The 72089-nt window shown below is 40.4% G+C and overlaps 2 protein-coding genes across 2 annotated transcripts; both read right to left on the minus strand.

The window, feature by feature from the left end:
* Positions 1-10419: 10419 nt before the first annotated feature.
* LOC139448168 (organic cation transporter protein-like) lies at positions 10420-23713 on the minus strand. Its single transcript, XM_071229687.1, has 8 exons — positions 23435-23713; positions 20875-21296; positions 16851-17090; positions 13946-14080; positions 12345-12427; positions 11716-11836; positions 11457-11529; positions 10420-10649 (listed from the first exon to the last, which is right to left on the minus strand). Exons 1-8 carry the CDS (start codon positions 23711-23713, stop codon positions 10446-10448), a joined length of 1557 nt encoding a protein of 518 aa, XP_071085788.1. The 3' UTR covers positions 10420-10445.
* An 11900-nt stretch (positions 23714-35613) lies between these two features.
* LOC139447937 (organic cation transporter protein-like) lies at positions 35614-45851 on the minus strand. The gene is made up of 8 exons (XM_071229435.1): positions 45572-45851; positions 44549-44970; positions 42874-43113; positions 39116-39250; positions 37502-37584; positions 36883-37003; positions 36631-36703; positions 35614-35823 (listed from the first exon to the last, which is right to left on the minus strand). The coding sequence occupies exons 1-8, from the start codon at positions 45848-45850 to the stop codon at positions 35620-35622; spliced, it is 1557 nt and encodes a 518-aa protein (XP_071085536.1). The 5' UTR covers position 45851; the 3' UTR covers positions 35614-35619.
* Positions 45852-72089: the final 26238 nt, after the last annotated feature.

The following is a 72089-nucleotide window of genomic DNA, read 5'->3' on the forward strand; positions in this document are numbered from 1 at the left end:
GTCTAAATGTAAAACTAAAGTTGTGAGTGTATATGGTTTTATGCCGCTTTGAGCAATATTCCTGAAATATCATTTGGAAGGCAATATATGACCATGGCTACATGGAAGGGTTGTTTAACCTTTCCTCATTCAACCAGAAATGTTTGATGAACAATTTCGCAGTTATTTTAAAAACATTTAAAACAAACATTACTCACCTTTATACAACACAGGGCATAAACGTCCAGTTTGGTGAAGAGTAAACTTGCAATCTGTAAACAAAATGTCTTCTGTATGACAGTACCTGATGCAGGTGGCGCGGTTACAGATATTAGGGGGAAAGAAGGGGAGAAAGTTTTCAGTAAATGTTGTTGAAAACGAATAACTTTGACCGAGCATCTGCAACACGTCCGAATATAAAAATCTTTTTTTTTTATTTCTTTATTCATCTCAGCAGGTACAGCATACCTATATGTATGCGTGTGTGTCGTGTCAGTAACAGTGTTGTACACGGTATTCAAGAAATGTACATCTTTTCATACATATCAATTGTAGCCTATAAAGTCAATCTCTGTCAGTGTGTCTTTATACAGATTAGTTTATAAACAAAGTATGGAAGGAAGACCAGCACCTGAAACAGTTTGCATGGTTACAATTTGTAAATGACATTACGTTTGCAGCATTGTAATAACTGATTATCTCATGCTGCATGCGTTCAAAATGTGGCATTAATCTTTTCTTACATTGACTCTATATTACTTGTTTTGTTATTAAAATTACAATATGCAATGGGTTGTTGTGTTCGCCTTGAAATCCAAACAAAACGTTTTCTCTGTTCAAATCAATGGCTCCTTCCACAACGGATATTATCCAAATGTACAGTTTCTCCCAAATCTGTCTTACGTGTAAACACTCATATAACATATGGATTACAGTTTCAGGTTGATTTGTATAGAAAGTAAACAAAGGAGAGTCAACATGTCTATTTTTTATAAATATTTGTAAGTTTTAAGAATGTAGTGATTTATCTTAAACTGAAACCATCTAACATTCTCACTTTAAGAACTCTTTCTGCCATCAATAACCGTTTCACTAAATGTCTTATTCAGTAAAGTTTCCCATTTATCAAAGCCATGAAACTTAACAAACTCCTGTGCTGATAAAGTCTTCTAACATTATTTACTACATGTACCTATATTTTGATTTAGCATATATGATTTATTGAATGGCATGGTTGGTCGAGGAGATGTAGAATTGAAAACATTGTATTCTTTTACCTGACAAAATTGTTTGACTGCATATACAGCTCCATAATATTCCATGTAATTTGTTTAGATTTCCTACATATGCACAAAATCATCAAATACATAAATTTTACCTTTGTCATCAACTAAATCGCCAATGAAAGTTACACCCTGTTTGGCCAATGTTTAAAAAAGATGGGGCTATTTCCTATTTGTATTCTTCTATTAAACATACCAAAGCTCAATGTATGTAAAACTGTTAGTTTAGCTGAACAAAGAAAGGGTGTAGGGGGGTGGAAGGGGCAAAATAAGTAGTGGATCAATCGATCCTTACAAAACCTGTATCTAAATGCCGGGTTTTGTGTTGGACAATCATTATCAGAATGCATCGTAATCTCGTGTCTCCGTGGCGTACATACCTTAAGGCTTATTTAAAATCCATAATGCAACGGTCTCACAACGTTTGCAATTAAACCCAATCTCATTTTAACACAAATCTTAAAACGTACTCGGCAGTATGCGCCTTTAGCGTTCACCTACCTGCTGTCAGTGTGTGAGGGGGTCAGTGTGCCATGATAACAGCGATCTCCTCTCTTGTGTCCTTCCCAGGCTCGAATGTCCTTTATATAAGTTCATAGCTTTGAATTTAACAGTGTGTGCGTTGTGTCAACACGGGTCTACCCTTAGATTGTCCTGCCCTTTCTAGAAGTCTTATTAGGCTTAAACGCTTAAACTAATATATACTCTTCAAAACATGAAACGCACAGATAGTATGCTGTTCATTGAACCAGACTGCACAAAAAATCCGGTATATAAATTGGATATATGTTAATGGAATATGTTGGTGGCCTTATATTCGACAAACGGTGCCTAAAAACGCAGCCATTGTCAATTTGCAATGTCTCAAACGGCATTGTTTTCACACTTGTTAAACCATGTCATGGAGGAAAACAGTAAAGCAAAATGCACGTGCAAGTTATGGCATTCGTAACTCGTGGAATTGGTTATAAAAAGCCAGAAATAAGCCAATAATATGTCATTCAATTGTCAACATTTTTCAAGTTAAAAAATGCCTAGATCGGAACATCGCCATAGGACGTATCCAAAGAGAGGAATCGCAGTCTTCTGTTGCCCGCCACTTCAACGTCTACCACAGAACCATTTGCCGCCTTTGAAACCGATACACATAGTTCAATTCCACTGCAGACCGGCCGACTAAGAGTTACCACCCTGCACAGGATCGCTACATTCGACTGTTCCACTTACGTCATCGCAATGCCACATCTAAGGAGACTGCAGGACGCATCCCCGGTTTGAGGAGGATATCGGACCAGACTGTCAGGAACCATCTTCGCGAGGCTGGAATCCGACCCAGAAGACCGGTTGTCCCTGTTTGCAACAGATCCATCGACAGCGACGCTTGCGTTGGTGCCATACCTTACAATCTTGGAATTTGAAAACCTGGAGAGGAGTGTGGTTTAGCGATGAATCACGATTTCGTCTTCACCAGCGAGATGGAAGACAACGTGTTTATCTTCGTCGAAATGAGCGTTTTACACCACCTTGTGTACGTTAATTCGACAATGTCGGTGGTGGTAGTGTCATAGTGTGGGGTGCCATATCCTACACAACGAGATCTGACTTGGTTGTGGTTCAGGGACATATGACAGCAAATCGAAACATGAATCAAATTCTTCAACCTCACCTTCTTCCAATCATTGACCGCCAGAGAGAGCTGTTTCAAGAGGACAACGCTCCACCGCGCACAGCTCGTGTCACGGTAAAATACCACCATAATGCCAACATCAACGACTTGCCCTGGCCGTCGAGATCTCCAGATCTCTACCCAATCGACAACATGTGACTATCAAGCTACAAAATGTCCTATTTGTATTTATGATATTAAAATAAATATATAAATATATCGACCTTATTAGGTATAATAAATTTACGAAAGTTCTGCCTGTGCGTTACTTTTTTTTGATACACACACACACACACACACACACACACACACACACACACACACACACACACACACACACACACACACACACACACACACAGAGTGTCTCGTCCCCATAGTCTGCCCGAAAGACACACACACACGTGTCCATATGTTCATCCTGGTACTAACCAATGCTGGCATACATTGATATCCCAATTGTACACAGGTTCTGTTCATGACCCTCGGTGTGTAGACTGTAGGTCGGGTATGAATAACGACGGCCGGTTTCTAACAATATTGACCAACGGTAACTGAGAAGACATGTGAAGGGTCGTGTTTGTTGAGAGGCAAGTATACCCTGACCAAACGTACAACTCATAACGGGGAAGGGGGGGAAGGGGGGGGGGGGGGGGGGGGGGGGGGGGCGTCTAGGGGTCTGGGGGTCATTGGTCATTTGTCGCTTATGGGTTCTATACCTAGCTTGATTCTACTTGTCATCGGTACGTCAAGGGCGTGTGTCGCTTCTCGCAATATTTAATATCCGTTTTTTTCAGAATTCGCATCGGTGATATGTTAGCCAGGTATTATTGTGGTGCTGTCGCCGTAGTATTGGTTGTTGAAAAACCACAAGAAACATGAATAATTACATATTAGCCAGATACTGTAATCATGAGATAAACATTTGCATCTTAGGGACCGACCATTTGATATTCGGGGACTGGGCCTCGAATTTCAGCGATAGATTACATTGTCCCGAAAATTCTTTAATAAACTAACTATTTAACATTCGAGAGGGGACGCACTGGGCTGAGATTGTGTATGGAGACGAGATTAAAAATATAGGGCAAAATAAAAACACTCTGCAACAATGTATTTTTTGTGGCAGACGATCTAGTCGTCTTTCAACAGTCTGTAGCACAATGTTATTGTTTACCAGCACTTTTGGGGACAATTTATATTTTTCAATACATTCCCAAGCTCACCCACCCGGAATATCAAATGGTCGGTCCCTTAGATGCAAAATGTTGATCTCATGTATCAAGTATCTGGCTAATATTTTGATGCCCAATGAATATTGAGTGAGTTTATAATAATAAGTTAAACTGTTATGTCGTTTTTTTCTTATATTTTTAGAGTTAAACAATACAGCATACTGTTATATCTATACGTTGGATTAATTCCAGCAACGTTTGGTATTAGCACATCATTAATCATGTTTTGTTGTTTCAGTATTCAACATAAATTCAACAGTATTTGCCAGAATGCAATCTTCTTCCAGGTTCGTAGCAGATAAGTGCAACTATAACCACCCGGTTATGTATTAATATTATTATAAGGATCTATAGTAAGTCAAATAGTCAGTAATACATACGTGTATGATGCATGATGCTATTTATAGTAACTTTGATAAGGCAACTAGGTATGAGCATGCGCAGCAGCGCTTCAATGTCAGCCATCTTGTACATGTTTCGTAAAGCAATCCCACCTCAATCCCCTACTACCGTCTTTGCATATCCTTGTTTTACATTTATTTCATGTTTCTGTTGTATTCGACCGCCTCCGTGGTCTAGTGGTAGAGCGTGCGCCCGGAGAGCGGGAGGTCCGGGGTTCGATCCCCGGCCGCATCACACCAAAACACTTTGAAAGATGGTACTTGTTGTTACCCTGTCTGGCGCTCGGCATTAAGAGGCTAAAACAAGGACTGGTTGGCTCTGAGTCAGTATACTGTGTCTGAGTTGGGTATTCATGTTAAACTGCGGCATGGTATCTCAGTGGGCTAGCACTATAAATCGGCATCAGTCCGGCCTTGTAAAAGCAGCCACACATACACGTGCATGCACGTCGCTATATAAGTGCAATAATCTTGGACGCGACGTTAAACCCAATTTCACCTCACCCTTGTTGTTTTCACTTATTTGCATTAGCAGTCAGTATCGGGAGCCGAGCCAAGTTCAGCCAACACCGTAGCCGATCCACCGCGATATTTGTCATGAGGTCTTAGGATGACAATGGCTTGACGTTCATGTCGACATCACCAGACATGAACATGCCTATCAAGAAAGTGCAAAGTAAATCGGGACTGATCTGAAAACATGACACGTGACCAGCGACGATTATTCCAGATTATTCTTTTGGAATATAGTCAAATGGGTCCAGAGGGTCACTGGTATCAAGTTATTGGAATAATGCTCATAGCGATTTTTGGCAAGGTATGGACCCCTAGAGTTGGAAAATGTGTGATAGCATTGCAGCGGTGGCAGCTTTTTAAGGTGTTATCACCGTTTGTTTTTTTTAAAATGGCCGCCACAATACGCGTTACCACATATAAGTGGCCATATCTAAGCTCATAGAGCAGTTAGGAAGGTCATTCTGGTGTCTATGACTAGGTTTGAGGGGTCCAAGATTTCATTTCTGCCTTTACCAAAACCATCGGAGCATGTTTTTTATGTGAAAATCCAAAATGGCCGCCAAAATGTTTATTACCACATACAAGTGGCCATATCAAAGGCCATAGAGCAGTTAGGACAGTCATTTTGGTGTCTTTGACTAGGTTCGTTTGGTCCATACCTTGCCAAAAATCGCTATGAGCATTATTCCCCTACCATTTGCCAAAATCTTGGACCGAGGCTGATGGCCTAATATGACGATTTGTAAGGGGCGACAGAACACGTGGCCGTCGAGCATGGAGATGAACTGCATGTAGACGATACCTAATCGTATAACGCGTAAGTTCAGTAATGTGATTCGCCGTTCGATCTCGATTTCGTTGAGACTGGTTTCGGATTAATCGACCCTGTACTCATGGCGGTGACTCCTTAACGGGGTCGATCGTCAACATTTTTGGTTTGTTGGTACCTGACCACAGACTGTGAAACATTGACCGTATTGCCACTGCACGCTGACTTCAGCCAGTTTCCAGCATGTCCCAAGCTCGTAGACGGCTCCGCGCGTTGCTGACGCCGGATCGTCAGTTTATACAGAAACACTGAATGAAATGAAGTAAATCACAAGCGTAGGATCAGCAGAATCAATAAGATTGACGGAAATAACAGTCCACAGAGATTAATCGACCTTCCTTGAAAGTGTCAAAATCAAGAATTGCACCCTGCACACGTGTGTTGCGCTGCTGCGTGAAGCGCGTATAAACTATATGATGTGTTTTGCTGTTACGTTTTACAGATATAATGCTCTTCCGTTGTTAGATTGTTTGTCGTCAATTCCTATCTTTGTGCTAGTACTTGATAACATTGATGTTTTACGATCCTCTACTTTTGTGAAGAGTATATTCAGATCATATTTATAAGAATATCATAGTGATCCAGCTGCACTCATATCTGGCCAACATCTCGGAAACTGCTTTAATAAATTCAGTGATGATGTACATGAATTGTTGTTACCATAGCAATGTTATTAAATGCGATGGTAATGTACAGAAATGTTCAAAGAATATGGCACATTGACTGACCATCATACTGACCTCATCGACCAATCCCACTCCCTCATTGCATGACGAGACCCGTGAAGATCCGGGGTAGAATAGGTTTTCAGCAACCCATGCTTGCCGTAGGGCGACTGTGCTTGTCGTAAAAGGCGACTAACGGGATCGGGTGGTCAGGCTCGCTGACTTGGTTGATGCATGTCATCGGTCCTAATTGTGTGGATCGATGCTCATGATATTAATCACTGGATTGTCTGGTCAAGACTCTATTATTTACAGACCGCCATCATATAGCTGGAATATCGCTGAGTGCGGCGTAAAACAACAAACCAACCAACCAACCATTGCATGATGGATAATTACAACACACAGCAGTCTACTCACCTTGATTTTTTTCCAAGTGAGGATTCCGGGTTAGAATTGATACCCAACAACCTATGTATGCCTGAACGTCAGGGGCGAAATAATGGATCGAGTGTTCACGCTTGGTGACGTGGTTGGTGGCCTGTCATCCTGTCCCGACGACAAGGATGGTTGCTCATGATATCAATCACTGCATCATCTGTCCCAGACTCGATTATGTACCGACTGTCATATAGCAGGGATATTTTTGAGTGTGGCGTTAAACAACACACATTTTGAATTAGCCTGGAGAGCCACAGTGGCTTGGTGCTTTTTTATTGCCTAGTTGATGTGAAGCTACATCTCCACGGCATGCCCTGGGGGCGTATAAAGATGTATTCATTAACCTTGCCAGGTGAGTGCGACGTGAGTCATATGCTTCGCAACTCGTACTTCACAAGGGATTGGCTGCATAATGTACACAGACAAATATATAGCGAGAAGGTCATCTTGACCCATGTAATGTTGGACAAGTACATATTTTTAGTTAAGATTATGAAAATGTCTTATGTCGCTTTTATTCATGTAAAGTGTGTGTGTGTATAGTGTTAGAGTGCCCGAGCATAGTTCCCATGTAAAGACTCACACTGTAGATACATACAGGGATACACACTGTGTACACACATGCAGGACGACACACTGTGTACATACATGTATAACGACACACTGTACATACATACAGGACGACACACTGTGTACATACATACAGGACGACAAACTGTGTACATACATAGAAGGTGACACACTGTGTACATACATGCATAACGACACACTGTACATACATACAGGATGACACACTGTGTACATACATGTATGACCTCACACTGTGTACATACTAGTACATACAGGATGACACACTGTGGAGATAAATACAGAACGACACACTGTGTACATACATACAGGATGACACACTGTACATACATAAAGAACGACATACTGTGTACTTATATACAGAACGACACACTGTGTACATACATACAGAACGACACACTGTGTACATGCATACAGGGCGACACATTGTGTACATACATACAGGACGACACACTGTACATACATACAGGACGACACACTGTACATACGTACAGGACGACACACTGTGCAATACATACAGGACGACACACTCTGTACATACATACAGAACGACACACTGTGTACATACATACAGGACGATACACTGTGTACATTCATACAGGACGACATATTGTGTACATACATACATGATGACACACTGTGTACATACATACAGGACGACACACTGTGTACATACATACAGGACGACACCCTGTACATACATAAAGAACGACACACTGTGTAGATACATACAGGACGACACACTGTGTACATACATACAGGTCGACACATTGTGTACATACATACAGGACGACACACTGTGTACATACATACAGGACGACACACTGTACATACATACAAGACGACACACTGTGTACATACATACAGGACGACACACTGTGTACATACATACATGACGACACACTGTGTACATACATACAGGACGACACATTGTAGATACATACAGGACGACACACTGTGTACATACATACAGGACGACACACTGTGTACATACATACAGGACGACACACTGTGTACATACATACATGACGACACACTGTAGATACACACAGGACGACACCCTGTGTAGAGGTATGCATGACGATATACAATCGTTCTGTAACAAATTCCCATCTCGATTTTTTGTAGCTCAGGTGGTACGTGCTTGGTGCAAGGGGCCAAGTCGTTCGTGCGATCTTCGTTATAGAACACAGCGATCTAACACTTCATTTTGATGTTATTGTAGTGTTCTAATATCTCATCGCCTCATTGAATTAGATTAGGTCGAACAGTCCTACCTTCCTAGCTTGATGTGAGTGCATTCGATAATGTGTACAAGCAACATTGATAAATATCGAATGCACCCTATTATACTCACATAAATTGCACAGTTACAGGGTGTGGTGGCGTACAGACTGTTTACGTCATAGGCATTGTATAGACTTGTGTACGTCATAGGCATTGTATAGTCTGTGTGTACGTCATAGGCATTGTATTGACTGTGTGTTTATCATAGGCATCGTACAGTTACGATGGATGGAATATGGGGAAACACAAAGTGTCAAATATGCGCACTCGCCGCCAGACACAGGTTGTTCTGCCTACATGTTGCCATGCTTCAGCTTTAATAATGCTCAATCATGCGAAGCATAACATTTCGATTCACGCAAATCAGTTTACAGACAATGCATGTCTTCCGGAAAAAAACCAACTGCTCTTTTGTGTTTAGAACGGTTGGCGATTTGCAAAGGTCATAAAGTAATGACTATAACCCGTAACACGATGCTGACATCAATAACGAATATGGAAATCTTAACAAATCCCTGGTGTGTGTCACATCGTATTGTGCAGCACTGTGACGACCCGGTGCCACGGGCCACGATGAAGCACCAGTGAACACCATACCATGTAAGGGCTAAATGGAGAGTACATGATTAGTCAGTGTGGCCAGGAGCAGGAGAAGACACCGCGACAGGAGACATGGTGAGAGGGGTGTGTCACGTTGGAGTAGAGAGTACTAATGATTAGTCAATGTGGTCAGGAGAAGACACAGCTACAGGAGACATGGTGAGAGGTGTGTGTCACGTTGGAGTAGAGACTACTAATCATTAGTCAATGTGGTCAGGAGAAGACACAGCTACAGGAGACATGGTGAGAGGTGTGTGTCACGTTGAAGTAGAGAGTACTCATGATTAGTCAATATGGCCAGGAGCAGGAGAAGACACAGCTGTAGGAGCACATGACGACAGGGGTGTGTCAGGGCTGAATAGAGAGTACTGATGATTAGTCAATGTGGTCAGGAGCAGGAGAAGACACAGCTACAGGAGACACGGTGAGAGGTGTGTGTCACGTTGAAGTAGAGAGTACTAATGATTTGTCAATATGGCCAGGAGCAGGAGAAGACACAGCTGTAGGAGCACATGGCGACAGGGGTGTGTCAGGTTGAAGTAGAGAGTACTAATGATTAGTCAATATGGTCAGAAGCAGGAGCAGTCACAGCTACAGGAGCACGTGGAGAGAGGGGTGTGTCAGGGCTGAAATTACTGAGTACTGATGATTAGTCAATGTGGTCAGCAGCAGAAGAAGACACAGCTGTAGGCACACGTGGCGACAGGGGTGTGTCAGGGCTGAATAGAGTGTACGAATGATTAGTCAGTGTGTCCAGGAACATTACTGACACAGAACGATGACACACAAAGAGATGCTTTCGATCAAGTAGGTTTCCCCTATTTTTGTCATCCTTGAATTAATCATGCAACATTCCAGTGTTGGTTTTACGCCTCAACAAGATGCCTTGTGCCATCAACAGATACACACACACACGATTAAGTCTCCACAGCCTTCAACTCCTGGAATTATTTATTCAAGACAAACTGGCTGAAGCTTCCTGGTTTTCTAAGTCCTTATGGATCGCCACCATCGTCACATCCCCACGTGTGTTCTTCTGATCCCCCATGGTGTCTGCCAGAGGCTGGTCCTTCGTATCCTTCATTACGACAGATAACAATCCACAGACGGCCATTGTCGAACCAACAATGACGAAAGGCTCCACGAGGTTACTATCACCCTGTCAAAATGATATTGAATGTTTTCATCTGCAGTGGTGTCATGTTATGTCAAAATCTAAAATACTCCTCGTTAATGATTTTATTCATAATGTGCCAAAGTACCTGGCAATATTGGTTTATTACATTACATTCATGTCTCAAATCAGTTGTTTTATGTCTGATAGACGGTGAGTGAGCACATATTTGAAAGCGTATTAAATGCTCAAGTGGTATGTATTACAAGTCAATGCCGAATTCTTTGTTTTTCTTTTTGTTGTTACTTGTTTGTCAACACTGCTCTATGTGATTATAACTATATCATATTGCAAAGTTGAATGACAGTCACCTGATTACGGAGCTGAGTATCATTGATATCATTCCAAATTTAAAAAAGCCTGAATACCAATAGTTATTTCAGTATATAGATAGAACAACAAGATCTTACATAAAACAAAATGTCACTTCATAATTAGACTCGGGGGAGTGACTTCTGCTTTCAACAGTATTCCAGTTGTATCACAACGTCAGCTTAATGTGGGAGGAAAGCCCGAGGAGGTGCAGATCTTAGCCGTTTACCACATGTGGACAAACCTAAAAACATAATCAGGGCAAACCGAGATTCAAACCCAGGATCTTAGGTTCCTGGCGTACCCAGGGGACACAACTCTGCACAGCGAATTGCGGCGCCTTAGGGTTATTTACCACCCATGCCGCTTTTGCACGAAGGAAGATATTTCTACACAGTTGAAAAGAATGTCCGACATCTTACAGTCAGCAAATTGCCTCACGGATGTGGTTCAATGGACTTTATTGAACAATGAACATACCCCTGCAAAGACGTATGGAGCGATCATGCCGCCAACTCGTGCTGCTGTATTAGCTGCTCCGTAACCCAAATTTCTGTAGAAAATGTAAACAAAACATTGAAAATACATTACCACAATTTTGGCAAATATTAAGGGCTGTATTATAGCTGAACGTTATTGGTCGTCACGTCAAAGTCCAATTATGAACTTCGTGAATGTCGCTATTTATCAGCCACACAAGATAAAGACGTCATGTTCTGAATTATTACGTGTACTGTACCTTATGACAGTAGGGTACGTCTCGTTTGACCACAACGCGTAGGCAGCCCAAGCTCCACCAACACCGAGTTTGGTCACCAGAGCCAAGACGTTAATGATGACTCCCTGTTCGTCTTTTGAGACTGAAACATACGTATGGTATTGATTAATTTGACAGCATAGCTACATTGAAAATTACCTCATATTCACGGTACTGATTCATGTGATAGCACAGTTATTTCGAGCATCACTTCATATTCACGGTTTTGATTAATTTGAGAGCACAGCTAAATCGAAAATTACCTCATAATCACGGTACTGATAAATATGACAGCACAGCTAAATCGTACATCACTTCAAATTCACAGTATTAATCATGTTGAAAGCACAGCTAAATCAAGCACGACTGTTGATAACAAAGATAAATCGATTACCACTTCTTACTGAATTGTAGAGAAAGTACGTCAATGATGTTACAAATAAGGCGACAGTTAATAGACTTAAGTCAACAATGCACTGATGTGTAGGACTCAAAAGGTGAACTGCAGATCATTTCCTAAAACATATTTCACTGGCACATATCAATTTGTCATGCAGTTCAATTCATGAGAGTAGGACGGACAAATGAACTTTGCCATTACAAATCCACACCTGTTTTCGCAATGATTGCAACACCAAAAGCAGCAGAAGTGGCAACAGCAAAGAAACCAACCGCTGTCCATTTTCTACCAAATCTACGAAACATAAGCAATGAGGTTGATGAGTGAACGAGTTCAAACGTAACGTCTTATCAACAATATTTCAAGCATGAGAAATGGGGTTAACCTAACAAACGGACATGATGTTAGTATTGTACGGGTACATGTATATGAATATATGAGCTGGATTCATTACAAAACATATAAGAATAACCATACTGTCTGGAAGTAATGTGAAGCACAAAACCACCGACAGCACTGTTTACACAACTTTTGTCGTACACAATTTGGAGTAGAAGCTGCTAGAATGGGAGAAGACTGAAAAGAAACCCACATTCTTCTTTGAAATTGTGGTTGTGTAGAGCAGGACATGTTTACCCTTTTCGCGGGACACCTGATGTCATAACTGATTTTCAGTTGTCTATTCCTATAATTTCGCCATTACATTGCCTTTTACTCCCAAAGGTATCTCTTTCGGGGTCTAATCTAGACCAGTTATTCCTTGACGTGCATGTACACTAAGGGACAACTCACTGCTTCAGATAGATGCCGTTGTTGTTTCTTTCTAAACTCGACTTTGAAACCTTCTTTAAATATGATAGATACGGTCATCTTCAGTTATGAAGATGTCAACATCTTGAAGCTTCAGAGGATGATACAGACAGTCGATTGATAACAAAGGTATTTGCACCTGGAGTTGCATTTGTGTAACATGAGAAAACAAAATTGTTATTTTTTACATAATGAATCCAACAGTGTTTTACCAGGGTGTTGTCGATGTTTTTTCAGACATACAAGTAGGACATGAGTAACACATTTTGACCTTCATTACCCTACGTGTTGGCTTAAGAAAATTAACCTGTGATTTAAAGCAGCCTTGTCCTCGAGCTGAATTTAATTCTAATTCCACAACATGTGTCAATGCTATTGTCTTGAGACCAGTCCAACGATTTATAAAAAAAATAAAAAGTACCCGCTGATCTCCTATTCACACAACGTTGGGAGAAACAGTTTTATCTTGTGATGATACCCGTTGGAAGACAGAGTGAGTGAGTGAGTTGGGTTCAACACTTCTTTGAACAGTATTCAAGTTATATCACGGCGTGTCAGCTTGATGTAGATGGAAAGCCTGCAGTGATGCAGGTCTCAGACGTTTATCACTTCGGTGAAACCCAGCAGCACGGAGATGGGGCTGACAAACCCAGAAACATATCCAGGGCGAACCGGGATTCGAACCCACGATCATAGGTTTCTGGCGTGCCCAGGGGACGCAACTCTGCACAGCGATTTGCAGTGCCTTAGAAGACTGGGCAACCCATGGCCTCGAGTCAGCTTTAGAACACATTGCCAACAACTTGTGTTTGTCTGACAAAGCGACTCAGTCTCCTTGACTTGGTTAAGAGGGTGTCTTCGCATCCGACAGTGTGGACCATTGCCCATAATATCGGTCAATGAATCATCTGGGCCAGGATCGATGTGCAGGGCATTGCCTGGAATGATACTGAATATGCCGTTAAATAACATCCAAACTAATACACCTAGAGATGAGATTACTTGTTGTTTGTGAAGAAAGTCAACACAGTAGTTGGCACTTCCACCACTCCCAGAAGAAAGATGTTCAGATACAGGTTGCCTGCGAGTCTCCCTGCACCGAAGGATATCCCATAGTACACCAGCGACAGACACGCCCTGAAAAACATTATTTTTTCATATCGCTGAAGTTTAATAAATATTGTTTCGTTAATCAAGACGACCAAAATATGCTTTTTATATGGTAGGAGAACTGTAATTCCTTTGTTGAGAAATACCAAACAACAAATCGAATGCTTCTCGCTCCATCTAAAGAACAATCATAGCCCTAAAATTGACGTGAAGTTATAAGGAAATCGTAGGCTATCGTAAAATATTTTCGAAACTATCGTAGCCCAAAGATGTCTTAAGTTTGTCGTAAATCTAAGATAGCCCTGTTCCTGTCGTTGGCTTTTTCTACCTTCATTCAAGATGGCGGCATACTTTGCCTAAGATATTTTTCAAACAAATAATCTGCTTTCCGTTCAAACCTTGACATTTCATTTTGTGAAAACTGTGTGATTCAAATTGACACTTAGAAAAAACGAAGAACGCATCAAAGATTTCAGAAATGTTGTTGATCGTCACAGCAATCCACGTAACTATGGAGTCGATAGCTTACAATATATTTCTATCCGAGTCCATGCTGTAGAAGTGTGAAACAACATACCTTTTCGATAATTTGGGAAGGATAAAAATGGAAGGTGTCGGCAGGTTATAGTAATGACCGTGACCTTATTGATAATCTAGGGGCAGCTAATCGATGTCCAACGGGTGCTCAACCCGTGTGCAACCCGTTGAGCACCCGTGTCACATGCGTGTTACACGCATTCTCAACGCGTGTTAGGGGAATGAACTTCTAGGCAGTAGTGTAGGTTATCTATATTATTGAAAGAAAAATATTTGATAAAAAGTGATTAAATATCGTTTATTGCACAATTGCTTTCCTTAAAAACAGGTGATTAACAACAAAGATGTATTCCATTAAATATAGCATTTTATTGGTATTTTGACAGTAGAAGTTACGTACATATGTTTGTATCTTATTTTCTAGAATTGCGATTTGAAAAATCAAAAATGTGTTCCCATGCTGTTGTCAAAGTCAAAATGTAACATTTGACCATTGTCCAAAATTCAATTTCCAATATATTTTCGCAGAAAATGTTTATTGAATGAAATGTACTGATCAATATATAATATACATTTTCAACACAATAATCTCTGAATTCAATGGACCGATTTTAAAATAATATTTGATGCTGGTCAATTTTAAGTTTATATGTACATTTACCCGTTTTACCTTTCCAAAAATATAAAAACTTGAGACCTTTCAGAAAAAAAATCATCTTGAAGGATAGGGTCACCGGACAAATACTATTAAATGACCCCCAGGAATGCTGTCAAACAAGCCAAACGTCATCGAACTTTCGCTCCTCAGTTAGATTTAAATGAAATCAGACAAATCATTTTATTAACTCTGCTTAATTTAAAAGGATAGAAAAGGACTACATTATATGTATGTTCATGATAATTGGTAGCGTGTTCAATAAGACAACATAATTTTTGACCATTCCTAAATGATCTCCTTTTGTGAACGAGAATTTGTGTCACTTTCATATTTGAAAAAAGAATTATGGATCCAGATAGATAAAAAATTGTACATCATCTAAATACAAATAGTTTGATATCGTATTTGAGACCTTGGTTTATTCTTGAAATATATTGGTAACATAAATAACAAACAAACTAAGTTTTCATAGTCATTATAGCGCGCTCGTGGTTGCGCTGCTTCCTGAACAGTTTTGAGTGTTTACAGGTATAATGTTGGTGTTTTCTCTATAAATTTGACTTTTGACATAAACACACAAAAACAAGCAGTATTGTCCAACTGATCCAGTATACATCACGTATCGTCAGCCTTGAACACGCATGTTAAATGCTGAACGCCTGCTGTTCGATCAAAGGTCTCGTCATTGTCATTTAGAATAACGTCCCTTACTTTCGTCCATGACTTGACGCGATGTGTTTATATTAAGTTCTGCGCGCTCACGAGAGGACAATTGGAGTGAGTGAGTAAGGTTTTACGCCGCTTCTAGCAATATTCAAGCAATATCACGACGGGGGACACCAGAAATGAGCTTCACACATTGTACCCAGGTCGGGAATCGAACCCGGGTCTTCGGCGTGACGAGCTAACGCTTTAACCACTGGGCTACCCCACCGCCCCAGGACCATTGGAAGAGAAAATGGTGAAGTATCTTTTGGCACATTATTTCAATTCTAATAGCGATTAACTTCTTTTAGAGGCATTTGTAGTAACACAATACTTATTGATTATAACATTTATTGGGCTTGAAAATTGTCTTTGCATTGAACACGAAAGCTATTTATGTTCGGGTGGTCATGGCATCTTCATAAGAACAAAACGTCTACCTGTAAGACATAGTTAGGATTGTACGGAATGTCACGGAAACAGTTGCGTGTTAAACTGTGTGACCTAACAATGTCATCATGAATTCCGTCTCACTTCTCCATGTTGTTATTGCTAGCGGCTTGGAAATCCCCTAGACGTCATTTGGAAACACCCCACTTTTTCAATCTCTAACACAAAACAGTTCTCTGTCAAAGTAACGATAGGTATCGCAGCTCTAAACGATCTTCGACAGATTTACGATAGTTTTCAAACACTATCGTATCTTAAACTTAAGATATCTAATCTTTGAACGTAAGTTGTTAAGATTTATTTCAGCTAAGATCGTTTAAAAAATCTAGGCCCTGAAGTCTGAGTTGTCCCAATTCTCTGTGTAATGTACCTTGTTGTGACAGGATCCGTTGATCAGAGCTTCGAATCCCAGATTAACTCTTTTTAAAACCCACTCACTATACTTACCATACGAACTGTATGATGAGAGATTTCCAGCATATGCTCCAGCCCCGGTAGATGTCCAGGTAGGTATACTTGCTGCCAGACGATCTCAGACTCTTCTCTTCTTCTGCCACTTGTTTCAGCAGCTGCAGTGTGTTTGGGGGCTTCTCTCTTTTGTTGTATCGACTCATCTGATCCACGACTTTCTCAGCCTCATCCGTCCGCCCTTTTACAGCCAACCAGCGCAGACTCTCTGGGACAAAGCTGGCAGTGTCGATGGAATTAAATCAGTAAAACCAAAAATGGTTGCATTTGGTTAAACCTTGTAGCTCTATTTTCAAGATCTTTATTTTGAACGCATGTGGATGAAAATTGCAGAGCGAAAACCTTCCTTTTCGAAAACAAAAAATTAAAATAGCCAACCCTTAAGTTGTCTTACACCAAATGATGATGAACACGTTTGACATTAATAATGGAAACAATATATAAAGAAGGATAAATTATATCCAAAAAAGCTCAACACTGATCAAAATTATCACTACTTGTCTTGCGTTCATTGTTACAATGAGTTCACACCTGAACACAACAAATACTCATTTTGTGCACGTTACACGCGAGATATGGGCACATATTCCAAACTTAATTAGCAGTAGCAGATGACTATAGAAACCAAGCCTTAAAAATCGTGCTAGAAACATTGGGATGCTCAAGGGTGATATTCAGAGCAGGTGCTAACACGTGCTGACGTCACTGAGATTAGGATTGGGTAACCAAACCCGTGGTACTGTTGCGTATGTTGATAATCCTAGGGTTACAACCAAGAGCAGGCTAGTACATTGTTGACCTTGACATGCGTAACAGGTTTCTTAAGTTCTGTCAGTATTGCCGGCAGCTATATTTCTACATTTATCCACGTCAAGGCTGCTTCTCCACTGTTTAAATATAAGTAGTTGGGCGTGCTACCCTTACTTGTATTAAAGCCAATTCACCGACTTCTACCTGTGACGTCATGACAATTTGAATGTACATTCCATTGTCATCTATCAGCCTGGAACGATGACCTGTTTATGCCTGTTAACTGGCGGTGTCATTATCGTTTTTCAGGTGATGCGGGAGTGCAGTTTTGTGGCGGTGCGGTTACATGCAATCTTGGGATGAAGTAAATCACAATATCTTTTCTGTGAAATCTTGGAATATTCTCAACTTTCAAGACTGTACAAGCAGGCGCGAGTTGGAAGGAGAAATAGAGGTTATCACGCGAGTGTGTTTGGGGATGGTAAATATCCTGCATTAGGAATAAACATTGTATTATTGTATGTAAATACATAGTGTTTATTCCTAATACAGGATATTTACCATCCCTAAACACACAAGCGTGATAACCTCTTTATCATATAATGTCATTCTTCAATTCTGTGCTTGAAAATCGCTTCCCCTCACTCACAAACATTACCTAAACATTGCGAGTTTTCCTGGAATGCGCGCATTAATATTTATTACGTCACAGGGTAGGTGATGAGTCAGTCGGACAGTGACAGTTGCCAATATAGTTCAAACTGAAATCTGTTTCTTATACAGTGGCGAAGCAACATATACGCAAAACAACAATTGTTGTTTACTTGCCTTTCGCGACAATCCATCGGTCTGTCCGCTAGAGTAACTGCCCTTTGTCAAAGGGAAGCTACTCTAACCCTAGTCTATGAGACATCACGGCCAGTGATTGTTCACAGTCGGCCTGTTCTGTCATAACGTTAAGAAGTGTAGTCAGATGTACACACAGCGCCAAAACGAAACAAGGTAACAATTCATACATATTTCGCCTAAACCCAACTATTTTTATTTGTGGAAAAGGTTTCAAGCCGCAGAGGTCTATAAGCACAGATATGGCTCCTGATCCCGCTTGGCTAGGCCTAGTGCACTCGCAAAATTGTTTCGAAATTTATATCTCCAAAGTTGCCAAAACTTATAAAATGCCTTAGTTACGTCGCAGTTCGACACTGACTTTCAGTATATAAGACTGTTTTTTTAAACAATTGAATCGATTATCCCTGTAGTTTATCCAGATTCACGATGGTTAATTCTGACTCGATCGCCGAATGACAAGTGCGACGCCATGTTTGTTTATAAACACTGAAAGTAGTCCCTACTTGACCTTTGATATTTGCATCTCTATCTCTATATGACCCTAACGGATATCGTTTTTATCCGTTGGCTTTATCCTGCCGAGAAATCTACCCATTATATGATAAAGAAGTGTATGTGTGAGCTCTGAACATAGATATTCTATATCGTCTACATTAAGACAACTACTTCTTTAAAGTTGATATAGAGAAATGGAGAAGATGGCGCAGATTCTTCACCTGCAACATGACATACTTCAAACTGAGAACAAACAGCTAAAATTCACACTGACGAATATGGAAAATAAACATGAAGATCTGGAGTGTCCTAACCGAAGGAACCATTTAGTAGTCCATGGGTTAAGTAATAATAACGGCGAATCATGAGCGCGATGCGTGTCTGATTAACTCTGCTACTGTTTTCCTGGTGACCATGTACTTGCCGTCCTTCTTCGTCACTTTGTCAACTCCATCCATGGACACAAGGGAACTTGGGCATTGATTGTCCAGTCTTTCCTCACTTGAGGTCGTCAATAACTTTCTGTTTATATTCAGAGGACCACAAGGCAGAACAATCCTATACAATCCTATAAAACTATTTGTGCCGCAATTGCATTAGTTTAACCTTTTGAAAAAATATACCATCAGAATAAGAGAAAACATAACTAGTTGTCACAAAGCCTTTTTTTAATGCTGCGGTGATGATCAAAGGGAAACAGTGCATTCAGATGAAAGGTGGACTTGTTTACGTTATCAAAACATCTCTCAAAGATTGAGAAACTATTTATAACTAAATGTAATACAATGAACACCTTTTAAAAGGATAAGTTGTTTCTTTTATTTAGGTAAATTGATATCAAAAGAATATGCTGGAAAGCAAAAAATACAATCTGGTGAGTAGATATAGTTCAGCAAAGATTATGGTTCATTAATTAGAGTAATAGTTTATTTGGTGCGCATTTAAGTCTAATATTTTGATCGAGGCGTGTTTTATTTGTGTTTTACATAAGTTAAGAATCCAAATAAATTATAATTTATGATTTTCAATGAACAGATCTTTGTATAATAACTCGGTGAATAGATCCTTAGAAAGTAACTTTGTCCTTTTGACTTCTGTGAATAAGATTTTAAATACACGTCACTGTCCATTACATGCAGTGGGCAAGTTGTACTATAACAATGAGAAATGTAACTTCTACATGTCTGTATCTTGGTTCATTGACTGCTCTACTAAATAAATTGTCTCGTCTTCTCTTGACAAACACTCTTTCCATTTTGTCTCGGTTCTATGAGTGTGGCATCATCGACTTGGTGGTGAGTCCGTTATATGCAATTTTGGACAAATCGTGGAGTAGTCGCATATTTACCCTCGGCTCTAAATGTATCAATTTGCCGACTGTGCTGAGAGCAAGCCTGTGATTGGTCAGTCGGATACAGATTTCTGCATTTCTGAGCTAGGCTATAATGCTAACCGACGGTGACTATCAGTCTTGAAGGCCAGGGTAAAGCTTTCAAGGGGTTTTGTGGTGGGCAATTGGAGGACTTTCCAAATTTGAGCATGAGTGTCGAAAAGGATGTTCGATGCAATTCCCCATTTTGATTTGTATCTCGTGTTTTACCCCGTGTTGACTTCACTGATGTGTGTTTGTGATGGGTGCCACCAGTCTGACAGGATGTGCTCACCTTTTAGCGAACACCTGGTGTCAATATTTTGGGAGAGGAATTCATAAACGCATGGTCATGTTGATTCAGAGTCGTGGAATATAGGAGCAGATATATCCCTTTTATTTGCACAAGGAACCGAATCTCCATTGGTAACCGTTAGTAACCTTGAACATATTATGAATGATGCGGAACCTAAATGAGACTTTTTGAGTATATCACCAATCGTTATTTGACTTTCTCAGGCTAAATTTGGGCATACTTACAACCATCCGGCGAAGAAGGGTAGATGAAGGGCAGCCAATATGATGTGTTGATGAGACCAGTCAGGCCTCAACCAACTGGACAGTGCAAATGCACATACACCCGTTACCCAAACAGGCAATGCTGAGGCAATTGGTCGCCATTTCCTTCCAACGAACTCCATGAAATACGGATAGCTTACGACCAGAAGAGAGCCAATCATCATCCCGATGAGAAAACGCAACGCTGTAAACATCTGCCAGTTGACGGAGAATGCTGCCACCAGGTTGAACCCACCTTGAAGGACCAGGCTGATGAAGTAAGTCCACTTCCGACCGAGGACGTCGGCAGACTGTCCGCCAATCAGTGCCCCAAAGAACACTCCGGCCATTTGAACTGATGTGATAATGTTCTTGAGAATATTCTGGTCACATATGAGATCCCACTAAAAGAAGTATAAGACATTTGATTTGTTGTCATGGTGATCAGATAAGATGAGATTAGATGGCATATATGAGTTGTTCAACTGAAACAAGGTAATGTGTGGCTTTGTAGTATACATTTACATAAACAGATGGTGTAAAGTTCATTTAATTTTGTAGTCAGGCTTCAATAACAATCAAATACTAGTAGCCAATTCCCTTCCACTGATTTACCCGTCTGAATTAGAAATAAAGGTGATCAGTGAGACCGCCTCATGTGTATCATATTTAGATCTATGCATAAAGAGTGACACAATACTCTCCACAAGACTGTATGACAAGAGGGATGACTTCCACTTTCCAATAATCAACTCTCCCTTCATGTTGAGCAATATTCCAGCAGCTCAAACCTTTGGTGTACACATTTCGCGCTTTTTGAGATACAACCGAGCATGCTTTTTCGACCAAGATTTCAAAGAGCGTCATACGACTCTTGCTCAGAAGTTCTTTGATCATGGTTATAACATTCAAGTAAAGCCTTCATAAAGCTTTATGGTTGAAATGTGGAGGACTTTTCCGAATTTGACGCATCAGTGACAAAAATGATGTCCGATGCAAATCCTTATTTGACTCGTACCATATTTTCCCATGTTTTTTTTAGGTGAACAATTGGCTTGCCTTTGCATGTGTTTGTCACAGATGCCACCGATGGCGTAGGATACCCTCACCTTTTTGCGAACACCTATTATCATTACTATTTGATAGTGATTCATAAACACACGCTCACGCTCGGAATTGAAAATCACTCTGCTTTATCTAGATATATCTATTGCATATTGAAAGGGGTTTGTCCCTTTATTAGTATAGGTGGCTGTACGCTTTGAACTGATTTGACGGCATGGTGATGAGATAAGCTCAAAAAGCGAGAGTTATATCAGACAAAAAGGTATTATTTTTGGTATGATAATCAATGGCACGAAAATTATAGCTATGCAAATATCATGTCCCTAGTATGGTGGCCTAACTTTGGTTGCTGGTGATCTATAGATCGTTTTCATAATGTATTGGTGAATCATAGGTTATTCTTTTAATTGTTCAAGCAACTAGTTTTACTTATAAACTGTGATTGTCTTGTTATTATACTGTCCATCGATGACAGGTTTTTATAGAAGAATTATAAATGTTCTCATCACGATATGGCTGAAATACTGCCGATGTGACGTAAAATTTTAACTCACTCATTCACTCATTGATGACGTCAGGGCGAACAATTGACCATTTGGTTACACTTGTCGTGTATATCCTTCAAGTGCCTGGGATGCAAACACTGTATGTTGTGATCGAAGTCGAAAACGTCGATCTAGATCATCTACAAATATTTCAATGGGTAACACGATGAGCTCTATATGATATGTGATGTGTGGGTTCAGAAATTATCACGCTGGAATAGGGTACCCTGTATCTGTTGCTGTGTGATAAACAAGAAGTAAATACTAAGTACCTAATCTTTGCATTCGAGACTATTGGTAACAGTTTGTCGTTTAACCTGATGACCCAACGCATACTTCGATGGTGATGTCAGGAAGTGAATATGAATATGCAGTGTTCACAGGTTTCCGCCTCGCTCGCTACTAGAGTGTGGACTGCGCCCATGCCTATCATTATATGGCTCACTTAACGAGTGTGGGCTGCATCCTTATCATACTGTTGCTCCCTACATGAGTGATGGTTGCATCCATATCATACTTTGGCTGGCTACATAAGTGTGTGTTGCTCCAATCCCTGTCATACTGTGGCTCACAATATTAGTACGGGTTCTATCCATATCATACCATGGCTCGCTCCACGAGTGTAGGTTGTATCCTTATCATATTATGTGGCTCGCTACACGAGTGTGGGTTGTACCCATCCTTATCATACAGTAGCTCGCTATGAAAAGTCTGGGTTTCATCCATAATCATATTGTGGCTCCCTACGTGAGTGTGGATTGTATCAATATCATACTGTGGCTCGCTACATAATTGTGGGTTGAATCTATATCATACTATGGATCGCTACACGAGTGTGAGTTGGATCCTTATGATAATATTGCTCGCTAGACGAATGTAGGCTGCTACCACACCTTACACGGTTGCAGTTGGGCTGAATTAAGGTTACCCACCTCGCTGACGACAGTGTTTTTATCCTGGCTGTACACAACCTGACAGGTGATGTTGTCCGAGGTGGGACACAATTTCTGTGTGACGTTGTTCATGTAGTAGGTCTCATCAACAGAGGGCGCTGTTGCCGGGACACACCACCAATCTGGAGTAGTCCCCGCAAACGACATCATCAACATCCCCCACGCCATCAGTATCTTTGGACCGAATATGAAGACAATTGTGAGGATCTGGAAGCGGGACATGCCCCCGACGGCCTCGATGATGTCGTCCGTGTGCATCCTTGTTATCGTAGCGTCTTCACTGTGTGTAAAGGAACAACGGGGTAGTATTGTATTCATTAAAAAAGGTACATCACGGGGTTAAAAGTGTTGTCAAACGTTACTGTGATCTTAAGGATCTATTTATAACCGAACCTGCGTGACGTTTTGGTGACATAAATATTTAACTGTGTACACAGCAATCCAATTGTCAGGACAGACGAAGGTAGCTTGATATTGTTTTACTTCGTTGTTGTCTACTTCAAGCATTGAAATGTCTTTCCCTTTCAAATTGATATTCACATCTATTTTGGAAAGAAAATCACATTTCACGGTAACTAGTGTAAATATATAAAACGTCGACGCCAGAGAACTACCAGTCTCGAGTACCAGTGGTGACACTAGGTTCGCGACAATGGTACGTGTGCCTAGCCCTACCAGTAGTGCCCGTCACTCACACAATCTGCGTGAACACGTAAGTGTATGTTTATATGGCAGAACTCCTGCCATGCGACGGTGGCCTATAAAATTCTAAATACCGGTACACTTTAAATATTTGGTAATATGTGAGTCTAAATAGTCCCAATATCAAACACAAAGATCGGGATCGCATAGAATTAGCCTTTGAGTATACCGTATTTTCTTTATTAAGAGTCTGGCCTAGTGGTAGCTTTGATTAATGAAATAAGCGGCAGGTCTTTTATAATACATGGACAGTTCAAACACAGCGTATGATAAACATGAGCGTAGTCTCTAAATAAGAACTATCTTAACTTGTAGACCTGGTCTAAATGTAAAACTAAAGTTGTGAGTGTATATGGTTTTAAGCCGCTTTGAGCAATATTCCTGAAATATCATTTGGAAGGCAATGACCATGGCTACATGGAAGGGTTGTTTAACCTTTCCTCATTCAACCAGAAATGTTTGATGAACAATTTCGCAATTATTTTAAAAACATTTAAAACAAATATTACTCACCTTTATACAACACAGGGCATAAACGTCCAGTTTGGTGAAGAGTAAACTTGCAATCTGTAAACAAAATGTCTTCTGTATGACAGTACCTGATGCAGGTAGCGCGGCTACAGATATTAGGGGGAAAGAAGGGGAGAAAGTTTTCAGTAAATGTTGTTGAAAACGAATAACTTTGACCGAGCATCTGCAACACGTCCGCATATAAAAATCTTTTTTTTTTAATTTCTTTATTCATCTCAGCAGGTACAGCATACCTATATGTATGCGTGTGTGTCGTGTCAGTAACAGTGTTGTACACGGTATTCAAGAAATGTACATCTTTTCATACATATAAATTGTAGCCTATAAAGTCAATCTCTATCAGTGTGTCTTTATACAGATTAGTTTATAAACAAAGTATGGAAGGAAGACCAGCACCTGAAACAGTTTGCATGGTTACAATTTGTAAATGACATTACGTTTGCAGCATTGTAATAACTGATTATCTCATGCTGCATGTGTTCAAAATGTGGCATTAATCTTTTCTTACATTGACTCTATATTACTTGTTTTGTTATTAAAATAACAATATGCAATGGGTTGTTGTGTTTGCCTTGAAATCCAAACAAAACATTTTCTCTGTTCAAATCAATGGCTCCTTCCACAACGGATATTATCCAAATGTACAGTTTCTCCCAAATCTGTCTTACATGTAAACACTCATATAACATATGGATTACAGTTTCAGGTTGATTTGTATAGAAAGTAAACAAAGGAGTCAACATGTCTATTTTTTATAAATATTTGTAAGTTGTAGGAATGTAGTGATTTATCTTAAACTGAAACCATCTAACATTCTCACTTTAAGAACTCTTTCTGCCATCAATAACCGTTTCACTAAATGTCTTATTCAGTAAAGTTTCCCGTTTATCAAAGCCATGAAACTTAACTAACTCCTGTGCTGATAAAGTCTTCTAAAATTATTTACTACATGTACCTATATTTTGATTTAGCAGATATGATATATTGAATGGCATGTTTGGTCGAGGAGATGTAGAATTGAAAACATTGTATTCTTTTACCTGATAAAATTGTTTGACTGCATATACAACTCCCTAATATTCCATGTAATTTGTTTAGATTTCCTACATATGCACAAAATCATCAAATACATAAATTTTACCTTTGTCATCAACTAAATCGCCAATGAAAGTTACACCCTGTTTGGCCAATGTTTAAAAAAGATGGGGCTATTTCCTATTTGTATTCTTCTATTAAACCATATAGATTGTCACTATTGTCACTAGTATATCACAAGTATGTAGTATCTCACAGCCAGAATAATGGTAATTTCCCACCATATCAATCATTATCGTGACAGAATACATAAACTCGGTTACATACCAAAGCTCAATGTATGTAAAACTGTTAGTTTAGCTGAACAAAGGAAGGGTGTAGGGGGAGGAAGGGGCAAAATAAGTAGTGGATCAATCGATCCTTACAAAACCTGTATCTAAATGCCGGGTTTTGTGTTTTATTATAAAATGAACAAACATAAACACTTGACAAATAAAGTAGGATGACAATTTAGACTTCCATAGCTGTTTTCATTCCTCACAGAACCATCTTTGCTATTTGACATACTGTTAAACCAACACCTAGTGGTTTGATAGGTGTGTCAATATTATACATATCAATAAAATGTATACTCAAAGTGATGTTAAATGTTATGAAAAAAATATGTTGGCTGCTTACATTGTATCTAATGTGCTGTAATTTCTACAGAAAAATGCTCTTTTACTCAAGTAGAAAATCTATATCACTTTTACCATACAACAAACATATTGGAGCACTAGTATATCACAAGTATGTAGTATCTCACAGCCAGAATAATGGTAATTTTACATCATATCAATCATTATCGTGACAGAATACATACACTCGATTACATACCAAAGCTCAATGTATGTAAAACTGTTAGTTTAGCTGAACAAAGAAAGGGTGTAGGGGGGTGGAAGGGGCAAAATAAGTAGTGGATCAATCGATCCTTACAAAACCTGAATCTAAATGCCGGGTTTTGTGTTGGACAATCATTATCAGAATGCATCGTAATCTCGTGTCTCCGTGGCGTACATGCCTTAAGGCTTATTTAAAATCCATAATGCAACGGTCTCACAACGTTTGCAATTAAACCCAATCTCATTTTAACACAAATCTTAAAACGTACTCGGCAGTATCAGCTAATAACTGCGCCCTTAGCGTTCACCTACCTGCTGTCAGTGTGTGAGGGGGTCAGTGTGCCATGATAACAGCGATCTCCTCTCTTGTGTCCTTCCCAGGCTCGAATGTCCTTTATATAAGTTCATAGCTTTGAATTTAACAGTGTGTGCGTTGTGTCAACACGGTTCTACCCTTAGATTGTCCTGCCCTTTCTAGAAGTGGTATAAGGCTTAAACGCTTAAACTAATATATACTCTTCAAAACATGAAACGTACAGATAGTATGCTGTTCATTGAACCAGACTGCACAAAAAATCCGGTATATAAATTGGATATATGTTAATGGAATATGTTGGTGGCCTTATATTCGACAAACGGTGCCTCAAAACGAAGCCATTGTCAATTTGCAATGTCTCAAACGGCATTGTTTTCACACTTGTTAAACCATGTCATGGAGGAAAACAGTAAAGCAAAATGCACGTGCAAGTTATGGCATTCGTAACTCGTGGTAGTGGTTATAAAAAGCCAGAAATAAGCCAATAATATGTCATTCAATTGTCAACATTTTTCAAGTTAAAAAATGCCTAGATCGGAACATCGCCATAGGACGTATCCAAAGAGAGGAATCGCAGTCTTCTGTTGCCCGCCACTTCAACGTCTACCACAGAACCATTTGCCGCCTTTGAAACCGATACACATAGTTCAATTCCAATGCAGACCGGCCGACTAAGAGTTACCACCCTGCACAGGATCGCTACATTCGACTGTTCCACTTACGTCATCGCAATGCCACATCTAAGGAGACTGCAGGACGCATCCCCGGTTTGAGGAGGATATCGGACCAGACTGTCAGGAACCATCTTCGCGAGTCTGGAATCCGACCCAGAAGACCGGTTGTCCCTGTTTGCAACAGATCCATCGACAGCGACGCTTGCGTTGGTGCCATACCTTACAATCTTGGAATTTGAAAACCTGGAGAGGAGTGTGGTTTAGCGATGAATCACGATTTCGTCTTCACCGGCGAGATGGAAGACAACGTGTTTATCTTCGTCGAAGTGAGCGTTTTACACCACATTGTGTACGTTAATTCGACAATGTCGGTGGTGGTAGTGTCATAGTGTGGGGTGCCATATCCTACACAACGAGATCTGACTTGGTTGTGGTTCAGGGACATATGACAGCAAATCGAAACATGAGTCAAATTCTTCAACCTCACCTTCTTCCAATCATTGACCGCCAGAGAGAGCTGTTTCAAGAGGACAACGCTCCACCGCGCACAGCTCGTGTCACGGTAAAATACCACCATAATGCCAACATCAACGACTTGCCCTGGCCGTCGAGATCTCCAGATCTCTACCCAATCGACAACATGTGACTATCAAGCTACAAAATGTCCTATTTGTATTTATGATATTAAAATAAATATATAACTATATCGACCTTATTAGGTACAATAAATTTAAGAAAGTTCTGCCTGTGCGTTACTTGTTTTTGATACACACACACACACACACACACACACACACACACACACAGTGTCTCGTCCCCATAGTCGGCCCGAAAGACACACACACACACGTGTCCATATGTTCATCGTGGTACTAACCAATGCTGGCATACATTGATATCCCAATTGTACACAGGTTCTGTTCATGACCCTCGGTGTGTAGACTGTAGGTCGGGAATGAATAACGACGGCCGGTTTCTAACAATATTGACCAACGGTAACTGAGAAGACATGTGAAGGGTCGTGTTTGTTGAGAGGCAAGTATACCCTGACCAAACAACTCATAATGGCATTGGGAGGTGGGGGGTCGGGGGGTCATTGGTCATTGGTCATTTGTCGCTTATGGGTTCTATACCTAGCTTGATTGCACTTGTCATCGGTACGTCAAGGATATGTGTCGCTTCTCGCAATATTAAATATCCGGGTTTTTTCAGAATTCGCATCGGTGATATGTTAGCCAGGTATTATTGTGGTGCTGTCGCCGTAGTATTGGTTGTTGAAAAACCACAAGAAACATGAATAATTACATATTAGCCAGATACTGTAATCATGAGATAAACATTTGCATCTTAGGGACAGACCATTTGATATTCGGGGACTGGGCCTCGAATTTCAGCGATAGATTACATTGTCCCGAAAATTCTTTAATAAACTAACTATTTAACATTCGAGAGGGGACGCACTGGGCTGAGATTGTGTATGGAGACGAGATTAAAAATATAGGGCAAAATAAAAACACTCTGCAACAATGTATTTTTTGTGGCAGACGATCTAGTCGTCTTTCAACAGTCTGTAGCACAATGTTATTGTTTACCAGCACTTTTGGGGACAATTTATATTTTTCGATACATTCCCAAGCTCACCCACCCCGAATATCAAATGGTCGGTCACTTAGATGCAAAATGTTGATCTCATGTATCAAGTATCTGGCTAATATTTTGATGCCCAATGAATATTGAGTGAGTTTATAATAATAAGTTAAACTGTTATGTCGTTTTTTTCTCTTATATTTTCAGAGTTAAACAACGTAGCATACTGTTATATCTATACGTTGGATTAATTCCAGCAACGTTTGGTATTAGCACATCATTAATCATGTTTTGTTGTTTCATTATTCAACATAAATTCAACAGTATTTGCCAGAATGCAATCTTCTTCCAGGTTCGTAGCAGATAAGTGCAACCATAACCACCCGGTTATGTATTAATATTATTATAAGGATCTATAGTAAGTCAAATAGTCAGTAATACATACGTGTATGATGCATGATGCTATTTATAGTAACTTTGATAAGGCAACTAGGTATGAGCATGCGCAGCAGCGCTTCAATGTCAGCCATCTTGTACATGTTTCGTAAAGCAATCCCACCTCAATCCCCTACTACCGTCTTTGCATATCCTTGTTTTACATTTATTTCATGTTTCTGGGTTCTCTCTGTTGTATTCGACCGCCTCCGTGGTCTAGTGGTAGAGCGTGCGCCCGCATCACACCAAAAGACTTTGAAAGATGGTACTTGTTGTTACCCTGTCTGGCGCTCGGCATTAAGAGGCTAAAACAAGGACTGGTTGGCTCTGAGTCAGTATACTGTGTCTGAGTGGGGTATTCATGTTAAACTGCGGCATGGTATCTCAGTGGGCTAGCACTATAAATCGGCATCAGTCCGGCCTTGTAAAAGCAGCCACACATACACGTGCATGCACGTCGCTATATAAGTGCAGTAATCTTGGACGCGACGTTAAACCCAATTTCACCTCACCTCTGTTGTTTTCACTTATTTGCATTAGCAGTCAGTATCGGGAGCCGAGCCAAGTTCAGCCAACACCGTAGCCGATCCACCGCGATATTTGTCATGAGGTCTTAGGATGACAATGGCTTGACGTTCATGTCGACATCACCAGACATGAACACGCCTATCAAGAAAGTGCAAAGTAAATCGGGACTGATCTGAAAACATGACACGTGACCAGCGACGATTATTCCAGATTATTCTTTTGGAATATAGTCAAATGGGTCCAGAGGGTCACTGGTATCAAGTTATTGGAATAATGCTCATAGCGATTTTTGGCAAGGTATGGACCCCTAGAGTTGGAAAATGTGTGATAGCATTTCAGCGGTGGCAGCTTTTTAAGGTGTTATCACCGTTGTTTTTTTTTAAAATGGCCGCCACAATACGCGTTACCACATATAAGTGGCCATATCTAAGCTCATAGAGCAGTTAGGAAGGTCATTCTGGTGTCTATGACTAGGTTTGAGGGGTCCAAGATTTCATTTCTGCCTTTACCAAAACCATCGGAGCATGTTTTTTATGTGAAAATCCAAAATGGCCGCCAAAATGTTTATTACCACATACAAGTGGCCATATCAAAGGCCATAGAGCAGTTAGGACAGTCATTTTGGTGTCTTTGACTAGGTTCGTTTGGTCGTTTGGTCAAAAATCGCTATGAGCATTATTCCCCTACCATTTGCCAAAATTTTGAACCGAGGCTGATGGCCTAAAATGACGATTTGTAAGGGGCGACAGAACACGTGGCCGTCGAGCATGGAGATGAACTGCATGTAGACGATACCTTATCGTCTGACGCGTAAGTTCAGTAATGTGATTCGCCGTTCGATCTCGATTTCGTTGAGACTGGTTTCGGATCAATCGACCCTGTACTCATGGCGGGGACTCCTTAACGGGGTCGATCGTCAACATTTTTGGTTTGTTGGTACCTGACCACAGTCTGCTAATCCCAGACTGTGAAACATTGACCGTATTGCCACTGCACGCTGACTTCGGCCAGTTTCCAGCATGTCCCAAGCTCGTAGACGGCTCCGCGCGTTGCAGACGCCGGATCGTCAGTTTATACAGAAACACTGAATGAAATGAAGTAAATCACAAGCGTAGGATCAGCAGAATCAATAAGACTGACGGAAATAACGGTCCACAGAGATTAATCGACCTTCCTTGAAAGTGTCAAAATCAAGAATTGCACCCTGCACACGTGTGTTGCGCTGCTGCGTGAAGCACGTATAAACTATATGATGTGTTTTGCTGTTACGTTTTACAGATATAACGTTCTTCCATTGTTAGATTGTTTGTCGTCAATACCTACCTTTGTGCTAGTACTTGATAACATTGATATTTTACGATCCTCTACTTTTGTGAAGAGTATATTCAGATCATATTTATAAGAATATCATAGTGATTGAGCTGCACTCATATCTGGCCAACATCTCGGAAACTGCTTTAATAAATGCAGTGATGATGTACATGAATTGTTGTTACCATAGCAATGTTATCAAATGCGATGGTAATGTACAGAAATGTTCAAAGAATATGGCACATTGACTGACCATCATACTGACCTCACCGACCAATCCCACTCCCTCATTGCATGACGAGACCCGTGAAGATCCGGGGTAGATTAGGTCTTCAGCAACCCATGCTTGCCGTAGGGCGACTGTGCTTGTCGTAAAAGGCGACTAACGGGATCGGGTGGTCAGGCTCGCTGACTTGGTTGATGCATGTCATCAATCCCAATTGTGTGGATCGATGCTCATGATATTAATCACTGAATTGTCTGGTCAAGACTCTATTATTTACAGACCGCCATCATATAGCTGGAATATTGCTGAGTGCGGCGTAAAACAACAAACCAACCAACCAACCAACCATTGCATGATGGATAATCACAACACACAGCAGTCTATTCACCTTGATTTTTTTCCAGTGAGGATTCCGGGTTAGAATTGATACCCAGAAATCTATGTATGCCTGAACGTCAGCGGCGAAATAATGGATCGAGTGTTCACGCTTGGTGACGTGGTTGGTGGCCTGTCATCCTGTCCCGACAACAAGGATGGTTGCTCATGATATCAATCACTGCATCATCTGTCCCAGACTCGATTATGTACCGACTGTCATATAGCAGGGATATTTTTGAGTGTGGCGTTAAACAACACACATTTTGAATTAGCCTGGAGAGCCACAGTGGCTTGGTTCTTTTTTATTGCCTAGTTGATGTGAAGCTACATCTCCACGGCATGCCCTGGGGGCGTATAAAGATGTTTTCATTAACCTTGCCAGGTGAGTGCGACGTGAGTCATATGCTTCGCAACTCGTACTTCACAAGGGATTGGCTGCATAATGTACACAGACAAATACATAGCGAGAAGGTCATCTTGACCCATGTAATGTTGGACAAGTACATATTTTTAGTTAAGATTATGAAAATGTCTTATGTCGCTTTTATTTATGTAAAGTGTGTGTGTGTATAGTGTTAGAGTGCACGAGCATAGTTCCCATGTAAAGACTCACACTGTAGATACATACAGGGATACACACTGTGTACACACATGCAGGACGACGCACTGTGTACTTACATGCATAACGACACACGGTACATACATACAGGACGACACACTGTGTACATACATACAGGACGAAACACTGTGTACATACATAGAGGGTGACACACTTTGTACATACATGCATAACGACACACTGTACATACATACAGGATGACACACTGTGTACATACATGTATGACCCCACACTGTGTACATACTAGTACATACAGGATGACAAACTGTGGAGATAAATACAGGACGACACACTGTGTACATACATACAGGACGACACACTGTACATACATAAAGAACGACACACTGTGTACTTATATACAGAACGACACATTGTGTACATACATACAGGACGACACACTGTGTACATACATACAGGACGACACACTGTGTACATACATACAGGACGACACACTGTGTACATACATACAGGACGACACACTGTACATACATAAAGAACGACACACTGTGTAGATACATACAGGACGACACACTGTACATACATAAAGAACGACACACTGTGTAGATACATACAGGACGACACACTGTGTACATACATACAGGACGCCACACTCTGTGCATACATACATGACGACACACTGTCTACATACATACAGGACGACACACTGTGTACATACATACAGGACGACACACTGTGTACATACATACAGGACGACACACTGTGTACATACATACATGACGACACACTGTGTACATACATACAGGACGACACACTGTGTACATGCATACAGGACGACACACTGTGCACATACATACAGGACGACACACTGTGTACATACATACAGGACGACACACTGTGTACATACATACAGGACGACACACTGTGTATATACATGCAGGACGACACACTGTGCACATACATACAGGACGACACACTGTGTACATACATACAGGACGACACACTGTGTACATACATACAGGACGACACACTGTGTACATACATACAGGACGACACACTATGTATATACATACAGGACGACACACTGTAGATACATACAGGACGACACCCTGTGTAGAGGTATGCATGGCGATATACAATCGTTCGGTAACAAATTCCCATCTGTTTTTTTTGTAGCTCAGGTGGTACGTGCTTGGTGCAAGGGGCCAAGTCGTTCGTGCAATCTTCGTTATAGAACACAGCGATCTAACACTTCATTGTACATGATGTTATTGTAGTGTTCTAATATATCATCGCCTCATTGAATTAGATTAGGTGGAACAGTCCTACCTTCCTAGCTTGATGTGAGTGCATTCGATAATGTGTACAAGCAACATTGATAAATATCGAATGCACCCTATTATACTCACATAAATTGCACAGTTACAGGGTGTGGTGGCGTACAGACTGTGTAGGTCATAGGCATTGTATAGACTTGTGTACGTCATAGGCATTGTATAGTCTGTGTGTACGTCATAGGCATTGTATTGACTGTGTGTTTATCATAGGCATCGTACAGTTACGATGGATGGAATATGAGGAAATACAAAGTGTCAAATATGTGCAAGCACTGCCAGACACAGGTTGTTCTGTCTACATGTTGCCATGCTTCAGCTTTAATAATGCTCAATCATGCGAAGCATAACATTTCGATTCACGCAAATCGGTTTACAGACAATGCATGTCTTCCGGAAAAAAACCCAACTGCTCTTTTGCGTTTAGAACGGTTGGCGATTTGCAAAGGTCATAAAGTAATGACTATAACCCGTAACACGATGCTGACATCAATAACGAATATGGAAATCTTAACAAATCCCTGGTGTGTGTCACATCGTATTGTGCAGCACTGTGACGACCCGGTGCCACGGGCCACGATGAAGCACCAGTGAACACCATACAATGTAAGGGCTAAATGGAGAGTACATGATTAGTCAGTGTGGCCAGGAGCAGGAGAAGACACCGCAACAGGAGACATGGTGAGAGGGGTGTGTCACGTTGGAGTAGAGAGTACTAATCATTAGTCAATGGGGTCAGGAGAAGACACAGCTACAGGAGACATGGTGAGAGGTGTGTGTCACGTTGGAGTAGAGAGTACTAATCATTAGTCAATGTGGTCAGGAAAAGGAGAAGACACAGCTGTAGGAGCACGTGGCGAGAGGGGTGTGTCAGGGCTGAATAGAGAGTACTGATGATTAGTCAATGTGGTCAGGAGAAGACACAGCTACAGGAGACATGGTGAGAGGTGTGTGTCACGTTGGAGTAGAGAGTACTAATCATTAGTCAATGTGGTCAGGAGCAGGAGAAGTCACAGCTGTAGGAACACGTGGCGACAGGGGTGTGTCAGGGCTGAATATAGTGTACTGATGATTAGTCAATGTGGTCAGGAGCAGGAAAAGACACAGTTGCAGGAGACATGGTGAGAGAGGTGTGTCAGGGCTGAATATAGTGTACTGATGATTAGTCAATGTGGTCAGGAGCAGGAGAAGACACAGTTGCAGGAGACATAGTGAGAGGTGTGGTTCACGTTGAAGTAGAGAGTACTAATGATTAGTCAATGTGGTCAGAAGCAGGAGCAGACACAGCTACAGGAGCACGTGGCGAGAGGGGTGTGTCAGGGCTGAATAGAGAGTACTGATGATTAGTCAATGTGGTCAGCAGCAGAAGAAGACACAGCTGTAGGAGCACGTGGCGACAGGGGTGTGTCAGGGCTGAACAGAGTGTACGAATGATTAGTCAGTGTGTCCAGGAACATTACTGACACAGAACGATGACACACAAAGAGATGCTTTCGATCAAGTAGGTTTCCCCTATTTTTGTCATCCTTGAATTAATCATGCAACGTTCCAGTGTTGGTTTTACGCCTCAACAAGATGCCTTGTGCCATCAACAGATACACACACACACGATTAAGTCTCCGCAGCCTTCAACTCCTGGAATTATTTATTCAAGACAAACTGGCTGAAGCTTCCTGGTTTTCTAAGTCCTTATGGATCGCCACCATCGTCACATCCCCGCGTGTGTTCTTCTGATCCCCCATGGTGTCTGCCAGAGGCTGGTCCTTCGTATCCTTCATTACGACAGATAACAATCCACAGACGGCCATTGTCGAACCAACAATGACGAAAGGCTCCACGAGGTTACTATCACCCTGTCAAAATGATATTGAATGTTTTCATCTGCAGTGGTGTCATGTTATGTCAAAATCTAAAATACTCCTCGTTAATGATTTTATTCATAATGTGCCAAAGTACCTGGCAATATTGGTTTATTACATTACATTCATGTCTCAAATCAGTTGTTTTATGTCTGATAGACGGTGAGTGAGCACATATTTGAAAGCGTATTAAATGCTCAAGTGGTATGTATTACAAGTCAATGCCGAATTCTTTGTTTTTCTTTTTGTTGTTACTTGTTTGTCAACACTGCTCTATGTGATTATAACTATTTCATATTGCAAAGTTGAATGACAGTCACCTGATTACGGAGCTGAGTATCATTGATATCATTCCAAATTTAAAAAAGCCTGAATACCAATAGTTATTTCAGTATATAAATAGAACAACAAGATCTTACATAAAACAAAATGTCACTTCAAAATTAGACTCGGGGGAGTGACTTCTGCTTTCAACAGTATTCCAGTTGTATCACAACGTCAGCTTAATGTGGGAGGAAAGCCCGAGGAGGTGCAGATCTTAGCCGTTTACCACATGTGGACAAACCTAAAAACATAATCAGGGCAAACCGAGATTCAAACCCAGGATCTTAAGTTCCTGGCGTACCCAGGGGACACAACTCTGCACAGCGAATTGCGGCGCCTTAGGGTTATTTACCACCCATGCCGCTTTTGCACGAAGGAAGATATTTCTACACAGTTGAAAAGAATGTCCGACATCTTACAGTCAGCAAATTGCCTCACGGATGTGGTTCAATGGACTTTATTGAACAATGAACATACCCCTGCAAAGACGTATGGAGCGATCATGCCACCAACTCGTGCTGCTGTATTAGCTGCTCCGTAACCCAAATTTCTGTAGAAAATGTAAACAAAACATTGAAAATACATTACCACAATTTTGGCAAATATTAAGGGCTGTATTATAGCTGAACGTTATTGGTTATTGGTCCAATTATGAACTTCGTGAATGTCGCTATTTATCAGCCACACAAGATAAAGACGTCATGTTCTGAATTATTACGTGTACTGTACCTTATGACAGTAGGGTACGTCTCGTTTGACCACAACGCGTAGGCAGCCCAAGCTCCACCAACACCGAGTTTGGTCACCAGAGCCAAGACGTTAATGATGACTCCCTGTTCGTCTTTTGAGACTGAAACATACGTATGGTATTGATTAATTTGACAGCATAGCTACATTGAAAATTACCTCATATTCACGGTACTGATTCATGTGATAGCACAGTTATTTCGAGCATCACTTCATATTCACGGTTTTGATTAATTTGAGAGCACAGCTAAATCGAAAATTACCTCATAATCACGGTACTGATAAATATGACAGCACAGCTAAATCGTACATCACTTCAAATTCACAGTATTAATCATGTTGAAAGCACAGCTAAATCAAGCACGACTGTTGATAACAAAGATAAATCGATTACCACTTCTTACTGAATTGTAGAGAAAGTACGTCAATGATGTTACAAATAAGGCGACAGTTAATAGACTTAAGTCAACAATGCACTGATGTGTAGGTGAACTGCAGATCATTTCCTAAAACATATTTCACTGGCACATATCAATTTGTCATGCAGTTCAATTCATGAGAGTAGGACGGACAAATGAACTTTGCCATTACAAATCCACACCTGTTTTCGCAATGATTGCAACACCAAAAGCAGCAGAAGTGGCAACAGCAAAGAAACCAACCGCTGTCCATTTTCTACCAAATCTACGAAACATAAGCAATGAGGTTGATGAGTGAACGAGTTCAAACGTAACGTCTTATCAACAATATTTCAAGCATGAGAAATGGGGTTAACCTAACAAACGGACATGATGTTAGTATTGTACGGGTACATGTATATGAATATATGAGCTGGATTCATTACAAAACATATAAGAATAACCATACTGTCTGGAAGTAATGTGAAGTACAAAACCACCGACACCACTGTTTACACAACTTTTGTCGTACACAATTTGGAGTAGAAGCTGCTAGAATGGGAGAAGACTGAAAAGAAACCCACATTCTTCTTTGAAATTGTGGTTGTGTAGAGCAGGACATGTTTACCCTTTTCTCGGGACACCTGATGTCATAACTGATTTTCAGTTATCTATTCCTATAATTTCGCCATTACATTGCCTTTTACTCCCAAAGGTATCTCTTTCGGTGTCTAATCTAGACCAGTTATTCCCTGGCGTGCATGTACACTAAGGGACAACTCACTGCTTCAGATAGATGCCGTTGTTGTTTCTTTCTAAACTCGTCTTTGAAACCTTCTTTAAATATGATAGATACGGTCATCTTCAGTTATGAAGATGTCAACATCTTGAAGCTTCAGAGGATGATACAGACAGTCGATTGATAACAAAGGTATTTGCACCTGGAGTTGCATTTGTGTAACATGAGAAAACAAAATTGTTATTTTTTACATAATGAATCCAACAGTGTTTTACGAGGGTGTTGTCGATGTTTTTTCAGACATACAAGTAGGACATGAGTAACACATTTTGACCTTCATTACCCTACGTGTTGGCTTAAGAAAATTAACCTGTGATTTAAAGCAGCCTTGTCCTCGAGCTGAATTTAATTCTAATTCCACAACATGTGTCAATGCTATTGTCTTGAGACCAGTCCAACGATTTATAAAAACAATAAAAAGTACCCGCTGATCTCCTATTCACACAACGTTGGGAGAAACAGTTTTATCTTGTGATGATACCCGTTGGAAGAATGTGAATGATTGAGTTGGGTTCAACACTTCTTTGAACAGTATTCAAGTTATATCACGGCGTGTCAGCTTGATGTAGAAGGAAAGCCTGCAGTGATGCAGGTCACAGACGTTTATCACTTCGGTGAAACCCACCAGCACGGAGATGGTGCTGACAAACCCAGAAACATATCCAGGGCGAACCGGGATTCGAACCCACGATCATAGGTTTCTGGCGTGCCCAGGGGACGCAACTCTGCACAGCGATTTGCAGTGCCTTAGAAGACTGGGCAACCCATGGCCTCGAGTCAGCTTTAAAACACATTGCCAACAACTTGTGTTTGTCTGACAAAGCGACTCATGAATCGGCTGGTCAGTCTCCTTGACTTGGTTAAGAGGGTGTCTTCGCACCCGACAGTGTGGACCATTGCCCATAATATCGCTCACTGAATCATCTGGGCCAGGATCGATGTGCAGGGCATTGCCTGGAATGATACTGAATATGCCGTTAAATAACATCCAAACAAATACACCTAGAGATGAGATTACTTGTTGTTTGTGAAGAAAGTCAACACAGTAGTTGGCACTTCCACCACTCCCAGAAGAAAGATGTTCAGATACAGGTTGCCTGCGAGTCTCCCTGCACCGAACGATATCCCATAGTACACCAGCGACAGACACGCCCTGAAAAACATTATTTTTTCATATCGCTGAAGTTTAATAAATATTGTTTTCGTTAATCAAGACGACCAAAATATGCTTTTTATATGGTAGGAGAACTGTAATTCCTTTGTTGAGAAATACCAAACAACAAATCGAATGCTTCTCGCTCCATCTAAAGAACAATCATAGCCCTAAAATTGACGTGAAGTTATAAGGAAATCGTAGGCTATCGTAAAATATTTTCGAAACTATCGTAGCCCAAAGATATCTTAAGTTTGTCGTAAATCTAAGATAGCCCAGTTCCTGTCGTTGGCTTTTTCTACCTTCATCCAAGATGGCGGCATACTTTGCCTAAGATATTTTTCAAACAAATAATCTGCTTTCCGTTCAAACCTTGACATTTCATTTTGTGAAAACTGTGTGATTCAAATTGACAATTAGAATAAAAGAAGAATGCATCAAAGATTTCAGAAATGTTGTTGATCGTCACAGCAATCCACGTAACTATGGAGTCGATGGCTTACAATATATTTCTATCCGAGTCTATGCTGTAGAAGTGTGAAACAACATACCTTTTCGATAATTTGGGAAGGATAAAAATGGAAGGTGTCGGCAGGTTATAGAAATGACAGTGACCTTATTGATAATCTAGGGGCAGCTAATCTTAGTTAATACTGTAACTGACAGTGGTTTGCCTTTGTAGTCGCGAGGCCTTGCTCAATATTACAGTTTTGATAAAGCGCAGAGTTCCGCTGTTATATTTTCTGTATCTCATTTGTGACAATGTTATAGTCTTTATTTTCACATTTTATAAAATTATATCAATCTACGTATGTGAAAAGTGCAAAACCATAAGCGTTTCTCATCAAGTTTTACATCAAAAATAGTGTTGGACGAGCAGTTTCAATGATTTAATATAACTATACAGTGTACTATTTATTGATTTAGCAAGGAAATACGTGTAATCAAATATATGTATAATATATTTGTATGAAGAGAATATTCAATGTTCTTCTAGCAAATGTAATTGTATTCTGTTTTAAAAACAACTTCTACAATCCACAAACAATCATTTTATTAATGGCGAACATTTACCAACCCGCGACAATCGTGTCAACACGGGGGTTCCCCTAGCCATAAATTTGCATCTAAATTCACTACTGTTCTACTGTCGGCTAGCCACAATGGCTAGACTGGACCCTAGTGGAATGGTTCATGCCATAAAAGTCTAGCAACCGAACACTAATTAAGACGGGCCGACCTTGTATTTATGGTCTGGTGAACACAGCTCAATGACCGCTCATTACCTCAAATTTCACATTTCACTGTTTTGGTTTATCTCACTGTTCATTTGATAAATTTGTCAACTTCAACTGGAACCCGGTCCCGTGTTACACGTGTGGCACACGCGTCTGCAACGAGTGACCCACGCGTGTGCAACGGGTTGTACACGCGCTACACACCCATTGCACACCCGTGTCCAACGGGTGCTCAACCCGTGTGCAACCCGTTGAGCACCCGTGTCACATGCGTGTTACACGCATTCTCAACGCGTGTTAGGGGAATGAACTTCTAGGCAGTAGTGTAGGTTACCTATATTATTGAAAGCAAAATATTTGATAAAAATTGATTAAATATCGTTTATTGCACAATTGCTTTCCTTAAAAACAGGTGATTAACAACGAAGATGTATTCCATTAAATATAGCATTTGTTCGGTATTTTGACAGTAGAAGTTAAGTACATATTTTTGTATCTTATTTTCTAGAATTGCGATTTGAAAAATCAAAAATGTGTTCCCATGCTGTTGTCAAAGTCAAAATGTAACATTTGACCATTGTCCAAAATTCAATTTCCAATATATTTTCGCAGAAAAATGTATATTGAATGAAATGTACTGATCAATATATAATATACATTTTCCACACAATAATCTCTGAATTCAATGGACCGATTTTAAAATAATATTTGATGATGGTCAATTTTAAGTTTATATGTACATTTACCCGTTTTACCTTTACAAAAATATAAAAACTTGAGACCATTCAGAAAAAAAATCATTTTGAAGGATAGGGTCACCGGACATATACTATTAAATGACCCCCAGGAATGCTGTCAAACAAGCCAAACGTCATCGAACTTCGTTCAGGAATAGATTTCACACATTTACAATGTAGATATTTCGCTCCTCAGCTAGATTTAAATGAAATCAGACAAATCATTTTATTAACTCTGCTTAATTTAAAAGGATAGAAAAGGACTAAATTATATGTATGTTCATGATAATTGGTGGCGTGTTCAATAAGACAACATAATTTGACCATTCCTAAATGATCTCCCTTTGTGAACGAAAATTTGTGTCACTTTCATATTTGGAAAAAGAATTATGGATCCAGATAGATACAAAATTGTACATCATCTAAATACAAATAGTTTGATATCGTATTTGAGACCTTGGTTTATTCTTGAAATATATTGGTAACATAGATAACAAACAAACTAAGTTTTCATTGTCATTATAGCGCGCCCGTGGTTGCGCTGCTTCCTGAACAGTTTTGAGTGTTTCCAGGTATAATGTTGGTGTTTTCTCTATAAATTTGACTTTTGACATAAACACACAAAAACATGCAGTATTGTTACACTGACCCAGTATACATCACGTATCGTCAGACTTGAACACGCATGTTAAATGCTGAACGCCTGCTGTTCGATCAAAGGTCTCGTCATTGTCATTTAGAATAACGTCCCTTACTTTCGTCCATGACTTGACGCGATGTGTTTATATTAAGTTCTGCGCGCTCGCGAGAGGACAATTGGAGTGAGTGAGTAAGGTTTTACGCCGCTTCTAGCAATATTCCAGCAATATCACGACAGGGGACACCAGAAAAGGGCTTCACACATTGTACGCAGGTCGGGAATCGAACCCGGGTCTTCGGCATGACGAGCTAACGCTTTAACCACTGGGCTACCCCACCGCCCCAGGACCATTGGAAGGGAAAATGGTGAAGTATCTTTTTGCACATTATTTCAATTCTAATAGCGATTAACTTCTTTTATAGGCATTTGTAGTAACACAATACTTATTGATTATAACATTTATTGGGCTTGAAAATTGTCTCTGCATTGAACACGAAAGCTATTTATGTTCGGGTGGTCATGGCATCTTCATAAGAACAAAACGTCTACATGTAGGACATATAGTTAGGATTGTACGGAATGTCACTGAAACAGTTGCGAGTTAAACTGTGTGACCTAACAATGTCATCATGAATTCGGTCTCACTTCTCCATGTTGTTATTGCTAGCGGCTTGGAAATCCCCTAGACGTCATTTGGAAACACCCCACGTTTTCAGTCTCTAACACAAATGAGTTCTCTGTCAAAATAACGATAGGTATCGCAGCTCTAAACGATCTGCGACAGATTTACGATAGTTTTCAAACACTATCGTATCTTAAACTTAAGATATCTAATCTTTGAACGTAAGTCGTTAAGATTTATCTCAGCTAAGATCGCTTAAAAAATCTAGGCCCTGAAGTCTGAGTTGTCCCAATTCTCTGTGTAATGTACCTTGTTGTGACAGGATCCGTTGATCAGAGCTTCGAATCCCAGATTAACTCTTTTTAAAACCCACTCACTATACTTACCATACGAACTGTATGATGAGAGATTTCCAGCATATGCTCCAGCCCCTGTAGATGTCCAGGTAAGTGTACTTGCTGCCAGACGATCTCAGACTCTTCTCCTCTTCTGCCACTTGTTTCAGCAGCTGCAGTGTGTTTGGGGGCTTCTCTCTTTTGTTGTATCGACTCATCTGATCCACGACCTTCTCAGCCTCATCAGTACGCCCTTTGACAGCCAACCAGTGCAGACTCTCTGGGACAAAGCTGGCAGCGTCCGAAATAGATAGGTAAGAGTCAGGTGGAACGCGTTAACAATGGCTTTGCATTCTATTTCCCAATTCGCTACTTTTAAAGAACTTGGGATACCCGTAGTGCATAATAAATGAATCTGCAACAATTCAAGAAAAATATATTACACCCAGTGGTGATTCAGAGAGAGGGGCCCATGCAGGCTATGTTTATCAATGTGTTTTAGTCACGCTCAATGTTGTTGTACTTATACAGTGACATGCATGTATCGCGAGATATAGACACCTTCACCTGACCTACAGATGCTTCCTATAAATAACATAAACCTTTCACACGTGTGCGTGAGTGTATGGGTGGTGGGGTGGGTGGGGGTTTGTGTGTGTGTGTGTGTGTGTGTGTGTGTGTGCGTGTGTGTTTTGTGTACATGTACGTGCGAACGTGTAGCTGCTTGAACTAGTCCGAAGTAATGACGGTATTATCGTCCTAGGCCTAATGAGATACCATGCCAAAGTTTGACACAATTACCCCACTCCGACGAAGTATACCATCTCACAGCCGAATAGTCCTTGTTTTTAATCCCCTAAATGCTGACCCCCAGGCAGGGAAAGAACAAGTACCGTCGTTTGACTTCGTATGCTATGACGCTGCAGTGGATCGGGCCTCTGACCTTCCGCTCTCTGTGCAGACGCTCTATCCAGTAGACCCTGAGGCGATCTGAACGGATCAGATGGTCAGGTTTGGCGACTTGTTGATTGACTGCTATCTTTGCGCAATGTGGTGAGGGGAAATGGGGTTTAACATCGCGTCCAAGATTATTGCACTCACATATCGGCGCGCGCGCGTGCGTGCGGTGTGTGTGTGTGTGTGTGTGTGTGTGTGTGTGTGTGTGTGTGTGTGTGTGTGTGTGTGTGTGTGTGTGTGTGTGTGTGTGGCTGCTAGTACTAGTCCGGTCTGATGCCGATTTACAGTGCTAGTCCACTGACATACCACGCCACAGTTTAGCATGATGCCCCATTCAGTAAGAGTATACTGACTGAGCCGACCAGTCCTTGTTTTAGCCCCTTAATGCCGAGCGCCAGACAGGGTAACAACAAGTACCATCTATTTGCTCTCCGGGCGGAAGGCTCTACCACCACACCACAGAGCGGGTCATATCTTTGCCCAATAACTGCTGAGTCCACTGCAGATGTAATTATTTACTGACCACTGTCATATAGCTGGTATATTGCTGAATGTGGCTTTAAATAATCAGACTATATTGGTATGTTTTGAAGGTAGTATAGTTAGTTAAAAAAGTGCAGGTTCATGCAAAACCTCTTTTTTTATAGTGTATGATTATCATGTTGACATATTTTGGATGCTAATGATGCAGCATTTAATCAAAGGCTTAGTAGTCAGTGGGTTGGATGGAGGCTCTGACAATTTCTCACTCTCGACTTGAGATACTTACAACCATCCCGCGAAGAAGGGCAGATGAAGGGCAGCCAGTATGATGTGTTGATGAGACCAGTCAGGCCTCAACCAGCTCGACAGGGCAAATGCACATAAACCAGTTACCCAGACTGGAATTGCCGATGCAAGTGATCGCCATTTCTTTCCAACGAACTCAATGATATACGGGTAGCACACCACCAGAAGAGAGCCTGTCATCATCCCGATGAGAAAACGCAACACTGTAAACATCTGCCAGTTGACGGAGAACGCTGCCACCAGGTTGAATCCACCTTGAAGGACCAGACAGACGAAGTAAGTCCACTTCCGACCGAGGACGTCAGCAGACTGTCCACCAAGCAATGCCCCAACAAAGACTCCAGCCATTTGTACTGATGTGACGAGAGGATTGATCTCTTTGCGGTCACAAATCAAACCCCACTGAAAGAAGAAATCAATGCATATCTGTTAGTTTAACGTCGCACTCCACACCAGCTTTAAATGTGCCAGCCTTTAAATAATAGAGTATGGACGAGACAAACCAGTGATAGCAATAGAGCATACTTCATGCGTTTTCATAGAGAAGCATCATTTTACAATACCATTCTATGCAATTTGAACAAGCGACAGCGATTCCCGGATTCCCTATTAGCGAAGGTTCCTAGTCAACCCATGCTTGACGTAACGCCGCTTCAACAGTATCTTTGTTATATCATGGCGTGTCAGCTAAAAGTGGGAAGAAAGTCCGAAGTGATGCAGGTCTCAGACGTTTACCAATTTGATTAAATCAAAAGCTTATCAGAAAAGAGGTCACAATCATTTGCTCGGTGACTCAGTTGATTTGTCATGTCATCGTACCAGGGCGGTATTGGGCGTTGGTCATAATATCAATTATTGGTTTGTCGTTCTCCAGATTCTATTCAACGCATGACGCCGTCATATAGCTGTAATATTGCTTAGTGTTATAATAAACTACAATCAAATTGAACACTCCTTATTTTCTAACACAAGTTTGAAAGGAGGCTGAATTAAGGTTACCTACCTCACTGACGATAGTTTTTTTATCCTGGCTGTACACAACCTGACAGGTGATGTTGTCCGAGGTGGGACAAAATTTGAATGTGACGTTGTTCATGTAGTAGGTCTCATCAACAGAGGGCGCTGTAGCTGGGACACACCACCAATCTGGAGTAGTCCCCGCAAACGACATTATCAACATCCCCCACGCCATCAGCATCTTTGGACCGAATATGAAGACAACCATGAGGATCTGGAAGCGGGACATGCCCCCGACGGCCTCGATGATGTCGTCCGTGTACATCCTTGTCACCGTAGCGTCTTCACTGTTTGTAAAGATACAAACAAATAGTCTTGTACTGATAAAAAAGTACAGCATGAAGTTATTAGTGTTGTAAGACCTTGATGTTCATTATTAGGACAAATACGTTTTGGGAATTCAGAATTCTTACTTGTAATATTCTCCATGGCAAACGTTAATGTGATCTTAAGGATCTTGACGGCATTGATATTTAACTGTATGGACATTAATTTGTGTAAATATAAGCGTCTACGCTACGCCAGAGATCAACCAGTCTCGAATAACCACCGAAACATATTTGGTCGTAAAAGAAAAATAGCTGAGAAATCTATATGACACCAGGTGTTCGCGAAAAGGGTAAGCATGTTCTGTCTTAGCGGTAGCACCCGCCATTCACTCAATGTGCGTGAAGAAGTATTTGTAAGTTTATTTGTAAGAGGCTACACAACAGAACTCCTACCAGCAGCCTATAAAATTAGAATTGATATGAAGTCTAACTAAATACGGTACAGTTTACATGCATGGTAATATGTGCGTCTAAATAGTACCAATATGAAACACAAAGATAATGATCGCATTTAATTAGCCTTTTAATTAAACCTATGTCCTTTATTAAGAATCGGGGCTTGTGGTAGAAGTTTTGCAGTTATGAAAGAAGCGGCAGGCCTTTTATAACATAGGGGCCGGTTCAAACACAGCTAATGCTATACCAAGGCCGAGTCCCCAATAAGAACCATCCTAAGATAAGCCTTGGATCAAGCGATCAGAGCAACACCTGAATCTAAATTCCCGGTTTTGTGTTGGACAATCCCTATCACAGAAGAATGAATCGTAATTTCATGACAAAATCGGATTTGGACACAAATCGTAAAACATACACCGTAATCTCAGCTTACAGTTCTCCTCTTAACGAACAACTACCTGTTGTCAGACCTGCTGTGGTGTGTGAGAAGGTCAGCGTGCCTTGTCAACAGCGTTCTCCTCTGTCGCGCCCTACCCTGGCTCAGATGGCTTTGAATGTAACACAACAGTGTGTGTCAAAACGGTTCTATCGTTAGATCGTTCAGCTGATGTTATGGATGTGATGTGGCTCACACTTATTATATACTCGTATAATCATTATCGAGAATCCTTATCTGATTTGAATGGAGACAACATTTAGGTATTGTCTTTTCAACTACGGTTGCATAACCAGATACTGTTTTTTCTAATTAAAACTATGATCCTAAATATAAGCACTTTGCAACAATGGTCTTTTTGTGGCAGATTATCTAATTTTCTAATTTTTTAAGCATTATCTTGGACAATGTAATTTATCGCTGAAATTCGAGGCCCAATCCCCGAATATCAAATGGTCGGTCGACTCGTGAAGATTGGGATAGAATAGGTCTTCAAATGTTTATCTCATGATTACAGTATCTGGTATATATTTAGTTATTCATGTCCCCCCCCCCCCCGCCCGCCCGCCATTATGAGTTGTACGGTCAGGGAAGAATGGCGTCTCAACAAACACGACCCTTCACACGCCTTCTCTGTTACCGTTGGACAATAGTCCATTGTTATTTATATATACACGACCTACAGACCACTCACCGAGGGTCATGAACAAAACCTGTGTACAGTTGGGATATCAATGTGTGCCAGCATTGGTTAGTACCAGGATGAATGAACACACACACACACAATGTCTCGTATCCATAGTCGGCCCGAATGACACGAGAATAACGTACTACGTTTTTAAACAAAATATACAAGTATTTTTTAGTCACAAATTATGTTATTGAACTGGTAAAACTCATATCTTCATAATAACGACTTTGAAGTGTCTCTTCGTCTGTTTTGACAAAATATTCTATCGTAGGCTCGTCCCGGGTTTTGTCATCCCTACCCTTGTTTGACCACTGCCGACCTTATGATTGGTTGGTTGGTTTATTGTTTTACGCCGCACACAGCAATATTCCAGCTAAATGACGGCGGTCAGTAAATAATCGAGCCAATAATTGATGTCATTAGCATCGATCCACGCAAATGGAATACGCTGACATGCATCAAACGAAATCAGCGAGCCTGACCACCCGATCCCGTTAGTCGCCTCTCAGGACAAGCACAGTCTTGCCTTTTACAGCAAACATGGGTTGCTGAAGACCTATTCTACCCCGGAACTAAAACTGATCGTAGACCTTATGAAAGGCTCCTCTTGCCCGACCTCTTCTGGCATAATGAGAGGGCTTCTCCAGTTGACCGGTCACCGAACCCGATCAGCTTCAATATGTATGTTATAAGTATTCAAAGTAAATACAAACAAAGGGTACAGGTACATAAGAATGTGTAAATTGATAGTCAAGAGTTCAATATTTATCCATTACAAAAAGGCTCTGGTCAGGGGTCAGCGTGGCGTCATCTGGAGGTTACTGCCGGGTCTAAGCATGTTTTGTTTGTTTGTTGTTTAACGCCGCACTCGGCAATAGTATATTGCTATATCGCGGCGGTCTGTAAATAATCGCGTCGGGGCGAGACAATCTCAGTAAAAGCTGAATATTTTGTACATTTGCCTTCTTATCCGTTAATGCGTTCACTGCTTACCTTACGACAACTAGAAGGACAGCGATGGTCCTGGGTGAAGAAATAAAGTTGTTATTCTGAAGTCTCTTTTACTGACTCTCGCCGCAGTCCTGTGACCTTGATGACACTTGAGGTCACCTCCTTCACTCCACCGACTGTCGCCCGGGCTCTTAGAAAAAAAACACTTTTGAGGTTTGTGAAGCCTAATTGGGGGGGGGGGGGGGGGGGGGGGCGGCAAGCCTGCGACGGGTGGGCCTTGGGTCTTAAACGTAGTAATGCAAGATAAGTATTCAAATGTAAAAAATATCTAGATTTTAATATTTCTTTAGTCACATTTTTTCTCGTCACGATATGGCTGCAATATTGCCGATGTGACGTTAAATGTTAACTCACTCACTCACTAACATTTCTTTATTTATCCTGCATTACTCCTCAATGCATCTGTATCGGACGGTTTGGAGGTGGGTAGACCTTCAGAATACAGAAACCTCAATAATTCACACCCTGAAATACACCAGTTGGTCGATAAACCGTGAAGCGGAAAAGTTCAGATAAACGCCATTACGGTAGGGTTGTTCAAATATCAAAAGGATTGAACATAGGAATTAAAAAGAAATTCCCTATACACATTTAGTAATAAAGAAAATAATAGCTAATCACCTAATTCTTTACTTACTACGTCATAGAGCCGTTGTTGACAAGCAAGATTGTCTCATATTCTTCCACTGGCGGAAACTGAGTGACTGCACATGAAAGTAAGCTGGCTCTGTATAGGGCGAGTTCATTATTTGCGTCGGGGGTTGGTAACCTGCTGGGCCACAACCAGAGGGCCAAAACTTCGCACACCTTAGACTTCCCCGAGAGCCATAAGTGAAAACTGTGTCGACCTTCCAGAAACACCCTTCCGTGATTGTCCGAATAGAACAATTTCAGTGAAGAGCCATTGTAAAGGCTAACACCCTGAGATCGTAAGGGTAATTCGCCCTCGGCGGATTCCGCTTCGCTATCTCGTAAGCCTGAAGGATGACTGCGTGTAACCATAGGGATATGGTGTTTGCGACTAACTTCGGTCCTGGACGTAATAAACACGGGTATAAATAACCACTTCGAATAACGCCTAGTCTTGGAGCGGCGAAAACTCGAACTGCTCGCACCGAGCCCAGGAGAAATTCACCTTCATGTACGGCTCCCAAAATAGTCAATATTGGAATGATGGTGAAGGAACGATCGGGTTGGCCTGGTAGTTGATTTTAGCAATAAAAGCCCAGCAAAACCCGAGATGTACCGCTCCGTGCGTCTCATGCTCAAAGCGGACCCGGATGGTGTCGCATGTAGTTCGCTCACCCCTGCCGCCGTGGCTGATGCCTAGCGAAACAAATATCTCCTTGATGAGGTCATAAAATGAGGATTCATAGAGGGGCTCGAAAGGGGCCTTCGCAAACCTGGAAGTACCACGTTCAAGTCCCAAGCAGGTGGGCAGAACTTGGCCTTCTGATCCTCAAGCCTGAATGAGCGTAATAGGGCCTTGACCTTAATCACTTTGCGATTTTCCGGAACCGTCAACACTGAGTTAAGCGAAATCATGGTGCTACCTTCCAAGTGTCTTTGGCTACGCAAATGTAGGAGGTATTCCGCTAGGGATTGTTGTGACGCAATCGTAATGTCTTAATTCTTTTGCCTTGCAAAAAGTCTCAAATAATCAAATAATCCTACCCGTGAAGATTCCGGGGTAGCATAGGTCTTCAACAACCCATGCTTGCAGTAAAAGGCGACAATGCTTGTTGTAAAAGGCTTTTACTAATTAGGGGATTATTGGCAGCTTGCTTGTTGTACTTTTATTTTTAAATTCGTCCAAGTAGGCCTGTTTTGATTAGATATATGCCTAGCGCTTTAAAGGTTTTTTAAAACATTTAGGGGGTTCAGTACAGTTGCTAGTGTCATTTGATTGTTGCAATTTAGTGTGGATTGGAGTTTGTTCTGTGTTGCTGTAAATGTTTGCAATATAGTATTACGCTTACTTACTTACATTGTAGATTTTACGTGCGCTTTCCGACTGAGAGCGTATTTCGCACACAGTTGCATAGTATGACGTGTTCGGGTGTTTCTTTTAAGTTGCAGTGGGAGCGTTTACCGGTTTGGTGTTTTTTCAATTTGGTGTAGGTGGGAGTTTAACTTAGTGTGGCATGTTTGTAGTTTTGTTATTACTCAGTCATTATTTTTGGTTTTATGATGTATTTTTGTTTTTATTTGAGTGGCTTTTGTAGCAGGTGTCTGCAATCTGATTTCTGATAGTTATTTTGCCATTTTTGGAATATTTTTTCCTTTGTGATACTTTTAATTTGGTTTGGTAGGTTGATGCTTACTTAATCTTTATACCGTAGAGTAGATATTGTTATACTGGAGCGGAGAAGCTTGTGATGTGCACACAAGGGTAGCTATGGTGATGTCAGTGACATTAACAAAGGATGAGGCCAGTAATATAACAATAGGATTATGGCTGATTGGGGTCTCAACCACACTCAGTACATCACTTGCTTGAGAACGGGAACGTCGCTCTTGTAAAAAAGAAGTTGTTCGTCTATGAATTCTTATCCTTACTTGGTACTCCAACTTCTAAATGCATATCAAAGATGTTTACGTAGATTATCAATATCAAAGTCGTCATCTGCTGAAACTTCATTTAAAGATTTCAAAAAGCTGAATAATGCTTCACTAACTGGTAGCTTTTCGTCGACAGACTTTCTTTGCTTAAGAAGTTTTCTTTCAACATTATGTAATTTGTCTTCAAGTTTTTTAAAATGCACATTTGAAAATTTATGAATGCAGTTTTTATAACTTTTACTTGCATTAACTAGTCGTTGTTTAGTTCGGAATGTTTGACTACGTTTGAAATATCTCTTGGCCTCTAAGTATTTCCAACGGGCGATTTTACAATGTTTACCAAACCAGATTTTAGAGCGAACACTTTGCAAGCTGTATGAAGACGCGCATCATTCATTTACGTTTGTTATAACATCAATTGGATTACAATAGTCACCACAAAGCAGCTCAGATTCAATGGATTGTTTAACCTCTTTGTCAGTAGAGTCGACAAATTCAATAGCAAGCGTCCTATTTTAATTTCTAAAGCTTGTGTCGTTCTCTGGTCTTAACGCTTGGGGTGATACAGTGACAGGTGAGTGGATATCTGAGAACAGTGGTTCAAAATCAAGGACCTCGAAATCTTCTTTTGTTGAGAAAACATTAGCGCTCGCTAAAGTCCGTTTGACTCGAAATGAGAACGATGAATGGAAAAATAACTCGAAATCCAGAAAAGGGTGAAAGACTCATAGTTCTCCTTGCTGGTCCTGCTAGTCAGGGTTTTCTCCCAGACTGTGAACTTGTCTTTAGAGCCAAGACCAAAGACAACAGGGACTACCACACAGAAATGAACGGCAATGTATTTATGGTGTGGGTGAAAGATAAATTAGTCCCTGCTTTGCCTACCAAGTCTCTCATTGTCATGGACAATGCACCGTATCATAGTGTGCAGGATCCAGAAAGCAAGACTCCAACCTCTTATAACCGTAAAGGAGACATGGTTACTCTGCTGCAACGGAGGAACATTACCTTTCCTTCTCGAGCGACGAAACCACAGCTCTATGAAATCATCAAAACTACAAAAAAACATGACCCCGTGTATAAAGGTGACAGTTACATCAAGGGTCCGGGTCACGCTGTCTTACGACTGCCACCTTATCACTGCAACCTGAATCCAATTGAGTTGGTATGGGGCATCGTCAAGGGTGACGTTGGACGATCGAACACAACGTTCAAATTACGAGACGTTGAACAACTCGTAAAGGAATCTCTTGGTCGGGTAACAGTAGAAACATGGAGGCGTTTTCTGGCCACAGTCGTGGACGAGGGGATTGCCTAAAAGTCGGGCCAAGATAAGTCGGGCCGGACCAGCGGGTACTACTAAAAATGGATTGCAGAATAATAAAACGAAACGCGCATATCTAGGCAGATCTCAAATGTCCACAAACCTATAGTTTTGCTCATTTAATTGAGTTTGAATAAAAATGCACCTTCAACAATGTGATAAACTGATGATTATGACCACATACCGTGAGTCTCGTAGAAAAGTCAGTGTCTTGACTCTGTGTATTCTTTGATTAGAATGCTTCTCACCGACCTTAGCGTGTAGGGGTCTGATGTCCTGGGCAGGAAACGACAGTGTTTTGACTACTCTTCTTTCATTAATTAACGTGTTAAGGTAATTAACCTTTACTAATTCGTGTAAAAACCAACACAGGATGTTTCCTGGAAGTGGATATTCGCGAATGTCAAAGGACTGACACGACACGTGTTAATAACTGTCCAAGCACTTCTAAAGTTCCTAACATTCTTTATATCTAAAGACTAGTATTAGATCTAATTATATACCACTTTATTGTCTTATATTTCAGTAGTTTAAGAAAACATAGAGCTCAAAGTGAAGCCTTTTTCACTCCACATTCTCAACATAGTCTCTATCAGAAGTGTTTGACTTGTGTTGGGTCCGACTTGGCCCGAGCTGTCAAAATGCACTTTAGACACACAAATGTATCATCAAATGTCTTTAAATCTATAGACTAACATTATATCTACCTATATACCACTTTATAGTGTCTCAGTTCGCTGTTTTTTAAAGAAAACAAGGAGCTCAAAGTGAAGCCCTTTTTTCCCTCTACATTCTCAACATAGTCCCTATAAAAAGTGTTTGGCTTGTGTTGGGTCCGACTTGGCCCGGGCTGTCAAAATCAACTTTAAACACACAGATGTATAGATTAGTGTTATATCTACCTATATACCACTTTATAATGTCACGGTACATCGTATTTAAAGAAAACAAGGGGCTCAAAGTGAAGCATTTTTACTGTGCCCCTTGATTTCTTTAAATACGATGTATCGTGACATTATAAAGTGGTATATAGGTAGATATAACACTAATCTATAGATGTAAACACATTTGAAGAAACATCTGTGTGTTTAAAGTTGATTTTGACGGCCCGGACCAAGTCGGACCCAACACAAGCCAAACACTTCTGATAGAGACTATGTTGAGAATGTAGAGAGAAAAGGGCTTCACTTTGAGCCCCTTGTTTTCTTTAAGTACAGCGATCTGAGACACTATAAAGTGGTATTTAGGTAGATATAATACTAATCGAAAGATGTGGATCCATTTGATGATACATCTGTGAGGTTTAAGTTGATTTTGACAGCCCGGGCCAAGTCGGACCGAACACTTCTGACTTGGATTTTCTTAAGAAAATACAGTAAAAAAGCTTCACTTTTGGCCCCTTGATTTCTTTAAATACGATGTACCGTGACATTATAAAGTGGTATATAGGTAGATATAACACTAATCTATAGATGTAAACACATTTGAAGAATCATCTGTGTGTTTAAAGTTGATTTTGACGGCCCGGACCAAGTCGGACCCAACACAAGCCAAACACTTCTGATAGAGACTATGTTGAGAATGTAGAGGGAAAAGGGCTTCACTTTGAGCCCCTTGTTTTCTTTAAGTACAGCGATCTGAGACACTATAATGTGGTATTTAGGTAGATATAATACTAATCGAAAGATGTGGATCCATTTGATGATACATCTGTGAGGTTTAAGTTGATTTTGACAGCCCGGGCCAAGTCGGACCGAACACTTGTGTGACTGTTGAGAGTATAGGGAGAAGAGGTCTACTTTAACCAACGTGTCTGCTTTAAATACGACGATCAGTGACATTATGAAGTAGTATTTACTTATATATAGTACGTTCCTATAAATATAAACGCTATGCCGACAGATGGAAATTTGTATCACGATAGCTAGAAGTATTTGATACGTTTCAAATCTTATTTCGTTTAACGATTGCTCTTTTACATGTTACCAAGATCAGCGACGCTTACACACAGCTCCACTTTCTGGTTTTCAAGCGATTTACCCCGAATTACTTATTTATGGTGCACTTTTTTGTTTGGTGATTGTTCATTAATGTCATGTGTGTATGTTTCATCAATTATATGTAGGTATGATCGCCATTAAAGAAGTAATTAGCCAGTAACACTTTGGCCCGTCTTGGCCCGGCCCGGCCCGACTTTTAGGCAATCCTGTGGACGAGATAGAGCCACGTTATTGGTCACTAGATGGACTACGGCCAGCAACTGTCCAACCGATAATAGTGGCAGTCGGTTCAGGCACCAGCAGTTCCGACAACGAGATCTATGGCATGAGCGAGTCAGATTGCGACTGAAATTATCATGAGACGGGCCCTCTAACGCTCTGTCATTTCCCCTACCACAGAACGTGCAGTGCATGTGTGTTTGCGCTGTGCCTTCCACGGTTTGTCCCCCCTACGTGTCGTACACATTTCTATACAAAATTACATGATAGTTTCTTAAAGAACTTCATCAGCCATGGGTCTTAAAATAAAAAAAAAATCAGATTTTGTTGGGTACAGGGTATTCATGGTCAAGTAACGTATTGATGTTTCATACACTTTTCTGGATTTCGAGTTATTTAGCAATTCATCGTTCTCATTTGGAGTCAAACGGACTGTACAGCATAATCAACCAAGCTTAATCCTTTACATGTAACTTTGCCAAACCCTTTGTCATGTCCAACCCGGCCATTGACAATGTAAATGTATATATTATTGCTTTTACATAAATCACCAGCTTATAACCTTGTGAGGTTGGATTCCCTACACCCTGACTTGACCTTTCTGACAATACATTAGCATATTTTAGTCTTTCAACACCATTCATTTTGTCAACAAAATCGCTGGGGATTATATCTTCGTTGACAGAGCTTGAGTTTGTTGTAATAAAATCTTTTTTTGAACAATATTTATTTCCACTTGGTACAGTGAAATGGGATTGATTAACAGGCAGAGTATATATAAATATATCTCTCCAACAAACTTCAAACAAGCAGCAGTGAGTAAGTGAGTATGGTTTTACGCCGCTTTTAGCAATATTCCAGCAATATCACCGCGGGGGACACCAGAAATGAGGTGAGGTGAGGTGAAATTTGGTTTTAACGTCGCGTCCAAGATTATTGCACTTATATAGCGACGTGCATGCACGTGTGTGTCTGCTTGTACTAGTCCGGACTGATGCCGATTTATAGTGCTAGCCCACTGAGATACCATGCCGCAGTTTAACATGAATACCCCACTCAGGCACAGTATACTGACTCCGAGCCGACCAGTCCTTGTTTTAGCCCCTTAATGCCGAGCGCCAGACAGGGTAACAACAAGTACCATCTTTTAACGTCTTTTGGTATGACGCGGCCGGGGCACCAGAAATGGGCTTCACACATTGTACCCGTGTAAGGAATCGAACCCGGGTCTTCGGCGTGACGAGCGAACGCTTTAACCAACAATCAGCAGTAGTATAATTATACAGGTAGTATAGACTTGATAGTCGTATGCGGTACATCAAAGGTAAACAGTTGTCAATGAGAATTATGTAAGAGTGAATGTTTAGACAAATCTTTTGTTCATAGAGAAGAAATGATTACAGAGTCAACGATATTCAGCAGTATTTCTTTGTCTGAGCTGACGTTACCAAACAGGACGGTTCGAAGTTCATATACATTAACATAATAATAGCTTTCAGATCTTATCTCAGTATAATGTGGGCAAGTAAATAGCTCGAGTAAAGCACTTTCATTGAAAATAACACATGAACATTCAGCATTATCGCTAATAGATCTTTCAAGTTTGTGACCGTTCAGATCACTACATCCCAGTCTTAACTTACAGTGGATTATCTGATTAATGCGTGAACCAATATTTTTTAAAATGCCAGGCACTTTTGATTTACTACAGTTATACAGTTTTTTAAACTGAGATCATGAAGCGGCTTCTCTCAATAATAGAACGGAACAGAAGTTTAATGCTCGAAAGAAAATCACACAGAGTGATTACAGAGCATACATGAGGTTGAATATATACACAACCACACCAACAATAATATCTAAAAATATATATATACATGAATATATACATGCACCCAATCACGCATAATGCCTTTCTATAATACATGTATGATCTGCATAACTACACACGTGAACACATAAATTATACACATATATTATATTGTAGAGTGAAATGCAAAAATGTTAACGTCGCAAGGGCAATTTTCCAGCCATAGAATCTAGTACATTCAAGGCGGAGACCGTGGAAGGTAAACATGATTTCATAAATAGTTCAGTTCGGCAGTTAGGTTCATAGTGTTCGTTAGTGTTATGTCTTTCAAAATGTGGACGATTCAAGTTGTTTACAGGTACCATGTCACATAAATGACTTGGCGTTGTCCCGCTTTTCACTTTTTGCAATAAAATCTGACAAAGTACGTGCCCTTGCATCAAATCACCAATGATAAAAATACTATTGTCGCAATTAGCTGATAACTTACACGAGACTTCATTATCATCATTATGTAGGTTTGGAAATGTTTCGTCAGAGTAATATGGCGAACCCTCTGGTGGGATATATGAGTGAGTGAGTGAGTATGGTTTTACGCCGCTTTCAGCAATATTCCAGCAATATCACGGCGGGGGACACCAGAAATGGGCTTCACACATTGTACCCATGTCGGGAATCGAACCCGGGTCTTCGGCATGACGAGCCAACGCTTTAACCACTAGGCTACCCGACCGCCCCTGGGATATATGAGATACCAATATATATAAATATATATCCATTACAGGATAATTTAATATTTCATGGGAAGCGAGAAACCATATATAGCATATTCCGAGGATTCGGCTATTTTATGGAAATGCTGTACGTATTCATTCGTGGTTAAAACATATTTATTTTCACAAAAGTGTGAAAATGGATTGTAAACAAGCGAAGCGCTTATGTTAATACCGCTCCATTACACATAGGACATATTACAATGAATACATAAATGAAGGTTAGATGTAACAAATAAATTGTACATGCCAAGCTAGATGTGTATATATAATAAATCTATTTGCAGTTTATTTTAAACAATCATTTAACTGAAAATCTGCCAGTTTTTAATATAAAGTGTTGAATAGAATCTAATATTAGCATTTGCTCTTCCTTACTCAAATCCGAATTTCCGCATAGCACTGTTTGTAAAGAATAACCATGTTGGTAAAAATACATTTAATTTCGAAGAGCATAGTAATTTGTACCCACAAAATAGAAGTGTAGAGCATCTTCGGTATGATATCCACAGGAAAAAGGTTTTGTATCAAAGATATATCTATTATATATACCGATCTGCGTTAAGATCGCTGCAGCCAAGCCTGGGGCGACTGTGAATGATTTGGCATAATCTGCTTCCATAATTTAAATTCCAGTGTATACCATTATCTGCCTTTACGTGAAGCAAATTCTTAAATTGTGTAACGGTCTTTGCCCCCGTTAGGTTTTCTGGTAACATATTCCAAAGTTGTGTTGTAGCTGGTATAAATGAATCTGCATAAGCTTTTGTTTTACACTTCACTGTTTGAAGATTAGTTTTATCCCTTAAGTCATAATTTGTGTTTTCCGAAACTGTATTAAGAATAAGCCTACAAAGATATTCCGGGTATAAATGGTTATTCATTTTGTAAAATATTACCAGTTTTAAATTGTATCTTCTGTCTTTTAATGACCTACAATTTGTTTCATTGTAAATCTTCTGATGACTCGCACCGCTGACAGCGCCACATATGGTTCTAAGAGCATCTAAGTGTAATTTTGCCTATACGTTAGCTTGTTCATTAGTACAGTTGTCCCAAATATGACATCAATAATCAAAAATTGGTAAAATAAATGATTTGTACATAGTTAAACAGTTAACCAGAGGACAACATTTCCTTACAATATCATCAATGTGCATTTTCCATGTACAATTACTTTGTAAAGTCATACCAAGGTGCTTATGACTTTGTACATCTTTGATTTCTGTACCATTCATATATAAGTTAGGTTTGCGACTAGGGTTTACTTTACGGGTAAATTGAATAGATTCATTTTTTTCGGGACTAAATTTAACTTACCATCAGGCAGCCCATTCTGAAATTCTGTCGAAGTCATTATTGAGATCACGAGCTGCTATATCAGGATCTTCTATGATCACATACAAAGATGTGTCTTCAGCAAAAAGTCTTATATTACTATGTATTCCTTCAACAATGTCATTGATATAGATAATAAACAATAATGGTCCTAGCCCTGTGGCACACCTGCCAAGACAGCTTTTGGATCGGAGCTATAGCCATTTATAACTACCTTTTGATATCGATTTTCTATCAAACTATCTCAATAAATTTCCACAAATACCATAATGGTGTAGCTTATAAATTATTCCTTTGTGCCAAACTTTATCAAAAGCTTTACTTACGTCACAAATTACAGCTCTAACTTCCTTACCATCATCTAAAGCAATTAAATCATATAAATATGTCAACTGATTTTAGGTGGAGTCTCCCTCCGTGAAACCAGTTTGTAGGTTAGTGACCACATTATTATTCCTTAAATAGTTGTACACATGTTTAAATATACATTTTTCAGATATCTTTGCTAAACAACTTGTGAGCGCAAACGGTATGTAATTTGTACATTCATTCACTCTGTTCTTCTTATGAATAGGAATGATAAGAGCTTCTTTCCAGAGGGATGGAAATATTGCTCGTTTAACAGAGAAATTGAATAGTTTAGTAAGGATTGGGGCTTAACTGTTAGCTGTGTTTTTAAGTACTTTATTTCCAATACCATCAGGGCCAGTTGCCTCTGTGGTGTCCACGGACAGTAGTATATCCCTAATTTCATCTTCCATCAAAATTATATTTACTAATGGATTTTCAACTTCATCTAATTCTACTGGTGGAAGGTGCATATCAGGATTATATATGCGAGATTGGTCCACAAAGAAGTTATTGAAAATATTAGCAATATCCATGGAATTATCATACAACCTATCCCCAAATAAAAAAGGGGGGAAGTTGTGTTTTGCAGTTTTAAGTTTAAGAAATTCCTTTACTAAGCGTCACCAAGTCTTTGTACCATGAGAACTATTTATTACAGTATCAATTTAAGATGGATCTGTCTTCTTTGCCCTACGGACATAGTCGATTACTTTATTCCTTAACAGCGTTCTTATGTTGTCGATTTCGTTTTCTTATTAAGGAGTGAGTCTTAGACTGTAGACCCCTTAAGACTGACTGTACAACCCTGTAAGACTGTCTGTAGAACTCTGTAAGACTGATTGTAAAACTCTGTAAGGCTGACTGTACACCCATATAAGACTAACTGTACATACCTGTAAGGCTGACTGTACACCCATATAAGACTAACTGTACATCCCTGTAAGGCTGACTGTACATCCCTGTAAGGCTGACTGTACACCCATATAAGGCTGACTGTACATCCATATAAGGCTGACTGTACACCCCTGTAAGGCTGACTGTACACCCATATAAGACTGACTGTACATCCCTGTAAGGCTGACTGTATGCCCATATAAGGCTGACTGTACATCCCTGTAATGCTGACTGTACATCCCTGTAAGGCTGACTGTACACCGATCACAAGGGTCTGTCCGGTTTGGAAAAATCGAGGCTCAGACCAGACCCCGAAACGGGCCCATCAGCGCGCTGCGTTTTCGACCAATCAGGAAGCAGAGTTTCAGTGCCTCTCCTATAAAAAAAGAAGAGCGAAGCCACGCACTCCGTCACAGTCCTAGCACTACTGAATGAGAGATCAACCATGTCGTCTCGATACACCTGTATGAAGTGCCAGACCAACAGTCAACAATGTCCGTGGATGTCTCCCTCCACCCCACCACTTTTTTTTCGCTTTTTTTAAAAAAGGTGGAAGAGATTACGTGCGCTTCTGTTCCTTTTTTCTTCTTTTTTTTTCATTTACGAGCCCGACGTGGCGCCCTCTTGGAGGCGCACGCCTCTCGGAACCGGAAGTGACGCCATTTTGGATGCGCACGCCCTCCCGGAACCGGAAGTGACGCCGTCTTGGATGCGCACGCCCTCTTCGCCCATGCGCAAAACCACTTCCGGATGCCAGGGTACGGGCTATAACTACTTACTAGCCCCCTCTATATTACAATATCGTGTTGATGGAAGCTTCAAAGTTATGCATCAGATAATCAACCTTTGTCAGTTATCCAATATATTGGGTAAAATTCAGTTGGAAGTCTATTCAAACAAACCGGTCAACATGCATATGGCTGATCTTACCCTCGATTAGGCTGAATCACAATCCTAACTATCACAATAGTAACTCGAAAGTTGACATCCATCGTATTTCACCTCAAACTTGCATAGTAAATATTCAAATGTCACAGTTGATTAGTATTTCCGTTCCCTGTTCCAAATTAAGATAGATTTCACATCATTTTGTCATTTTCTTCGGGAGCTCCGACGAACACCATGTTGTGCCAACGACCTTCACCTTCCTTTCATAGCAACTGCTATAGCGCCTGATTTTCTACCAGTACTTGTAATTCTATGTTTATAAAACATTGCACATCCAGGAATGTCAATACAATCAAATTCATCATGTTTGTTTCAACAAAACATAACACTTCATAGTTTGTATTAAAATTCGTAAATTCAGAAATAAGTAATCTAGATTTTAAACCACACACATTTAAATAAATCGGTTTAAAATGAAAACCATCACTGTTACGTGATATGAAAGCGATTGCTGACGAGGGCTCATACGCAGGTTGCTCTGTTGGTTTATCATTATCTGAATGTAAACGAATATCATCACAATTAGATTTACATGGTTTAATGTTTTTTGGATGACACATTATTAATATTGTTATTAGTAACATACACATCACAATGGTCCGTTGCTTTACAAAAAAGTAAATCAACTGATCATTTATCTCTTGCTGTTCTGCCACGTGCATATTACATAACACACATTTCACCTTACTTCAAACCTGGATTTAGATTAAATAATTACCCTAGACACAGGAAATGCCGAATGGGTCCCTCTATCAGGTGATCTGAGTGGTGCTACCACCAGCTATATCTGTAATAAATTCATTAACTGAGCATCAAGTGAATGAGTGAGTGAGTATGGTTTTACGCCGCTTTTAGCAATATTCCATCAATATCACGACGGGGGACACCAGAAATGGGCTTCACACATTGTACCTATGTCGGAAATCGAACCCGGGTCTTTGGCGTGACGAGCGAACGCTTTAACCACAAGGCTTTCCGACCGCCCCCCAAGTGAATGACGACAAATACACAAGTGTAGGGTTATACCAGAAAACATGGATGACAACAAGGGAGTAGTAATCGTATTATCCACGCCATTCGAAATCCGAAAACGCTTTCACTGCAGGGATGCGGTTTTTTTTTCATTAAACTATAACCATCAGGGGAATTTCCAAACAACGACGTCAGATGAGCTTCCGCCGTTCTTTGTCTGTTTGCTTAGGCTGAAGAAATTGATTAACATGCGCCCTTTGCCGAAATCTTCATAGATTACGGGTAACCAATCAGTGTTCAAAAATGCGTAAAACAAATATTGCCTCCACTTTTATTTAGCTGTCCGTGTAGACGGTAGCCAAGTCTCTTGTATCACTCAGTTGCGTTAGCGAGCAAATCGACTCACGGCAGTTAGTGAGCCTTAGCGGCCAGTGTCAGACAGCCGAGACAGTGCCCCTTTAAACAACAAAGACAGCAAACTATCTAATTCCCTAAAGCGCGTTCACGCCCCAGTAGAGATAACTGAATCTGTAAAGTAAAGGAGCTGCAGTCGGGAACGCAGCATTATATTCTATTAATGCCCGCAAGGCTGATATGACGCCACATCTATCGCGCCCGAGACAGTCACCTTAACGCACTGGCGTGGGAGAACTGACATACATAACTCTATCCTCAGTGTGCGTTGAAGCAATTAGTAGTTAGGAGCTTATGCACTACGTCGTCACAGTTTCTATTAACCGAGAACAGCGATGGGGCCTAACACAACCAAAACACGACGTGGGAAACAATACAGTAAACTGAGCGTATCGCCTGGTAGAAATTACCGCGATATAGCGCTACAGCTGTCTCGCTATACCGTTGCAGTGACTGATAGGCCTTTAACATGAAATACCCCTTGTCAGTACCGGTTGAAGCAGTGTTTTGGTGTTTATACACAATGTGTTTAAAGCTTATTGGTCCATGGGGCCAGATCATCAGTGCACGACCCTGCATCACTACCGAGAATAGCACCTTCAGACAGCAGCCTGATCTAGTTCCCTGGGTATGCTGCGCTGGCGCTACACTAACACTATTTGTTACTTTGTTCCTTAGAATGCATTTTTTGAATGTTCATAATAAATTATATGTATAATTACAACATGACACAGCATCACTACTGTTACATCTTCATTTTTATCATCCTGTGACAAAGAGAACACACTTGATGTGTATGCCACTGTACAAAATTAATTAATTTTTTTTAACATATTCTCTATTACTATATCTTCAGATTCGACATTTTTACAAGCACACACATAGTTTAAAAACACTATATTGGATTTAAACAATACTTTTTACCAAATTATTACATTTATTTATGATTAATTTCATTGCTTTTCATGTGAATCAAATGTGAACCAATGACAGACACTATCATTATATATCATTATTACGGATAAAGAGTGTGTTTTTTTCTAGCTTTTACACTGGGCGTTTAATAACTCCGCTAAACACGCCACTTTACAATGGGAGAATCCGGGGTATAATCGGCTACATTTGCGTCATCAGATTTGCTAAAATAAAAACGGTATTTCATTAACGTGGTCGTTTAATTCCATGTACTATGTATACATTTTCGTGACAACAGTGAGCTGACACGAAATATTAACGAAAATATAACTGTCGAAAATGGGGTGTGTGTCATTGTTTACATTTCACCGATGTGACGACCACTTTCGAGTCTCGAAACAGTTTAAATAATGTTTTCCTTTACTAAAAGTAACCATGGACGTAATTCTCGTGACGTATACAACATTGCAAGGGCTTTCATGAAAATGCGAAGAAAAAATATAACCGCCCGCTCTAGCGTTTTTCTATAGTAAATACATGTTGTGTCCGCCATGTCTGTTTGTCTGGTGGAGGCGGCCATTGTGAGAGAGTGAGCGAGCGTAGCGCCAGTGCAGCATACCCAACTCCTTTGTCAAGTCTAACTCGGCCACTGACAAATGATAAATTATTGTTTTTACATAAATCAACTAGCTTATAACCATGTGAGGGGGCACGTGTGGCCCAGTCGTCTAAGGCGCCGCGATTCGCTGTGCAGAGTTGCGTCCCTTGGGCATGCCAGAAACCTATGATTGTGGGTTCGAATCCCGGTTCGACCCGATTATGTTTCTAGGTTTGTCAGCACCATACCCGTGCTCGTGGGTTTCACCGAAGTGGTAAACGTCTGAGACCTGCATCACTTCGGGCTTTCCTCCAACATTAAGCTGCCACGCCGTGATATAACTGGAATACTGTTAAAAGCGGCGCTAAACCCAACTCACTCACTCACTCACTATAACCATGTGAGGTTGAATTTCTTACATCCTAACGTGACCTTTCTAACAATACATAAGCATAATTTAGTCTTTTAACATCGTTCATATAATAATATGGGGAATGGAGAATATATCTTCGTTAATAGAGCTTGAGTTTATTGTCATAAAATCTGACAAAGTACGTGGCCTTGCATTAAAATCACCAATGATAAAATACTATTGTCGCAACTCATACGAGATTTCATTATGTAGTTTTGGAAATGTTTCGTCAGGGTAATTTGGCGAACCCTCTGGTGGGATATATGAGATGCCAATATATACATTACATGATACATTCAATATTTCATGGGAAGCGAGATACCATACAGATACTCCAAGGATTCGGCTATTTTATGGAAATGCTGTACGTATTCATGCTTCATAGCAACTGTTATAGCGCCTGATTTTCTACCAGTACTTGTAATTCTATGTTTATAAAACATTGCACATCCAGGAATGTCAATACAATCAAATCCATCTAGTTTGTTTCAACAAAACATAACACTTCATAGTTTGTATTAAAATTCGTAAATTCAGAAATAAGTAATCTAGGTTTCAAACCACACACATTTAAATAAATCGGTTTAAAATGAGAACCATCACTGTTACGTGATATGAAAGCGATTGTTGGCGAGGGCTCATACGCAGGTTGCTCTGTTGGTATATCATTGGCTGCATCTGCTGACTGCTATTGTACAATCTGTCCATTTGTTCACTGCAAAATCTAAAAGATTTAAAATCTAAATATGTTTTCTTTACGATTACATCCATCAAATAGTTGTTTGTATGCGTGATACGTTGGTATGCTGTTTGTTTATGTATCGATATATGTATGTGTGTATTTGTGTGTGACTTGTATATCATCATAATATTTGCAAAAGAAGGTACAATTAATCTAAATTCATTATTTTATTCACAGTTTACTCTCATTAATTGTTAAATGTCCTTTGTAGGGAGAGGTGTTTAAATAGGTTGAACCTGTTCACCAATTCCATTCTTTTTTTAAAATAAATAGTGTTTAAATCACAATGGTCCGTAAAAATGTAAATTAACTGATCACTCATGTCTTGCTAGGCTGCCAAGTGCATGTTACATAACACACATTTCACTTCACTTCAAATCTGAATAATTACAAGACACAAGAAATGCCGAATGGGAACCTTTATCAGGTAATCTGATTGGTTATCTGTTATTAATTCATTAACTGAGCATCAAGTGAATGACGGCTTTAATGTGAAGTGAATGCCCCCTTTCTTTGGAATGTCATATCAACAAACTGTTCTTTCTTGGAAACCTGTGCAACAACCCGAACCATTTTCTCGCCAGACAGCTCTTCTTAACTCTTCTTTTCGCTTTTAAGAACAACTGTTCTACGAAGGCACATGGCTTCATCCCGGATTGATGGAACATTATATAGAAGTATCTGTTTTTACCCTTCTTACATGCTTTCGTGGTTAGTGGTTCATTTCTAGCGCAAAGTTCCTAGAAGAAAAGTGTAAAGAAATCCATGCATGACCACGAAGAGAAGGGATGTAATACCCGAATACCCGAATTAAGATCACGACCATAAACATTTCAGGAAAATCCATTCCACCAGAAAGCCCCACCAAGCCTGGTTCATAGCAAGAGCCCACCCAAACATTAAGAAACAGTTCATTGTTCATTTGTGTGCCCTCTGGAGACCTGGCAATGTTCAAGGAAGCTGCTTTCTCTGTGGTCTACGCTAAAACGACCCTCTAACACACGCCCTGTGTCATTGTGAAACTTTATGCCTGTCTCGAGACATGCTGTGGGGTGACATCATCAACATCGGTCCTGTGGAACTCAGTGTCCATCTCCAAGATAGATCCGACACTGATCTTGTCTGCAGTCTTCTGTCCTGTTCGCCTCCTGTTTCCCTGTCCGATGAGGATCAAGAACTGTTCCAAATATCTGTGATAACCAGACTATATGATATGGCAACTTCTAAAGCGACTCTTAATCCATGTAAAATCTCTCCTCTTCCATGTCAACTTATAACATGTTCTGTAATCTCCTATGTACAATAATGTGGAGTTTAACGGCCGCTTCAGCCCCTGGCTATGTCGCAGTCGTAGCCAGCCGGGTTTCAAGTAAAAATTAAAAGTGGGAAATAATAATAATAATAATAATAATAATAATAATAATAAACGTCTGGCCCCAAAAAACATGAGAGAGAGAAAGGGAGAGAGAGAGAAAGAGAGGGAGAGGGGGGGGAATAAGAACGGTGGAGGGTTATAGAGAGACGAGAAGTTGTCTATCCATAGCTTGTAAAAGTGCTTGTTAAGAAAAGAAATGATTAATAAATATAATAAATATAACGAGGTAAACCCATACTACAAAATTGTCTTCTCCGACGTCCGCGCGACGAATTCACCCATATCCATGCTACTTAACAGTAATAGCCATTTATCCAGCCACTCACTCAAGTTCAAGGCTACAACTGCAGCTCCAACTCACCGACACCACGCGCCCTACCCCCTCCCGCATCAGACCCAACGTTTATTAGAGTAGGTTACCCAGCTTATACCCTTTAATTTTCTTTATTACTTAAACTCATATCCTATATCTCATAAATACATCAGCCTAACTGATGTTATATTATTACCAGCAACACTACGCTCTCATTTACTATGTTTTTATGTTGAAGAATAGGCCTCTTACCAGCTCTCCTTTGCCACTAAACTGTCTTATCCCACTCAACCCCCTTTACTATTTTCCTTTCTTCTTTTATCACCCCGAATTTACAGGTTTTTTTGGCCAGCCGATTATTAAGTGGTCGTAAAATCACTGAAATATCTTTCTATCTCTTATCCTCCATCAATTGCAGTTTGAACCCCAAGCTTGCGAAACCTCTCCAGACTTCCAAACCTCCCAAGCCAGCCTTATTAGAACTTCACGGTAAATATAAACTCACACTTCCATCCTTTCATCCCAATCACAACTCCACACAAACCAATGCAAATTCCAAAAAACTAAACGCAAGAAATGCGCACAAACGGGGTGCCCAGACACATGACCACCTTGATGCATACATTGTTAATCTATAAAACACTCCTCACTCTCCAACCATTCCCCACATGGACAAACTCTCACACAACAGGCCAACAAATATATCAACACCGATACGGCCAAAGTCCAAACCAGAAAACATGCGCCGCATACATTCAAACCTCTCCTCCACACACCACAGACGCTTCAAAACTCCCAGACTCTGTTTGGGCCATAAACGCTCCCATGCACCCAAAACACCTATCACTCACACCCTCCACTTCACACATTCTCCCCCATACCACACACAGCCACAACATCCACACCTCCATGAAAAACAAAACGCAAAGCGACCACCTATCCACAACCCAGCACCAAACACACCACAGCCTCGAGGGCAACAACATCTCAACACCAGCAAGCACAACCCGTAAGTCCAGACAGTAAGGAAACTACAACAACATCTAACACACAAACACAACCACCAACCAAACCACAACAACCACGCACGCAAACCAACCCTATGGAGAGTGTTCCAACTAAATCAAACCACCTAAACGCAGAGGACGAATACTCAATCATGGAGGAAACTAATGAAAAAAAGAAAGAAATTAATGAAGTTACTTTTTCAGCACCGCCCCACAAATCTCAAGCACTAAATATTTAAATAATCCTCCTAGCTTACATGCACAAGCAAACAAAGTCCAAACACTAGTGTGACATCATTCTATGCAGTAGCACATAAACTAAAATTAATAACTCTCCCTAAACTAAAACTAATAAGGGAAGCATCTAATTAAAACAAACAAAACTATCAACCACTCATCCCTCCAAAATGGAAGGACTAAACATATTCCAGTGGAATGCCAATGGACTAGACTCCCACGGCTAGGAATTAAAAGCTAAATTTAAACTAGACAAAGGTCCACATATTGTCTGCATACAAGAAACAAAATTCTCTGCTAGATATGAATTTAACCTTCCAAACTTTAACTCGGTAAGAACTGACGTCTGACCGAGCCAAAACAAAACCAGGTAAAGCCAGAGGCGGCCTAATCATATACGTCAGGGAAGACAAACTACGAAGAACTTAAAATAAACACGCCAAAATTAGAAGTAAACGGTATTCAAAAATTAATTACAAACAACAACCAAAAACATAATATCGTAAATATATGCCTCTGGATAGAAAAACAAGTCAAACCTGAGGATTTAGACACGCTCCTCCAAATAGGCAATACATCTACTATCTTCCCAGGAGACTTCAATGCCCACCACCCTACCTGGAGTATAGCAGACGAAATAGATAAACACGGCAAACGCATCTCAGAATGGATAGAAAATAATGATCTAATACTACTAAATAACAACCAACCTACTGGATACGACAAAATACACCATGACATGTTGGCTATCGACCTAACTATATGCACCACAGATTTAGCACAAAGTATTCAATGGGAAGTACACGGAGTACCACTAGGCAGTGATCACTTCCCCATTAATATAACTATAGGAGACGTAAACATCCCAACACCAACTCAAAACCAGGAACCAAAATTTCATTATAACAAAGCCAACTGTGACAAATTTCAGGAAATCTGCAACAAGGCAAACCCAGCTCATCTAGAAAGTAACGACCCCGAAACCTACTGCAAAAACCTAACAGACTATATAATTAACGCAGCCAAAAGCTCCATTCAAAATAACCAAAAAAGGCAAACCTTCGGTTCCCTGGTGGAACGAGGAGATAGAACAAACTAGACGTAAACGTAAATCCGCATCTAAAAAAGCCAAACGTGACTTCAAACATCTTAAAATAGCACACGAACTTAACCATCAAGTACAAAACTTAGTCAAAACAGCTAAAACAAGAAATTGAAAAACAACTCTGCGACGAAATTAATCCCCACACAGACGCCAGAACTGTCTGGCGCAAAATCCACGCCATTAGGGGTATTAAACGCCATAAAAAAAACTCGCAACATGAACAACTCAACAAACTCCTCCACTTTTCTTCCGTCAGCAGCAACAGCAACTTCAACCAAAAATTCCAGGAACAACTAAAAACAGAAACCAAATTTACCAAAGAACCAAAAAGATAATAAGCTAGAAATAAATCTCCCATACACAATGGAGGAACTACTCCACGTCATCAAAAATAGGAAAAAGCGCACAGCCCCAGGCTTAAACCTAACCTCATACCAGATAATTAAACAACTCCCCCTAAAACTACTCCAAGCTCTACTAAAACTATATAACCTCATCTATCTAAACGGTCAGGTCCCGACACCTCCGAAACAAGCCAGTCAGGCAAACTCATACAGACCAATTTCCCTAACCTCCAACCTATGCAAAGTAATGGAATCAATGGCTGAAAATAGGCTACAACACTACTTAGACCAAAACAATATAATTAACCCAGACCAAAGCAGTTTCACCCCTGGTCGCTCAACCTTAGACAATCTCGACAGATTGGAGCAGGACATTAAAACAGGTCAAGTCAACAAACAATACACAACAGACATCTTTCTAGACTTCTCCAAAGCATTCGACATGGTGTGGCACAACGGGCTAATGCAAAAACTACCAAAAAAATAGGACTCAAAGGTCAAATAATTAACTACATCCAAGGGAACAACTAACCCTCAACTTCTCGGCCGCGTCCCAATCAAACTCTCAAATCCAAAACATCTAAAAAACAACACAAGCCCCCAAAACCAAGCGTTCGACCAGAAAAACCCTCTACTCACTCCAATATCCCAAAGAATAACCAACTCCCTAAATGAACACATAATAAATAACCTTAGACAAAACACAAAACCTCAAATATATTCACCCCAAATCTTCACATACCACAAATAGACACAACACTATCCGACACACTCATTAAACAAACCGACCTCAACATGCTACATTTTGTAGCCTTGGGCGTAATAAAGGTCTGTTCTGCTGAAACCATCACCGTAGCATACATACACGAGAAATGGCCTAATTGATGTCACATATACACAGACGGATCCTCAGAAACATACCCAATCCTCCCGACTCCCAAACAACCAATCCATTTTGGCTGCCGAACTCGTGGGCATGGCCTCAGCCCTACACAAGCAATAATCTAAAAAACACTTAAAAAATCCTTATCCTCACAGACGCCCTCAGTGAACTCCAGGCCCTCAAAAATATAAACAATAAGAACCGCCCCAAACTAATAAACCGTGAACCAAACATTTTTCGATTTGGAGCTTGTGTTAGTGTTAGCATTTTAGCATTCACAGGGGTCATTGGGGGTCAAGGACGGTGAAAACGTGGCCTCTGGGTCAAGGTCTACCCGCATGCAAAGTTTCAATGCGCTGCGACATCTTTCACATCCGAGTCGCGTTTGAGTGCAAGGGGTTGGACTCAGCTGTTTTTTCGACCAAAAATGCAAAATCGTCGAAGGAGTCTCAAACTTTGCAGGACGCTTCCATAGGTCACCTGGAGCACTAGCGATCTAACAAAGGCAGGCAAGGACATAGAACGTATTTGGATACCCGCACACGTTGGAATCTTCGCCAATGAAAACGCAGATAAAGCAGCAAAACTATCCCTTAAACTATCAGACATCAGCCTAAACTTGCCAATCTCCAAATCAGAAATCAAAAGTGTCGCTAAACAAAAAAACTTTAAAAAATGGCAAACTATCTACCAAAATACAAAATGTCAAATTAGGAAAATTTCGCAAAAGCAACCTAACTAAACCAAAAATACTACACCCATCCCCCAAAAATTGACAGAATTATAACTAAACTAAAGACAGGCCATGCCAAAATAAACAACCACCGTAAAATAGCTCAAGTACACGCAACAGGAACATGCCCAAAGTGCACCCAACAAGAAACCCCCGAACACGTACTCATCCACTGCACCCACTACCAAACACACCGAGCAACACCACAAACCTCTCTAAACCCTAATACAGCAGTACAATACTCTAGAATCAATCCTTAACCCACAAAATAACTTAGAAAAGTTCAAAGCCTTGGGCATATATCTAACTAAAACATGACTAATTAGCCGCATCTGAACTCCAAATACACTTAAAAAACAAAATAACCACATAAAACCCACACTTCCCTTAGTCCACCTACAGGGCATTCCGTACATCACAAGAGTAAAAAAAATAGGAGAAATATCCCCTCGCCCTCTCAACTATGAAATCAACTCAGTTCCATTTTACTCCTATCTCAAGACGACGGCCTTCCTCCCACGCCTTAATGTATTACTCATACAGCTGCTTCCTTCATAAATAGGAAATACTCAGCTATCACTGATATACTATGCCAGCATGTTATTCAACGGAAATCTCATTCAACAACCCTAGTCAACCTGAAGGCCAAACTGGACTCGTCCAAACGCCTGAAGTTCTGTCGGAAATGCTAGAAAACTGCTTTTTGACTGTTAAAAAGGATATAATTTTTCACCGACTGTTGTCATTGAAATATCGAGTAACTTCCGATCGCCCTACCTGTGGTTTGAAGTATTTCTGTCACAAGGAGTCCTATTGACAAGTTTACGGGAGACAAATTCCATCGAAAACAGGAAGTTTACATTTATTCTAAGTCCAATGTTGGCAGTCTGAAACGCACTATAGAAATATGCGCACGTGATTCCGTTATAATGATAATAATATAGTCTTCATAAAACATCTTATCCACACACAAAAGTCATTTTGAGAAAATTCTAGATGTGCATCTTCTAAAATGACAAAATGACGCTGCGTTTGTTTTGTTAACATTGCTCCCATGATGCATATTATATTACACTTGCATAGCCATAACCATGGTACACGATATGGAGTCTGCACTAGGAAATGTATACAAGTTGTTTACATCTTAGAGAGATAGATGGAAAACATTTATGAATTGAGATAGGATGAATTACTGAACTGCCCCAGCTATATGGTTTTCAATTCATTTCAATTCATATGATAATTAAAACAAAACAGGTATAAGGGTGGTCTAAAAAAAAAAACTGGGACGTAAAAGGATATTATTACAGCTTTGATACAGGGTGATTAGGCGTTTCGTGCACAAGCTTTATGAGCAGAAGGTAACCCTGAC

Source organism: Haliotis cracherodii, unplaced genomic scaffold (genome assembly GCF_022045235.1).
Source record: "Haliotis cracherodii isolate W230 unplaced genomic scaffold, xgHalCrac1.p SCAF_7, whole genome shotgun sequence".
NCBI classification, from domain to species: domain Eukaryota; kingdom Metazoa; phylum Mollusca; class Gastropoda; order Lepetellida; family Haliotidae; genus Haliotis; species Haliotis cracherodii.

What these genes read in the sequence shown, in the direction of transcription:
- LOC139447937 (XM_071229435.1), bottom strand. Translation starts at nt 45,850, where the DNA reads ATGTACACGGACGACATCATCGAGGCCGTCGGGGGCATGTCCCGCTTC. An exon ending in AAAAAACTATCGTCAGTGAG is followed by an intron (nt 44,971 to 45,571) that starts GTAGGTAACCTT and finishes TTCTTCTTTCAG; the next exon opens with TGGGGTTTGATTTGTGACCG. An exon ending in ACGTACCCTACTGTCATAAG is followed by an intron (nt 36,704 to 36,882) that starts GTACAGTACACG and finishes CATTTTCTACAG; the next exon opens with AAATTTGGGTTACGGAGCAG.
- LOC139448168 (XM_071229687.1), bottom strand. Translation starts at nt 23,713, where the DNA reads ATGCACACGGACGACATCATCGAGGCCGTCGGGGGCATGTCCCGCTTC. An exon ending in TGCAATCATTGCGAAAACAG is followed by an intron (nt 11,837 to 12,344) that starts GTGTGGATTTGT and finishes CGTATGTTTCAG; the next exon opens with TCTCAAAAGACGAACAGGGA. An exon ending in ACGTACCCTACTGTCATAAG is followed by an intron (nt 11,530 to 11,715) that starts GTACAGTACACG and finishes CATTTTCTACAG; the next exon opens with AAATTTGGGTTACGGAGCAG.